The 70,877-nt window shown below is 46.9% G+C and overlaps 3 protein-coding genes across 6 annotated transcripts in view; 2 read left to right on the top strand and 1 right to left on the bottom strand.

Moving 5' to 3' along the window:
- Positions 1-9,805, top strand: part of ZNF331 (zinc finger protein 331) — a 14,334-nt gene extending 4,529 nt beyond the window's left edge. For 3 of the 4 annotated variants that reach the window (XM_049621433.1, XM_049621431.1, XM_049621430.1), the window contains 3 exons: positions 3,658-3,705; positions 4,887-5,013; positions 7,846-9,805. In XM_049621433.1, coding sequence (XP_049477390.1) covers positions 3,697-3,705; positions 4,887-5,013; positions 7,846-9,182 — 1,473 coding nt within the window. In that variant the 5' untranslated portion in view covers positions 3,658-3,696 and the 3' untranslated portion in view covers positions 9,183-9,805. The remainder of the gene's footprint in view (positions 1-3,657; positions 3,706-4,886; positions 5,014-7,845) is intronic. The other variant, XM_049621434.1, reaches the window with a different exon arrangement.
- A 26,214-nt stretch (positions 9,806-36,019) lies between these two features.
- On the top strand, positions 36,020-37,752 carry DPRX (divergent-paired related homeobox). The gene is made up of 2 exons (XM_049621529.1): positions 36,020-36,168; positions 37,270-37,752. Exons 1-2 carry the CDS (start codon positions 36,049-36,051, stop codon positions 37,657-37,659), a joined length of 510 nt encoding a protein of 169 aa, XP_049477486.1. The 5' UTR covers positions 36,020-36,048; the 3' UTR covers positions 37,660-37,752.
- An 18,652-nt stretch (positions 37,753-56,404) lies between these two features.
- Positions 56,405-59,308, bottom strand: LOC125916109 (arginine-fifty homeobox-like). Its single transcript, XM_049622276.1, has 4 exons — positions 59,290-59,308; positions 57,818-57,990; positions 57,596-57,702; positions 56,405-56,826 (listed from the first exon to the last, which is right to left on the bottom strand). The coding sequence occupies exons 1-4, from the start codon at positions 59,306-59,308 to the stop codon at positions 56,430-56,432; spliced, it is 696 nt and encodes a 231-aa protein (XP_049478233.1). The 3' UTR covers positions 56,405-56,429.
- Positions 59,309-70,877: the final 11,569 nt, after the last annotated feature.

Here is a 70,877-nt window from a genome sequence, read left to right as displayed (position 1 = left end):
CCCAAAAGAGGAATTTTGCATCAAGATCCTGTCTTTGTTAAGTGCCTACAAGGGGCCTGACCCTGTGGTGTGAGCACTGGGGACGAGCGATGACTGAGCACATCGTTACCTGCACGTTGCCCATAACCCGGCCCAAAAGGGAGACTGAATGGAAGCCCTGGGCAGCCTGCAGTCAGGGTCTGTGGAGACTCGTAGGTGACGTGCTCCGAAAGGTGATGGGAAGGAGAGAGTCATTCTCATGGTTGTCAGGTCGTGACCAGATAACTGAATGCACGGGCTGTGTGTGGAGTAAAATGGAATTTGCTACCCGAGTTTTAGACCTTACAAGTCGTCTGTAATGACGTCTGATGCAAAGTGAAGACTGACAGGGTCAGGTGGTTTAGCATTTGTGCACAGGACACCGTGGCTGGAAGGCCAAATTCAGAAGTCCAGTTCAGCCTTCCAGCGAGACAGCTGTCAGTATCTGCAGAGCATCCCTTGGAATTCTCGTCCTGTTTCTAGTCGGTGCCCCAACATGTGTGGGCATGGGGATACACCAAAGAGCTGGTTTACGTATTAGGAAGTGAAAGGAAACCAAAGTCAATGCGTAAAATAATGCAGAGATCATGTATTCTGAGCTTTTTTTCCCACCATGTCAAAAGGAGACTTTAAAAAAGAAGTTTCTCTGTTGTTTGAGAGTCCAACGGCCATTTAATGAATTTTTTTTAATTTTTTAAAGTTTGTTTATTTTTGAGAGAGAGTGTGAGCAGGGGAGGGGAGGAGAGAGAGGGAGACACAGAATCTGAAGCAGGCTTCAGGCTCTGAGCTGTCACTACAGAGCCCAGTGTGGGGCTCGAACCCACGAACCGCACAAGTTCATAACCTGAGCTGAAGTTGGACACTTAACCGACTGTGCCACCCAGGTGCCCTGCCATTTAATGAACTTAAAAGAAACGCACACACGTATATACATCCAACCAACACCTGCTGTTACACACCAAGTGAGGTGTACTTAAGAAAATCAAGATCATGGGGCGCCCGGGTGGTTCAGTCGGTTAAGTGTCCGACTTCAGCTCAGGTCATAATCTCACGGTTTGTGGGTTTGAGCCCTGCATCGGGCTTTGTGCTGACAGCTCAGAGCCTGGAGGCCGCTTCGGATTCTGTGTCTCCCTCTCTCTCTCTGCCCCTCCTGCTCACGCTCTTGTGTCTCTCTCAAAAATAACCAAACATTAAAAGAAGAAGGCGAAAATCAAAATCAGACGGGTTTCAGGTCACCAGGACCACCAGCAGGTTCTGTGGTTCTGAGTGGACTCACAGGATTCAACAGGCAGTCCTGCTCGTGGCCAGGGTTTATCCGGTGACAGGGCACACACCACAGTCAGCCGAGGGACAGGCGCATGGGACAATGTCGGGAGGAATCCAGGCACACACTTCCAAGAGCGTCTTCCCAGTGCAGTGACCCAGGACATGCTTAATCCCCCAGCTTGAGTGACAGCAGCACATGTGAAGTGTCGTCCACCAGGAAAGCTCATCAGGGCCCAGTCACAGAGGCACCGTCTGCCTGGTACATCCCAGAATTGCAGACCCCCAGAGGAAAGCAAGGGTTCCGTATAAACCACATGGTTTCTACAGTTTAAGAGCAGTGAGCCGCCTTGTCAGGGAGTGGCGGGGACCCTCCGGAAGTCCAGCCAAGGGCCAAGAAATTTCCAACCTGCTCTGTTAGCTCTTTTCTGCATAAGGGATGCATAACTTTCCAGGCATTTTCTTTCTGTTTCTCTGTGTTTCCTGTTTCTATTGATGTGTTACGGTTATTCTGTGTCTGTGTGTATCTGTATACACATACATATGTTCATATATAAAATACTGCAACTGTATTACTCTGTTTTGGTAGACTGATTTTTCTGCTGCCAATATCTCCGAAGTAGTCATGTCTTTTAAGGATTTCTCCCAACTTAGCATTTCATGAACATTTACTCTTTTACATCGTACTTGATGCCGTCAGCTTTTCTAGACTCAGTGCTGAACATGGTGGCATTTCCTTCACTGTATCCACCTGCCTTGTCTTGACCAACCTCACCCCATCTAGAGGCCAGAACAGATTTGAGGGCACGGGATCCACACAGGGTTACCTTCAGCCCTGACACCAACTAACTCCAAGTTCAGGACTTTCCCGAAATGACTTTCAGGTTCAATAAATCAGGACTAGAAGCATTCTTAGGATTCACTGAGAACTGTTCTCATAGTTACAATTAATTACAGGGGAAGGATGCAGATTAACAAGCTTCTAGTGTCCAGTGTCCTCTCCGCATGGAGTTAGGACTGGATTCCCTGTCACAGGGACGTAGGACAATATGCATAGAGTATTGCCAAACGCCCAGAGTTTTCACAGGCCTGGTTGGTTGACTGAATGATTGATCATCCAGGCATGATTGACTAATTGTCTCCATGCTAATCTCATTATCAGATCATGACCCAAAGCACCCACCCCGAATCACCTGGGTTGGCCTTTCTTGTGTAGCCAGTTCCTGCCCTAAGACTAGCTGGGTATAACCAGAGGCACCAAAACAAAGACATTCTCATCAGGTGTGATGTAGGTCACCTCTTGGAAGTTGAGGGCAGGGGCACCTGGGTGGCTCAGTAGGTTGAACACCCGACTCTTAATTTCACTCAGGTCATGATCCCAGGGTCGTGGGATCAAGCCCTGAGTTGGGCTCTGTGATGAGCATTGAGCTTGCTTAAGATACTTTCTGTCACTCTGCCCCCCTCCCCAGCTCTTGTCCTCTCTCACTGTTTAAAAAAAAAAAGTTGAGAGCAAAAGACAAGAATGAGATCTTGCCATTTGCAGCAAAATGGATGCACCTAAAGAGTATTAAGTGAAGTAAGAGAAAGATAAATACCATATGATTTCACTTACATGTGGAATCTAAATAAAACAAATGAACAAACTAAAACAGAAACAAATCCATAAATGCAGAACACCCAACAAGCATGGTTGTGCTGGAAGGGAGGGGAGGGGGGAGGGGCAGAATGGGTGAAGGGGAGCGGGGGGAGGTACAGGCCTCCAGCCCTGGAGAGAGTCACAGGGATGAGAGGGACAGCAGTCAGCGGCATTGTAACAAGTGTAACAGGGCCGCTACACTTGTGTGCACAGCGTGAGATACAGACTTGCGTGTTCCCGACACTGACACAACACTGTCCGTGCGCTGCAGTTGAAAAAACGATGTTGAGGGCCGCCTGGCTGTCTCAGTCATTGGAGCGTGCGACTCTTGATCTGGGCGTCGTTGAGTTCATACCCACGTTGTGGGTAGAGATTACTTAAAAAAATAAAAATTTATAAAGTAAAAGAGTTACATTGAGAAATGACAGCTGAGAGTAGGTCTGACTTCAAGGCAAAACCATAACTACAAGCCGCTCTAATGTGTGTGTGCAGCTGGGTTTCCGGGGGTTTCCGGGAGCGCGATTTCCCTTTTTGTGCAGACTCCTGTATATCCTCTCCAGATGTGTCATGTTGACACGTGCATATTGTGGGAGAGGAATGCGGGGGCGGGGGTTGGAAACAAAGACAGAGGAGCAGGAAGGTTGTACGTCGGCATTTGGGGACCAAGGCGCACTTACTTTAATGCCTCTTTTTTTCTCGTATATCTCTGGCTTCTCTGGATTTTGTGTCTTTGGTAAAAGAAACCCCAAGAGGACTGATCAGTTCTTGATTCTAAAACTATGGCCCACGTAAGTATGTTTTTCTCTCTCTCTCTTGAAATATGTGGATATTTTTATGAGTTATCCTGAAGCCTCCTGCCCGACTGAGGCCCCTGTAATTGCCCCCCCACCACCACCACCTCGGGTCTTCTGTTCTGGTGAACGACAATGCCACACAGCCCTGTGCCCCCGCATGGCTAATGCTCACTTCACCCCCAAGCCAGTGATTTGTGTCTCCTGTGTGCTCACGTTTTTGTCAGGAGTAACGGGGGAGCAGTGGAGGAGGAAAGTCCCTTGCGAGAAATACTTGGGCTGCGTCTGTGGTTTGAGGAGTTGGAGGTGGCAGTCCCATGTGACCACATGCAAAAACTAAAATTCTCCCCATTCTCCACTGGTCTTTTTTCAGGCCGAGAAAAGGGAACGTTCACGTTGTCTGGTCAGTGTCAGTGTGCGGTGAGAGCTCGAGCTCCAGGAGGCTTTTGGGGGGCAGATAGGGCTGTGCTTAGGGCCTGAGGGGCCCCTGCTGTTACCAGGGGACCCAGGAGATGCATTGTGTTGTCATGGAGACCTGCCAGACCCACACTCCCATCCACGTGATTCTGCACCAGTATCCTAAGTCAGGAACGGGGAAAAGGCGGGGGTGGTGGGTGGCGACGGGTAAGAAGGTCACCCAGTACAGAAGTCCCGGATGATCATCTACTCCCAGAATTGGGGAAAACCCCGGATGTCTGGTTGTACCTAGGTGTACAGCTGCAGTAAATTTAATCTGTTCCCACGAGGGAATAAGAAAATGCTGCTCATTACGTAGGAAGACTGCTTAAAGTCTTGGCAAATGATGAGCATGAGGCTGGAGAACATTCAGACACATGAGCCCTAGTTTCGAAGGTAAAAGAGCTCACATTTCGGAAACAAAACTCTAGGCATTTTCCTTCCCTTGGAGGATGGAAAGGGTGCCCCAGGAATCCACACTTGCTGAGGTGTTATGGGGCAGGCACTCAGGAGGAGCCCCAGGATTGACAGGATTGGAGTAAGGAGGCATCCCACAGGCCGTGGGGTTTTCTCTTCAGCCGCCCGGCCCTGCTGCAGTCACAGCCCCCACCTCGTCCTGTCTGTGTCCAGCCTGACCCAGCACAGAGCCCTTTCTGGCCTGTCTTTCATCTTGAGCCTGTGCTCTCTCATCTCATCAGGAACGTGTGGGTCTGTGTTCTCAGGGTCTGGTGACGTTCTCAGATGTAGCCATCGACTTCTCGCAGGAGGAGTGGGCGTGCCTGGACTCCTCGCAGAGGGACCTGTACTGGGACGTGATGCTGGAGAACTACAGCAACCTGGTGTCCCTGGGTGAGCCTCCTGCCCCCCGGAGCATCGGGACTGCCTTCCAAGGACCTAGCCGACTTCCTTCTTCCCCTTCCCAAGGAGTGTCCTGAGCTCAGCCGCATCTAAAATGGGCTGTCGGCGATCGTCCCACCTTTGGGACATCCTGTCCTTAGTGACCAAAGTGAATTTAGATTCTGGGGTATTTATTTCACAGCCATCTTGACATTACGGTAGTATGTTACCGCCCAAACCACTGTGCATGGACTGTGCTACTCTGGGGACCCACCTCCTGGGAAAACCGCTCCGCACAGCAACTTCGTCTTCCTGGTAAACCAGCGTCTGTGTCTGACATACAGGCAGACCGAGTGAACAGCATTCCTGTAAAACCAAAGCGAGCACTTTCCATTTGCTGCACGTTGTTACCTGCAGTGAGGCCGAAAGTTACCACTCCTGAATCCTGAGTTAAACATTGGATGACCGTGTCCTGTAAACGTCTCAGGACATGTCTTGTTTTTCTGTTGGAAAACAGTAGCCGTAGTGTTAGTGGCTGATCCTGTGCCCACTGTGTACCCGGCGTTGTTGTGAGCGCTGTGTGTACAAACACATCTCGTCCCCACCAGCTTATGGTGTCGGCACGATTGCCGTATCTGATCTGTAGGCGAGAATACTTGGGCATAGGGTGACTAGGTCGGACAGGGAGGCAGAAGCAAGAATCGAACCCTAGAGTTGTGGCCTGGGTCCACACTGTCACCCCCCCTGTTGTACTTGCCTCCAGGGGTGAGGCCCTTGGGAGTTTAAAATAAGATCTTCCTGTCTGGCTGCCTGTTTGTTCTTTGATCATTTCTCTTTTCTGAAGTCTGACCACTTTGACTTGCAGCTTGTCAGAAATTTCGCTAAGTCTCCATCAAAACATTTTTGAGCTTCTAATTTGTTTCCTAAGTCCCGCATCACGTGCATTTCTTTTTTCGGAAGCAGGGCCTTTCATTTCTAAGCCAGATGTGACTTGCTGCTTTTGGGAGCAGGGGAGAGAGCCTGGGTTGAGAGGGGGGTATGCGTGCAGAGGACAGTGACAGCCGGTCCGCCTGGGACGTGCCATCGAGGCAGCGAGCAGGTGTGCCCCTGGGCATTTGGGAAGCTCGCTGCAAAGGCCCAAGGCCTGTGGGGAAGAAGTCACCACCAGGATCCTGATCTCCACCCCATCCCCCTCTACCCATTCTCTCCTCTACTTCACCCCACTTCTCGTGTCGTGGATGCTGCTGGTCTGCGGACCAGCCTCCAGTAGCAGGGGCGTAGACCGCGTGATCCCATGCCCTTTGTCGTTCGTGCAACTTGGCTGGATTCCTAGCTTTGAGGGCTTTTCTCCTTTTCCTTTTGTCTGATTTTCACTAATACCTCTTCCCGGGTGTGGTTATGTTCTAACATCGCAAGACGTTGTCTGGTTATGGCTCTTTTTGTGCCTTTAGCTGTCACTGACACTCGGTGCCTAGACCCACTTTTGCAGAGGGATTCAAAATGGTGATCTTCTAGGGACGCCTGCGTGGCTCAGTCGGTTAAGCGTCCGACTCTTGGTTTTGGCTCAGGTCATGATCTCACGGTTCGTGAGTTCGAGCCCCATGTCAGGCTTTGCATTGGTGGTGAGGGGCCTGCTTGGGATTCTCTCTCTCTTTCTCTCTCTCTCTCTTCTCTCTCTCCTCTCAGTGCCCCTCCCCCACTCACACTGTCTGTCTCTCTCAAAATGAGCTTTAAAAAATACATTTTAGGGGCGCCTGGGTGGCTCGGTCGGTTAAGCGGCCGACTTCGGCTCAGGTCACGATCTCGCGGTCCGTGAGTTCGAGCCCCGCCTCGGGCTCTGTGCTGACCGCTCAGATCCTGGAGCCTGTTTCGGATTCTGTGTCTCCCTCTCTCTCTGCCCCTCCCCTGTTCATGCTCTGTCTCTCCCTGTCTCAAAAATAAATAAACGTTAAAAAAAAAATTTTTTTTTTAAATAAAAAATACATTTTAAAAAATGGTGATCTCTTATCACCACTTCTTTGTTTGTTCACTGCACTGTTTTAAAGAGAAACTGCGCCATCTACTACTTGGTTATGTTATGACACCATTTGTACCTGATAAAGATTGTTCTTTAAAGAAAAAATTACCAGTTCCTACAGTAAAGGGCTGCTTTGTTAGCATGCTTCCAGTTGATCATTTAACACTTTGTAGCATCGTTGTGACCTCAGGAAGTTGAACATGTTCAGGATTTTGCAGCCCCTTGGAGTTAACATCGTACGGGTGGTCAGATCCTCCTGAACATTCCTTTATACACGTTTACCAGGTTTCTTACAGTGAATCCTACACATTGTCTCTTTTATTGCCTTCGATGTTGGGTCTTTATGTCCAGAACTACTTTTCATTATATGACTGACACTACATAATTTCAGAATATTTTATACCCAGCTACCCAAACTGTATATTCTTGTTTTTTACATTAGTTGTGTATTTGACTTTCCTGCATTTTCCAGGTATGTCATTACATTATCTGCAGATTTGTTCTTTATCATCTTTATTTTTGAGATCTGCCCCTCCGATTTCTTTCTGCTTAATTGCCTCAGCTCATAGGAAATAGTGGGGCGTCTAACAGACAGCTCCTTTTTCTTGTCTGACTTTAGCAGGAATGTGTGCGTCTCCAGTGTTTCCTCATTAAGTATTATGGTCCCAGAAGTGGACTCTATATTCTAACAAGAGCCCTTAGGGGATTCATGTTTGTTCTCCTAGAGAAGTTTTATTTCTCTTAGACAAGGTTTTCGGTTTGTGGTTAGTTTTGTGTTTTCATTCTCCTTAGAAGGAAACAAAATATGTTTATTTTTTTTCCCCCAGATTTGGAGTCACCATATGGGACCAAGAGTTTACCTACAGAAAAGGGCATTTACGAAATAAATTTATCCAGATGGAACTCAAATGGAAAAAGTAAATCCCTGGGCCTTAACTGGATGTGTGAAGGTGAGTTTGAAAGGTCACAGGGCCCTCAGCAGGGCTGTTTGAATCAAGTGATAACCAACCATGAGAAAACGCCCACTTGTAGAGAAAATACCTCTGGTAGAGCACACCAGAGACCTCATGCTAGGGAGAATTCCTATGAATGTAAGGAATGTGGGAAGGCCTTCAGTCGTGGCTACCAGCTCACTCAGCATCAGAAGATTCACACGGGGGAGAAACCCTATGAATGTAAAGAATGCAAAAAGGCCTTTCGTTGGGGCAATCAACTCACGCAACACCAGAAAATCCACACGGGGGAGAAACCCTATGAATGTAAGGACTGCGGGAAGGCCTTCCGCTGGGGCTCGAGCCTGGTCATTCATAAGAGGATCCACACGGGCGAGAAGCCCTACGAGTGTAAGGACTGCGGGAAGGCCTTTAGACGTGGTGACGAGCTCACCCAGCATCAGAGGTTTCACACGGGGGAGAAGGACTACGAGTGCAAAGACTGCGGGAAGACCTTCAGCCGTGTGTATAAACTGATCCAGCACAAGCGAATTCACAGCGGTGAGAAGCCCTACGAGTGTAAGGACTGCGGGAAGGCCTTCATCTGCGGCTCGAGCCTCGTCCAGCACAAGAGGATCCACACTGGCGAGAAGCCCTACGAGTGCCAGGAGTGCGGGAAGGCCTTCACGCGAGTCAACTACCTCACTCAGCATCAGAAGATCCACACCGGTGAGAAACCACACGAGTGCAAGGAGTGCGGGAAGGCCTTCCGCTGGGGCTCGAGCCTCGTGAAGCACGAGAGGATTCACACGGGTGAGAAGCCTTACAAGTGCACAGAATGTGGGAAGGCCTTCAACTGTGGCTACCACCTCACGCAGCACGAGCGGATCCACACAGGCGAGACGCCTTACAAATGTAGGGAGTGCGGGAAGGCCTTCATCTACGGGTCGAGCCTTGTGAAACATGAGAGGATTCACACAGGGGAGAAGCCCTACGAATGTAAAGAGTGCGGGAAGGCCTTCAGTCACGGCCATCAGCTTACGCAGCATCAGAAGATTCACACGGGTGAGAAGCCCTTTGAAGGTAAGGAGTGTGGGAAGGGGTGTCACCATGTGAACCATCTTCGAGAACATGAGAGAATTCACACTGCTGGAAAACCTCTTGAACACAAAGAACATGCAGAAACTTCCATCCCACATTCCTTCCTTCCACAACACAAGGAAAGCCCATGATACGATTTAACACGAGAAAGCCTTCACCGGACACCCTTCTGCTCACAGGACCTCAGAGGAGTCACGCTTGAGGCAGATTTGGAGAATGGAGAAATCACTTTTTCTTAGTGATCACCGTATACCCCGTGTAGACTTTTTTTTTTTGTTTTTTACTGAATTGGTTAGTGCAGTGAGTGGATAGAAGCCTCCTAGTACCACTCGATGTCTGTCTCATTTCAGACTTGTTCTGGGGAATAACTCCGCCAGTGTAACCTATGCAGGAGAGCCTCCCGCCATGGTACGCTCCCTCCCCGTTATCGTCACCATCCCACCGCTTTACTCCCTGTGATTCACTGGGGAAGTGACCTGGTACCCCCTGTGCGTTATGTGTGGAATGGGGATAATTACACCTAATACTGCTGTTGTGGTGACTGCGTCTGGTACTTGTAAACTCTTTGAAAGTGTATCTGGAATATCACATAAGCTCAATAAATATTAGCTGTTGTTGTTCTTACCATCATTACCATGGGCGTTGCTCTTAGCGAATTCTTACAGGAAGACCCCCTTCCCTGTGGGTACAGCGGGTTTAGAAAAGACTCAGACTTCTAGAAGAAAATAACAGTAATCTAGAGATTACTGCCACGGCCTTGGGGTGGACAGCGTTTCTTGGTACACAAAAGATGCTCATTATGAAATAAAAAGTTTACATGTTGGATCTTGTTGAAAGTTGTTCGTCAGGCGAAACCATGAAGCCAGCAAAAACAACAGGAAGAAGGCACTTCCTGTCTATGCACCGGGTAAAGGACTCACACAGAGAACCAAATCCCCCAAGTCAGTAACAAATTGGTGGGAAAGGCGGGCAGGGAGACTTAAATAAGTGCTTGACAGAGATCATCAAATGGCCGGTGAGCCAGTGAAATGGGTTCGACGTCTTTTCTCACCAAGGAAATAAGAACACTACCTGCGATTTCACCAGATCACTAGAATAGCTACCATTAGAATCACGTGTGAGCCTGGCACTTTGTTGGATCGTCACACGTGACCTGTTCCGGAAGGAATATGGGACCAGCACGTGAGATCTTGGGGGTCCCAACAGCAGGAGCAAGGAGGTGGTGCTGAAGGGGGGTGGCGAGTGGACTTGCCCTGGGGGGAGGCGCTGGGACCCTCCATCCAGTCCTGGGAGAATGCAGGGAGCAGTTAGAGTCAGGAGTCCTAGGGAGAAGGGAGAGGTCGTCTTGTGGAAAGGACTAGAGCCCACAGGAGTGAGTTTGAGAAGCTGGGGGAGGAATGGCTAGTGCTCAGACAGGTCCTGGGAGACTGAAGCCTTCAAGAGCTAGAAGACTTGAATGCCTGTGGGTCTGGCCTTGGTACGGGGGGGTGGTAGTGTGGTTAGAGCACAGAGGAGCGTCCTACAAGGGCAACAGAGGATCCAGATTCTGGGGTCAACGTAGGGCTTAATGTTTGGTTTACCTCAGGGTTGGGGTGTAGTATTCACAGAATACAGATATCTGCAGACTGCAGGTGTGGGTGGGTGCTGTCCTGCATGAAGGGAAGTGGGGGCAGGGATAGGGCGAGGCCACCCAGGCACCCCCACAGTTTCAACTTCAGAAATCTTCAAACTCTGCTTTGGACTGTTTTCAAGAGTGTGGTCTCCCAGTGTTTGCCACCCTGGCATCAGAGTGGTTCTGACAAGTTCGTTCTTGCCGCCCATGAAAGCATCAATGCATAATCCTTGCTTCAGGCTCAGTTTTTGGGAGAATAGGGTTTAAGGCATCTTGATGCAGCTCTGTCACATCACTACTCATTTGCTTTTGGTGCATATCCAAAACTGAAATTTTTACGGAAGGTTTTTTTTTTTTTTTTTTAATTTTTAATGTTTATTTATTAGAGAGAGAGTGTAAGCAGGGGAGGAGCTGAGAGAGGGAGACACAGAATCCAAAGCAGGCTCCAGGCTTTGAGCTGTCAGCACAGAGACTGACATGGGGCTTGAACATGAACCATAAGATCATGACCTGAGCCGAAGTCATACACTTAACCGACTGAGCCACCCAGGCACCCCTCTACTGAAGGTTTACTGACTTATCGTCTGTGTTCTCCATCAGAGTGTGAGTTCTTGAATCCTGTGACCTTTCGCTTGCTTACCTCTGAATCCTGACCCTTTTTTTAAAAACAATTTTTTTAATGTTTGTGTATTTTTGAGAGAGAAAGAGATAGAGCGCGAGCAGGGGAGAGTTAGAAAAAAGGAAACACAGAAACCGAAGCAGGCTCCAGGCTCCGAGCAGTCAGCACAGAGCCTGACTCAGGGCCCAAAACCCATGGACTGTGAGATCATGACCTCAGCCGAAGTCGGACGCTTAACCAACTGAGCCACCCGGGTGCCCCTGAATCCTGACCCTTTTGAACAGTAGGCACCATGTACGTTGTAGGCAGTCAAGAAATGTCCGTTGAACATCTAAATTTTATTGAGCCTCAATAACACATTAATCAATGATCCCCTTCTCAAATATATAAGACACACTTTATCATTAAGGATATGTCTAAAGAGCTGTTGCAAGCGTTCACAAGATCTCGACAGGGGGTGGAATGATATAAAGTGCTAAAAGAAAAGGCTGCAAACCAAGAATTCTTTATCCATCAAAACTGTCCTTTAAAAACTAGACAGAAGTGAGGACACTCCCAGATAAAAGACCAAGGAGTTGCTTGTTAACAGACCTGCCCTACGCCTGGGGTGACTCGGTCAAGCATCTGACTTCCGTTCAGGTCATGATCTCACGGTTCGTGGGTTCTAGCCCCGCATCGGGCTCTGTGTTGATAGCTCAGAGCCTGGAGCCTGCTTCAGATTCTGTGTCTCCCTCTCTCTCTGCCCCTCCCCCACTCACGTTCTGTATCTCAAAAATAAATAAACATTAAAATTTTTGAAAAATGCTAAAGGGAGTCCTTCAGGTTGACATGAAATGGCACACGGCAGCAGTTTGAAGGCATGTAAAGAAACTGTAACTACACAGGTAAATATTTGTAATCCCTCTGATTTCCTGCATGATTTAAAGGATAAATGCATCAGAAATGATGTCTCTGTTAATGGGCACAAAAGTAAACCTGTAACTGACAGTGATAGGAGCACGGTGTCTGTTACTGAATCTAAGTTGGCATCAGCTCAAACTAGATTGTTACAAATTTAGAATGTCGGCTAAAATCCCCATGGTAACCATTAAGAAAATATCTTTATAAATATATACATAAAAAGAGGGGCGCCTGGATGGTTCAGTCGGTTAAGCAGCCGACTTCGGCTCAGGTCATGATCTCACAGTTCGTGGATTCAAGCCCCACATCGGGCTCTGTGCTGACAGCGTGGAGTCTGTTTGGGAGTCTCCACCCTGTCCCCTACTCTCTCTCTCTCTCAAAATAAACATTTAAAAATATTAAAAACACAAAAAACAAAAAGGAAACTAGGGGCGCCTGAGTGGCTCGGTTGGTTTAGCATCCTACTCTTGACTTTGGCTATTGTCATGATCTCATGGCTCATGAGTTCGAGCCCCGCGTCAGGCTCTGTGCTGACAGCTCAGAGCCTGGAGCCTGCTTTGGATTCTGTGTCTCCCTCTCTCTCTGCCCCTCCCCCACTTACACTCTGTCACTCTCTCTCAAAAAAAACCACATTAAAACATTTTTAAAAAACTCACCGTATTAACTTCGCTGTTCATTTTCTTGACTTCCATCCTCACAATGGTCATATTCTTCACTCTACTGCTTACCCCACAGACAATCCTGTACTTGGCTCTTATCTACATCTTCAGCATCCACAATCTCAATTTCAAGTATTCCCTTCAGCACAGCGGTCTTGACTTTTAGTTCCACCCAAATGTACCCACATATCCACCATTACTTCCCATGCCGCCCCGCCTCTGGCAATGCAATTCTCCTCAGTTCACAACTTTTCCTCACCAACCCTACCACGTAAGAGTATGACCGAAAACGTAAAGAAAAATGATCACTTACACAAGCTGATAAGTCAACTATACCTCAATAAAGCTGGCGGGAAAATAAAAATGATCAGTTCTCTTGGATATTATGAAATGATGTACTTCACCTGATACTACTCTCTTAGAGTCTCCGTTGCCTGATGTTAAAACAGCTATGCCAGCTTCCTGTTACCACCTGCACGATGTGTCTATTCTCTTCCTTTTTTTTTTTAATGTTTTTATTTTTTCTTAATGTCTATTTAGCTCAGAGAGAGAGAGAGACAAAGTGCAGACAGGGGAGGGGCAGAAAGAGGGGGACACAGAATCTGAAACAGGCTCCAGGCTCTGAGCTGTCAGCACAGAGCCCAACGCGGGGCTCGAACTCGAACTGTGAGATCATGACCTGAGCCGAAGTCACTTAACCGACTGAACCACTCAGGCAACCCTGATGTTTATTTTTGAGAGGGAGAGAGAGCGCAAGCAGGGGAGGGGCAGAGAGAGAGAGGGACAGAGGATCTGAAGTGGGCTCTGTGCTGACAGTAGCTAGTCTGATATGGGGCTCAAACCCATGAACCGTGAGATCATGTGCTGAGCCAAAGTCAGATGCTCAACGAACTGAGCCGCCCAGGCGCCCCTCTTCCCTTCCTTTTATTTCTAGTCCGTGCCCTAATATTTATTTATTTATTTATTCATTATTATTATTATTATTATTATTTTGAGAGAGAGAGAGAGAGAGGGTGAGCAGGGGAGGGACAGAGAGAGAGGGAGACACGGAGTCTGAAGCAGGGTCCAGGCTCTGAGCTGTCAGCACAGAGCACAAAGGGGGGGCTCGAACCCATGAACCATGAGGTCATGACCTGAACCAAAATCGGACGCTTAACCGACTAAACCACCTAGGTGCCCCTAAGAGCCTGTCACTCTTGATCACAGGGTTGTAGGTTGAAGCCTCACACTGGGTGGAGATTTAAAAAATAATTTTCTTTTTTAATGTTTAGGGAGAGAGAACAGGGGAGAGGGGCAGAGGGAGAGAGAGAGAAAGAGAATCTTAAGCAGGCTCCACTCTCAGCACGGAGCCTGACTTGGGGCTCAATCCCAAGACCCTTGCTTGGATCATGACCTGAGCCTAAATCAAGAGTCAGACACTCAACCGACTGAGCCAACCAGGGGCCCCCCAGAGAAATATTATTCAGCCTTTAAAAGACTGAATTTTGGTACATGCTGCAACACAGATGAATCTGGAAGACATTATGGTAACTGAGATATGCCGATCACAAAGACAGATGTATGATTCCACTTCTATGAAGTACCCGGAGTCCTCAAATTCGTGGAGACAGAAAGTACAATGGGCTGGCCGTGGGATAGAGGGAGGGGGAGGAGGAGGTGTTTAATGGGGGCAGAGTTTCATCTTGCACGATGAAGAGTTACGCAACATACAAATAAAATATGGTTTGGGCACCTGGGTGGCTCAGTCGGTTAAGCATCCAACTTTAGCTCAGGTCATGATCTCAGCTCGTGGGTTCGAGCCCCACGTTGAGCTCTGTGCTGACAGCTCAGAGCCTGGAGCCTGTTTCAGATTCTGTGTCTCCCTCTCTCTCTGCCCCTCCCCCACTCATGCTCTGTCTCTGTCTCAGAAATAAATAAACATTAAAAAAATTTTTTTTTATACAGATGGGTCACTCAGATAAAATTTATCTCTGCTAATAATCTTTACTCTGGAAACACTCTCCAATTTAGATTCTTCTATGTAATTAAGGGAGGGGTGAAAGGGGCGCCTGGGTGGCTCAGTCGGTTAAGCGTCCGACTTCGGCTCAGGTCACCATCTTGCAGTATGTGAGTTCGAGCCCCGCGTCCGGCTCTGTGCTGACTGCTCAGAGCCTGGAGCCTGCTTCCGTTTCTGTGTCTCCCTCTCTCTCTGCCCCTCCCCCGTTCATGCTCTGTCTCTCTCTGTCTCAAAAATAAATAAACATTAAAAAAAAAAATTAAGGGAGGGGCGAAAGTTCCTCTTGAGCCTCCAGGGTCTTGACTGCTTTCAACTTAAAGTAACCTGCAGCCAACAGTGCCTATTCTGGGGGCACCTTTCCTCAACCCTTCAATATCTTTCTAAGATTTTTTTTTTAACGTTTATTTATTTGCAGAGAGAACATGAGCAGGGGCAGAGGGAGAGAGAGAGAATCCCAAGCAGGCTCCACACTGTCAGCACAGAGGCGGGCACAGGGCTCAATCCCACAAACTGTGAGACCATGACCTGAGCTGAAACCAAGAGTCGGACACTTAACCAACTGAGCCATCCAGGTGCCTTTATTTCTAAGATTTTTTTTTTTAATATTTTTTTAACGTTTATTTATTTTTGAGACAGAGGCAGAGCATGAACGGGGGAGGGTCAGAGAGAGAGGGAGACACAGAATCGGAAGCAGGCTCCAGGCCCTGGGCCATCATCAGCCCAGAGCCCGATGCGGGGCTCGAACTCACGGACCGTGAGATCATGACCTGAGCTGAAGTCGGACGCTTAACCGACTGAGCCACCCAGGCGCCCCAGATTTTTAAATATTCGAATCCATTTGATCGCCAAGGACCCAGAGAAGTAGGAGCTGTATAACATGGGACCCCACTCACAGCCCTTCCTCCCCCCATCTTCTTAGGCTCCTTGACTTGCCAGTCTGCACACGCCTGGGACAGTCGGGTGCAGGGGACCCCCAAGCCGAGCTGGGACCCAACCAGAAGCAGGGGAGCTCTGATATCTGTTAATCCACACAGGCATGGCATTTAACAAGCAAGCATCATGCACTCGCCCCGCCTAGCACATGGGGATGGGAGAAGATACGGATGACTATGAATTCATCCTGTTCTTCAACGAGCTCAGCTGGCTGGGCCAGCGGAGCAAGCAGCCACGAGACGCAACGTGATGCAAGACAGAAGAAGCACAGTTCCTTCACGGGAGAGTCCCAGGCGAGGGAAGGGGCCTGGTGCAGGACTGACGGAACAGGTTACGACATGCATCAAACACCTGACGTGCTGATACGCCGGGTACAATCCACCAACAATAGGACTGAAATGCAGTACTCCTTCACTGACTTTCAAAAAGCCATCCACCCAAGATGGAGCGAAGTGGCTTAAGCTCTTGAGCAGACTTTTGGTTGGTTGTGTGGAAACCAACTCAGACCCCCAGGGTTGACATTAAGATTATCTTAAAGCTTTTTTTTTTTTTTTTTTAATTAAAGGTTTATATAAGTATTTTTGAGTGAGAACCCAAGCGGGGCAAAGGGAAAGACAGAGGGAGACAGAGAATCCCAAGCAGGCTCTGCGCTGCTCAAACTCACGAACCAGAGCCGAAACCAAGAGTCCAACGCTTAACCAACGGAGCCACCCAGGCATCCTGAATATGAAGATTATTTTATTTTATTTTTTAATTTTTTTTAACGTTTATTTATTTTTGAGACAGAGAGAGACAGAGCATGAACGGGGCAGGGGCAGAGAGAGAGGGAGACACAGAATCCGAAGCAGGCTCCAGGCTCTGAGCCATCAACCCAGAGCCCGACATGGGGCTCGAACTCAAGGACCGGGAGATCATGACCTGAGCTGAAGTCGGACCCTCAACCGACTGAGCCACCCACGCTCCCTGAAGATTATTTTAAAGGGAAGTCAGTTGAGACCCAACCGATGCACAAAGGAGCCTTCTTGGCTCTTCCCTTATGTGACTCAAAGCAGAATATTCTACAGTATAAGGATGCAACAAACTCCCTCTTCAGGGAAGAGCTGTTCCCAAGCACAAGGAAAGTAAACTTACTATTCTAATTCCCTGACGATGGAAAGACCGCTCACGCCTGCACAGGCAAACACTATCACAAAGTTTCTTATCTCCTGTTTGTTCTCTTAAAAACCTATTCACCTAGGGGCGTCTGGGTGGCTCAGTGGGTTAAGCCTCTGACTTTGGCTCAGGTCATGATCTCACGGTTCCGTTAGTGAGTTGGAGACTCGCATTGGGCTCTGTGCTGACAGCTCAGAGCCTGAAGCCCGTTTCGGATTCCGTGTCTCACTCTCTTTCTGCCGCTCCTCTGCTCATGCTCTGTCTCTCTCTCTCAAAAATTAAAAAAAAAAAAAAATGCGCGAGTGACCTTCGGATGGGGCATTCTATTCGATGGCACTTTTACCGTCTGGGGTCTTCTGACTTTGTATGGGTGCACCTGCCCCAGTCTTGTTCCCTCCTGCGGCCCAATTCAAAAGCTTTAATGGGATGGATGTCTTAAGGACTCAGCAGGCCGTATCCTGGAAAGCGTTCTCTCCTGTTCCGGAAGGTGGCGCTGTAGCTCCAGCTGAGGTCTCTCCCGGCCGACGCGCGGTCGTATCGCCGAGCGCGCTCTGGGTCCGCGGGACCGGCTGCTGCGCGCTCGTAGGCGCTCAGAGCTGGGAGAGGTTTGGGATTGGCGCAAAGTCTCTCCCTTCCAAGGCCCCAGAAATCTGTATCTGCCGTCTCTCCCAGGATCCCTCCTCCCCTGGTAGGGGAGGTCCCACGGTGCGCCGCGGCGTCCTGCGCTGCGAATGGCTGGGCGCCCCCCGTGCGGCTCTCCTTTCCCCGCGCGCGAGGGCGCTGCCGCCGAGTCCCCCCCGGAAACCTGCGCTCGTGCAGATTCTCGCTGCTGGCGAGACTCTGCCCTGGTCTGCACTCTCCTGGCTTCCCCAACACTTGCTGGCTCCGCAGGTGCCCGTCACCTCATGCGCAGGTGCGCAGGCCTCCTTCCGGATCGCGCAGCACCCACGGGGGCGCCTCCGTTCCTGGACGGGTGTCTAACCCGTTGTTAAGGGGGGTAAAAAGGAGGCTTTTCCTTCGCTGCCGTGATGCCGAGGTCACTCCCTCTTTTGTCTCCGTCTTTTGCTCATTTTTGTACCGATTTATCTCTTTTCGTAGTGATTTACAAGAACTCTTCATATGCCGTTGCCTGTATCTTTCCCCACGCTGTGGACTGCCTTTCCCCTTTGTCAATGGTGTTTCGCTTTTTTAAAGAACAGTGGTCCTTAATATTAATATAATTTAATTTGTGTATCTTCACTATTAAGAATTTTTTGGCCTTTTTAATAAATCTTAGCTTACTCCTAGATCGCAAAAAATATGTCCTTGTATGTTGTCTTCTAAAACCCTACTGTTGTGCCTTCTGATTTTAGGTCTGTAAATCATTTGTATTTCCTTTTTGTGGATGAGGAAAGAGAGAGTCAAGATCCATTTGTTATGCCATAAAGTGTGGCAACGGGTGATTTTTTGTTCTGTTGATCTGGGGGTTTTTTGAATGTTTGTTTATTTTTAGGGGGAAGATCTCCCACTTCTGCCTGTTTCTTGCATCTCTTCCTCATCCTGTTTTTCAGAACGATACTGCCTTAATCTGGATTCCCCAAATTAGAGCCTGGTACAAGGACGTGAGTTCAAGATGTTTATTTGGAAAACGATCCCCCAAAACAAGAGGGACGTAGTAGGGAGAGTAAGATAGGGGAAGGCAAGGGACCCAACATAAGGGTAAGTTATTGAAATCCATGGTGTGAGCAATGAGGGGGGCCTTCATCCCTTCTGAAGAGCATATATGATGCCTCATATAATACCCTGCCAGAAAGACGGGAGGTTGGGGCATTTATGTACTAAATTTAACCCCTCTCCCTCACTGACTTGGGGGTTTTCCTCAGAGGAATTGACTTTATGCAGTTCTGAGCCATTATTTTCTTTCTTCTTTTTTCTTTTTTTAAGTTTATTTTGAGAGAGAGCATGAGCAGGGGAGGGGCAGGGAAAGAAAGACAATCCCAAGCAGGCTCAGCACTGTCAGCACAGAGCCCAGTGCAGGGCTCAAATTCACGAACTATGAGATCATAACCTGAGCTGAAATCAAGAGACAGATGTTTAACTGATGAAGCCAGAAGCTTCATAGGCCATTATTTTCTATGGGGTGAACAGCGTCAGAAAAGGCTCTAGGGACAAATACAGAAGGATGAGTGGCCCATGGCTGAGATAAGACTATGGCAGAATAACGGGAATCTGTGTTTGTACGAGACCATTGAAGCCCAGACTGACTTTAGAGGTGCACCAAAGAGATAGGAGGTTGACTTCTGCCAAGGCACAACCCTTGCACCTTCTCAGATATACTCACTTCCACATGGAGTCCACCCAGTGGTTGAGGCTTCAAGGATCCTGCCACCATCTACAAAATTCTGACTTCAGTATGACAGTGGAACCAGCCATAGTCCCCACTGTACCTCGGACCCAAGACCACTTCTATTATTCATCTCTCCTTCTGCCCGACACCTTCTGGATTCCTGTGGTGGGCCAGCACCATATCTTGTCTAAGTCATTTGTCCAGTAGGGCAACTGGGGACTTCGTTTCTAAGAGGTCTGAATCGTGGGCTGCTAGGAAGGCATTAGCAGCTGGTCTGTAATCCACTCTTCCTATCCTGACTTATGAACATGCTAATCAGACCTCCTCCCCGAGGTATTAGAGGAAACCAAACTAGACTCCTTATCTATGAAATACTTTTAATAGGATATACCTGGTCTTTCTAGCTGGCTTATAGTAAACAAACCTGGGATTTATGGGTTTACAGGGCGGGGGCCATTGGAAAACATGTCTGCTATTTACTCAGAGTGTGTGTGGGGGGAGAGAAACTCATTGATCAAAGGAACAAACACCTTTGTGTACATGAGGCCCCAATATACATCATTTAAATAAGGACTTCGAATCTTAATTCAGGGCCAAGCGTCATTCTGATGTGACAAGGAAGGGCCTGAGCGGCTGTGTTGGCTGTCTCAGACTTTCCCCGTGTTTGCCTGTGTCTTGCAATTATCTGTATCCTTGGAATTATTGATGAAGTTTGATGTGGGTACTGAAAATCTCTGATCACATGAGTCTTTCACCATCCCTGAGGGTTATCTCAGTGACTTTGCTTTTATTGGGTTGCAAGTTCCTTTCACCCATGACTGTAGGGCACACCTCTGGGTCCCAGACACATGTGTTCGTGACCTCATTATGTAGCAGTGACCCTAGTCCCTGGTCTGGTAGTCATCATGGTGGGCTATCCATGCCTGTGAACTAACTCATTTCTCTGCCCACTGGTTAATCAGCACAGAAAGCCCAAAGTAACCAGGCAGGGACTGGTTTCTGATTCCTGATGAAAGTGTTGCCCTTCTGAAAATGAAGATACCTCATCCAACAGGTCCGAAGGTTGGGGGATCAGGAAGCACAAATTCTTCAAGTGAGTCCCTAGAAGTGGGAGTGACAAAAGCCGACTCTTCTTTTCACCCCTTGATGGCTAGACTTGTGCATTCTGATAGGGACACGGCACCTTATACTGATTGTTGTTAGTTTAATGCATATACTGCATGTTGCAGGACAGCACCCCACCCCCACAGGCTGTTATCCCTCAGCTGGCACCTGAGCAGAGCTGTTTCCAGGCCATTCCGTCATCCCATTGTGGCAGCTCGCTCTGTATATAATGCAACATATGACATCAACAGTGGTTTCCATAGTCATGCACATACTGATGAGCCATTTCAGCACAAAATGAATCCCCCAGTCTGAGGTGGTGTTTTGTAAGATCCCGTTATCAGGGCTCATTATCAAACACAGGTCTGAGGAAGGAGACTCCAACATACCCACTAGGTAGAACATCCTCTCTACCTGGTTGTTGAGGGACTTCTCGCTGACAAGTGCTCCCTGGAGGTCATTAACACGAGACACAACGTTCTACATGTGTTGTGTGTCTCTTCATAGGTCATTGACGTACCTCATCCACAGACCACTTAGGCTTCCATCTTTCAGCCTTCTTCCCTTCCCTGACCAGTAAGCTGGTCCATGTTCCACTTCCACAAGTGCATATCTAACCTGATCTCAGGCCACGTCTCTGTCCGTACAAAGTGGGAAGCCGTGGGCACCTCTCACAGCTCTGGCCACTGGGCTAATTCCCTATCACCACCACAGGGCCACCTCTGAGAAGCACTGAGGTGTCAGTGGACATCCATGGGGGCACGTGACCCACCTGTGAGCCAGGCTGGAGTTTCGTCCTCTCTCAGCTGCTCACAGGAAACCCCGTAAGACCATAGTGTGAGGTCAAGAAGAGGCACCAACGTAACTGGGTTTGAAACACCGGGACCTGAGGCCAATTCTTCTTGTGTAACTTACCTGGGTGTTCTGGACCTTCTCAGCTCGATTCCTCAACGTGCCTCTTCCAAGGTACAAGTAATGGCTGCCACACCCATCCAATACGGGACCCGATCCGCTGAGGGTCTAACCGCACCCAGAGCATGATGGGCATTTCTGGCTGTGTGGCCCCTTGATGTCTCATGTTCAGAGCCATTCAGGATTGACTAGGGTTCAGCCGCGATTCATCCCAGGAGTGAGGGATTCTGCTGCAGAAGGGATGGCTGTGCTCCAGAACCCTAGAATCCCTCTGTGAACATTCTGTAACCGATGCTTGCCAAACATTCCTTGGAGTGTCGTCACTACCACAGATACCACTACACGTGGCTGGACCCGCTGGAACAGGAGCAAGGACCCTGTACCACCAGCCTGGACAGATTGCAGGACCTAGTCTTGCTCTGGGTCCACCCAAAACCAGCACCCTTTACATCACCCTAGAAATGAGTTGGGCGAGACTTTCCTAACAGAGTCATCTTAAGTGGTCTTTTGGGTACCAATTATTTGGGGAAGATTAGAACCTAGAACATGCATCAGGATATATCCTTCTCTTAGGGTGCCTGGGTGGCTCAGTTGGTTGAGCATCTGACTCCCGATTTTGGCTCAGATCATGATCCCATGGTTCGTGAGTTTGAGCCCCACACCAGGCTCTGTGCTAACAGCTCAGAGCCTGGAGCCTACTTCAGATTCTGTGTCTCCCTTTCTCTCTCTCTGCCCGCCCCCCCCCTCGCGCTCTCTCTCTCAAAAATAAAATAAACATTAAAAATATGAATTCCTGGGGGTGCCTGGGTGGCTCAGTCGGTTGAGCGTCTGACTTCGGCTCAGGTCATGATCTCGCGGTCCGTGAGTTCGAACCCCGCATTGGGCTCTGTGCTGACAGGTTGGAGCCTGGAGCCTGTTTCAGGTTCTGTGTCTCCCTCTCTCTGACCCTCCCCCATTCATGCTCTGTCTCCCTCTGTCTCAAAAATAAATAAATGTTAAAAAAATTTAAAAAAAAATATATGAATTTCTGTATGTTTGTTTTTAGTAGGCTCCCGTGGAGCCCAACATGGGCCTTGAACTCAAGGCCCTGAAATCAAGACCTGAGCTGAGATCAAGAGTCAGATGCTGAACCAACTGAGCCACCCAGATGATCCAAATTTCTGCATGTTTATTAACTTACCAGTAAGTGCCTCACCGGGGCAGGGGAGCCTCCATGAGGATGATGGCTCTTCGAGATACTTGACCTAAGGAGCTGAATCAATTACTGAAAAGTGCATGGATGAGTTAATTGACTACTTGAATTAGCTTAGAACATTCCAGTACTTTAGATGCATTCCCCCATAAAATGTGATGCAATCTCCTTAAACTATAAACTCATGTGTGTTCTGTGTCTCTGGTGTCTACAGCAGTAACTCGTAGAATCAGCCAATTAATATACGTTGAATAAATGGGTGAATTCAATGAGGAACAAAAAAGACCCTGATTTCAAAGATACTACGGTCCAGTAAATGAGCCAGGCAATGAAGAGATATAAAATTTAACGTCAAGGGGCGCCTGAGTGGCTCAGTCCCTTAAGCGTTGACCTCGGCTCAGGTCATGATCTCATGGTCTGTGAGTTCGAGCCCCGTGTAGGGCTCTGTGCTGATAGCTCAGAGCCTGGAGCCTGCTTTGGATTCTGTGTCTCCCTCTCTCTCTGCCCCTCCCCCGCTCATGCTCTGTCTCCCTCTTTCAAAAATAGATAAACATTTTAAAAACTTAAAAATTTAGTGTCAAGAAATAATAAATATGCTAAAGAAAAATAAGACAGTACACAAGAATGAAGAGTGATGGGTGCTTTTTAAGATAGGATGCTTAGGGAGAGCATTTACTTGTTTTGATTTGGGGATGGAGGAGGTGTTGTGCTTATTTTTCTTTCTTTTTCCTTTTTTTTAAATGTTTATTTTTGAGACACAGAGAGACAGAGCATGAACGGGGGAGGGGCAGAGAGAGAGAGGGAGACACAGAATCCAAAGCAGGCTCCAGGCTCCGAGCTGTCAGCACAGAGCCCGATGCAGGGCTCTAACTCACGAACTGCAAGATCATGACCTGAGCTGAAGTCAGATGCTCAACTGACTGAGCCACCCAGGGGCCCCGCTTATTTTTATTTTGAGGAGGTGATATCTTAGCAGAGATTTGGATGAAGTGAGAGAAGCCATGTGACTATGTGATGGAAGAAAATTACAGGGTTCAGTCTATAGAAAGAAGTAATAAGATGGGGGTAGAGAGCCTCACCAAGTAAGTACGGTGGTTGATACAGTCTAAGGCAGAGTTTCTCAACCTTGTTACTACTGACCTTTACCTTTGGAGACTGGTGATTCTTTGTTGTGGGGGCTTTGTTGTTGTGTGCAATGTGAGATGTTTAGCATCAATCCTTAGCCTCTCACCCACTAGATGGCAGTAGAATCCTCCTCTCCCAGGTGGAGACTGAGCTAAACAATTTCCAACCCTACCAGTGCTCGGGAACCACTTGAGGATTGCATGCAAATCTTTATGCTGAGGCCCCACCTGCAGAGATTTGAGTTGATTGACCTGACCCTGGGGTGGAGCCCCGGGCATTTTTAAAAACTCTAGCCTAGGATGACAATATACAGCAGCCCTGGTTGAAAAACACTACTAACTCAAATTCATTAATGTCTTCCTGTCTCTCCCTGAAGCTGCAGGCTTATCCCTGAGGTATGCTTTTTCAGACTCAGGTGGAATTTCTGAAACCATTTAATTTTAAAAGTTTAGACCCTCTGCTCCTCCCAGGTGACAGGCAGCCAAATCTTGTGTGGTGCCAGTGGCGTCTCTGAGATGTGTGACTTTCACACAACGGTGAAGGTCAGAGTAAATGGATTTGAGCGTATTGGGCGTCTGGTCACCAGGTCTGCTTTTAACTCTGGTAAGGTGGATATTGTCACCATCAATGACCCCTTCACTGACCTCAACTACATGGTCCACGTGTTGCAATGACCCCACCCAAGGCAAGCTCAGTGGCACAGTCAAGCCTTGTCATCAACGGAAAGCCCATGTCCATCTTCCAGGATCAAGAGTATCACATGGGGTGAACCCTGTGCTGAATAAGTTGTGGAGTCAGCCAGTGTCCTCGCTGCCCTGGAGACGGCTGGGGCTCACTTGAAGAGTGGAACTAAGAGGGTCATTATCTCTGCCCCATTTGCAGACACGCCTCATGCTTTGTAATGGGTGTGAACCATGAGAATGAGGACAGCTCCCTGAAGGTCGTCAGCAAGGCCTCCCTTACCACCAACTACTTGGCCCCTCCAGGCCAAGGTCATCCATGACAACTGTGGCATCGTGGAAGGACTCACGACCGCAGTCCCTGCCATCACAGCCAGCCAGAAGACCATGGACAGCCCCTCTGGGAAGCTGGGGCATAATGAGGGAGGGGCTGCCCAGAATAACATCCCTGCTTCTGCAGGGACTGTCAAGGCTGTTGGCAGACTCATCCCTGGGCTGAATGGGAAGCTCGCTCATGACCTTCTGTGTCCCCACAGCCAGAGTGGGTCCTTCTGAAGCTGTTCAGTATGGTGACATCAACAGGGTGGTGAAGTCAGCATCAGAGGGCCCCCTAGGGGGCAACCTGGGCAGCACAGAGCAGGGTGTCCCCTGCGTCTTTAGTAGGGACACCCGGTCTTCCACCTCTGTTGCCAGTTCTGGCACCACATTAGGCTCATTTCCTGGGAGGATAGTAAATCTGACTGCAGTGTGGCCTCCAAGTCACAAAAGCCCTGGACCTCCAGCCCCAGCAAGAGCTCAAAAGGAAGAGAGAGGCCCTCAGCTGCCCCAATTCAGTCACCCGACACAGAGAATCTCCCTTCCTTGATATTGTCCGTCCCAGACGCCCTGGAGCAGGGGAGAGTCATAGGGAGAGCTACCCGGTCGTGTGCTGTTAATACAGTACACTGTACCCAGCCGAAGTAAATAAATAAAATATAAAATATACAATAAGATACAAAATTAAATGAATAAAGTATAAAAGTAAAACAAACAAATTGTAGGGGCACCTGGGTGGCTCAGTTGGTTAAGCACCTCACTTAGGCTTGGGTCGTGGTCTCACAGCTCATGGGTTCAAGCCCTGCATCAGGCTCTGTGCTGACAGCTCAGAGCCTGGAGCCTGCTTCAGATTCTGTGTCTCCCCCCTCTCTCTGTCCCTCCCCCTCTTGTGCTCTGTCTCTCTAAAAAAATAAATAAAAAATGTAAAAGACAAGGGTCGCCTGGGTGGCTCAGTCAGCTAAGCGTCCGACTCTTGATTTCAGCTCAGGTCGTGATCTCACAGTTCGTGAGTTCGAGCCCCTCATCGGGCTCCGTGCTGACAGTGCTGAGCCTGATTGGGATTCTCGCTCTCTCCCCCCTCTCTCTGCCCCTCCCTCATACTCTGTATGTCTCTCAAAATAAGTAAACTTAAAATATATACATATATATATATGAGTATATAAAATATAAAATTAAATTTAAAATAAAAACAAAATAAAATATAAAATACAATAAAAATTTAAAATATGAAGTAAAATAAAGAAAACATAAAGTGTAGTGAAACCTCTAAAAAGGCATGAGCTACCTCAATAAAGATTTGGAATATAAAGATTATCTTTCCTTTTTTTTTTTTTAAACATTTTTTAAAGTAATTTCTACACCCAACTTGGGACTTAAACTGATGACCCCGAGATCAAGAGCTGCACGCTCTTCCCACCGAGCCAGGCAGGCACCCCCTTTCTTAAAAACAAAAAACAAAAAAACAAAAAAACAAAAAAAAACAGGGGCACCTGTGTGGCTCAGTTCCTTGATAATCCGACTTCAGCTCAGGTCATGATCTCATGGTCTGTGAGTTCAAGCCCCGCGTCGGGCTCTGTGCTGACAGCTCAGAGCCTGGAGCCTGTTTCAGATTCTGTGTCTCCCTCTCTGCCCCTCCCCCACTTGCACTCTGTCTCTCTCTCTCTCAAAAGTAAACATTAAAAAAAATTAGTAAATACATTAATAAATAAAAATGTCTTTAAAAAAAGTTTTCTATAGCATTTAGGTCCTCCTGAGGTCAACCTATAGCAGTTGGCCCTTTCCCAAGAAAGGGTAAAAATTGTACCCAAGGACAGAAACAAGCAAGCTATGGCTTTAGCCCTTTGACTAGACTGATGGTAACAGCTTGAGGGAATGCATGCCGTTGTACCTCTGACAAGTGGACTTTATGTGACTTTCTTAGTGGCTTTTTTTTTTGTATTGAGGTGAAATGCACTTAACATAAAATTAACCATTTTATTTTATTTTTAAAGTTTATTTAGAGAGAGAGAGAGAGAGAGAGAGGACATGCGGAAAGGGGCAGAGAGAGAGGGAAAGAGAGAGAATCCCAAGCAAATTCTGTTCTCATGCCAAGTGGGACACATCAATCCCACGATGAAGATTTCACGACCTGAGCCAAAATCAAGAGTCAGACACTTAACTGACTGAGCCACCCGGGTGCCCCAACTATTTTATTTTTAAGATTTTTTAAAAAAGCAATCTGTAGGGGCGCCTGCGTGGCTCAGTCGGTTGAGCATCCGACTTCGGCTCAGGTCATGATCTCACGGTTCGGTTCGTGAGTTCAAGCCCCGCGTCAGGCCCTGTGCTGACAGCTTGGGGCCTGGAGCCTGCTTCAGATTCTGTGTCTCCCTCCCTCTCTGCTCCTCCCCTGCTCACAGTCTGTCTCTCTCTCAAAAATAAAGATTAAAAAAAAAAAATCTTAAAAAAAATTAAAAAATAATAATAATAAAAAAATAAAAGCAATCTGTACCCCCAACGTAGGGCTCAAACTCACGACCCCAAGATCAAGAGTTGCACGCTCCACTGACTGGACCAGCCAAGCGCCCCCAAAATTAACCATTTTAAAGTCAACAACTCAGCAGTATTTAGTACACGCACAATGTCGTACAACCACCACCTGTATCTAGCTTCGAAACGCTTTCATTAACCCCCAGATAATCCCTGTGCTCGTTACACACTTACTCTCCATTCTCTCTGCCGCCAGCCCATCCATCCATCAACAGATGAATAAGCCAATTATGGTATATCCATGCACCGGAGTCTAATTCAGCCACAGATACAAGGGTTCTGAAAACAACATGCTCAGTGAACACTAAGAGGCAAGAGGTCATGTAGTGGATGATCCCATTGTGTGAAATGTCCCTAATAGGCAAATCCATAAAAAGAAAGCAGAACGGAGGCCCTTTTCAAAGTGGTTTCTGACACTACGAGATGAAATTAGGGCTTTTAAATTGTTGGTGTGTTGGATTCACCACTGAAGATGTATTCGTTGCCTCTCGGGTACATTATTTGTTACTCCAGTTCATCAGAGATGATGCTGATTATCGGATGATGATGATGTGATTATTTCTCATTATCCGATCATCATGTCTCATTAGGCGGTTTTTTTTTTTTTTTTTTTTTTTTTCTGAAATGATAGGAAAGTTGGCTGGATGCTTTCCGGTCCAGAATACAAAACCCAAGACAAAAGGCAGGCAGGGGCGCCTGGGTGGCTCAGTCGGTTAAGCGCCCGACTTGGGCTCAGGTCACGATCTCACTATCCGTGAGTTAGAGCCCCGCGACGGGCTCTGGGCTGACTGCTCAGAGCCTGGAGCCTGTTTCAGATTCTGTGTCTCCCTCTCTCTCTGACCCTCCCCCGTTCATGCTTTGTCTCTCTCTGTCTCAAAAATAAATAAAAACGTTAAAAAAAAAAAATTAAAAAAAAAAAAAAGGCAGGCAGAAATCTAGTTACAAGATGTAGGCTTACTAGAAGTACTGTTTCTAAAGTATCTTCATTTAGCCCCTTTATTTCAGTATGTTTGTTTCTTTCTACGCAATGATCCCATGAAGTCGGGGGCTTTCTTTGCTCACTTGCGGGCCCTCTGGCTCCCCCAACTGGACTTAGGGGCAATAGCACCTCGCTGGTCACAGCAGGGTCATTGGAGCATGAACGCCTGGTAAAAACACTGCCTCTGACACTTACCGGTCACCGGACATTGGCCAAGTCGATTAACCTTGCCTTTTGTCTGTTTCCTCATCTGTAAAATGAGAGCAAGTGGATTAAATAAACTAGGATATGCAGGTGCTTAGAAGGATGTCAGGCACAGACTAACCGCTAAAGAACACATAAGTGCTCCCCAAGCAACCAGAGACACCCTCCCAGACCCCATCACAGAGGTACCCTCACCTGGGAACTCATGAGGTACGATAATCCTCAAGCCCCAGTCCAGCCTTGTTGAACCAGAAACACTGGGTGCTGGTCCCAGCAACCCCTGTTGTAGCAAATGGTCCAGGCGACCCTCAGAGACACTGATCTACGGCACGGCCCGGTTCCTCTGCGAAATGCAGACTCAGGCTCCAGTTTGGCAGAATCTGCATTTTCTTCTAGTTCCCCAGAGATGTGACGGACACATAGCATGAGGACGTTTCAAGTGTACAACTAGTTTCAACGCAACCGCGGCCAGAGTGGCATTTAAGACCTCCGTCCCATCACATCACCTACATTTCTTTTGTGGTGCGAACCCGTAAGATCTACCCCCTCAGCATCAAGTCTATAATACGGTATTAGGAGCTCTCGTCACCATGCTGTGCATTACCAGAACCTGTTAGTCTTATAGCTGGAAGTTCATACCCTTGCATCACTATGTATTGATTCTGCTTAGTAAGCTCTCAGGTGATGCTGCTGCTGGGGTGTGGACACCACATCAGACAGATGGCACAGGACTGGGGGGGCTCAAGGACCCAGGGATCGGATTAATGGATGGAGAGGGAAAGATATTATAAGGTGGAGGGGTGGGACCAGGGTGTGGCTGTCGAGGGAGGTATTTAAGTCGAGATGCCTCATTTGCCAGCTCATGTCACAGGAGCAGAGCATGGAAACCCATCTAGATCTCAGGATGTCAGACCCAGGGGTCCCTCCTAAAGGTAAGCCAGAGGGATGTGAACTGAAAGATAATGTGTGACGGAGTCAGCTGAGAAGGATGGTGGAGGTGAGGCTATCTGGAGGTGAGGCTATCAGAGGACAAACCAATCAGAGGGAAACCCAGTTCACTGTTGTTTTTTTAATGTTTATTTATTTGTGTGTTGGGGGGGGGGGGACAGAGAGCACAGAGGATAGAGGTCCTAAGCTGGCTCTGCCCTGATAGCAAAGAGCCTAACACAGGGTTTGAACTCACGAATCGTGAGATCATGACCTGAGCCAAAGTCAGATGCTCAGCCAATTGAGCCACCCAGGCTTCCCACCGCCCCCCAATTCTGCCTTTGAATTCCAAATCTTCACCTGGTTACCTATGACATAATGCCTCTCATCCTGCAGAAATAGAGCCTCTGATCCCCACTGGGATGATTAAGTGACACAATGGGAGCTTAGCCAAGAAATCTGGAAATCAGGGCTTGTGCTAAACCACTTTCAGGCACAATCAACCATTAAAATCTTAAAAAAAAATTTTTTTTAAATGTTTTTGAGACAGAGAGAGACAGCATGAACAGGGGAGGGTCAGAGAAGGGGAGACACAGAATCTGAACCAGCCTACAGGCTGTGAGCTGTCAGCACAGAGCCCGACGCGAGGCTCAAACTCACAAACCAGAGATCACCACCTGAGCCGAAGTCGGATGCTTAGCCAACTGAGCCACTAGGCGCCCCAAACATTAAAATCTTTTAAAGTGACTACAACCTGGCATGCCAGGCTGGCTCAGCCAGTAGAGTGTGCATCTCTTGATCTCAGGGTTTTGAGTTCTGGCCCCACGTTTGGTGTAGAGATGTCTTCTTTAAAAAATAATAAAGTAGTAATAGCTGGAAGTCTCCATTTTAAAGATAACATTGATGGGGCACCTGGGTGGCTCAGGTCATGATCTCATGGTTTGTGGGTCTGACCCTGCGTCGGGCTCTGTGCTGACAGCTCAGAGCCTGGAGCCTGCTTCGGATTCTGCCTCCCTCTCTCTCTGCCCCTCCCCTGCTCACACTTGGTCTCTCTCTCAAAAATAAACATTTAAAAATAAATAAAAATAAAATAAAAAGTTAATGTTGCAGGGGATGATATGCTTGCTCCAAGCTTACAGAACAAAAACAGGAGCCCTAGAACCCTCTGTCATGAACGCTGGAGCCCAGTTCAATAAACTACACGTGTTGGCCACTGGTTCTCCAAAAATGGAGCACAGCACAGCCTCAAACCCATCATTTAGTCTCCCCGTGCCTCAGTTTCCCCATCTGTACCAACCACGTGGGGAAAAGTCAGAATCGAGTCAGCTGGTATTCACAAAGCACCCAGAAAAGCGTCTGGCACGCTGCGAGGGTTAAGGATGTTTGTTTTCGAGGAATAATGGACATACATAACATCGTGTGAGTTTAAGGTGTGCAATGTGTTGATACGTTTATGTATTTCAATACGATTAGCACCACAGTGTTAGCTGACACCTCTATCACAACCCATAGTTATCATTTTCTTTTCTGTGGCGACAACATTTAAGATCTGGTCACTCAGTGGGGCGCCTGCCTGACTCAGTCCGGTAAGCGTCCGACTCTTGGTTTCAGCTCAAGTCTTCATCTCAGGGTCATAAGATTGAGCTCTGCGTTGGGCTCCGCACTGGGCGGGCAGGTGCTTAAGATTCTCTCTGTCCCTCTACCGCTCAGGTTCGCGCTCGCGCTCTCTCTCCCAAAACAAAAGATCTAGTCACTTAGCCATTTTTAAGTGTATAATATAGTACTGTTGACTCTAATCACTGTGCTGGGTATTCAATCTACAGAGGCCTTACTCATCTACTTGTCGCAAGTTTGCAACCTGTAACATCTCCCCAACCCACCCACCACTACCACCACCTGCACTGCCCACCCCCGTGCCTGGCAACCACCATGGTACGCTGATTCTACAAGTTCATCTTTTATGGATTCCACATATATGTGGTACCATACAGTACCTGTCTTCTCTGATGTATTTCACTTAACATAACGCCCTCAAGGTCCATCCATGTTGTTGCAAATGGCGGGAATGAATAACATTCCATTCTGTCATATCCCTTTCATGTTTCTGACCCTCTCCCACCCCCCATCTTCTTTATCCATTTACCTTCTTCCACTTTGTTTCATTCTGTTAAGGAAACTTTGAATAGCATTTCTTGATTGTAAGGTAGTCAAATGTAGCTTTGCTTGTTTCATGGTTTACTCATGTGTCGCATGTCGAAATCCTTCCCTGCTCAGAGGTCATAAAGATAAGTCTTCAGAAAGTGTCCTCAAATGGTTTTAAGCTGTGACTTTCTCACTGAAGCCCCTCAAGTCTTCCGTCCTCTCTCAGTAATTTGTAGGTATCTTGGGAGTTTTGGGCTGCTTTTGTGAATGTCGTCTTTCGCTTTTCCAATTTTGTTTCCAGCTGAACATGGCTGGTACAGAGAAATGTTATAGGTCTTCTAACTAGAAAAACTGCTTAACTCTCAATAGCTCTAAAAGCCCTTACCTGTGGAATTCTGTTGGCTTTTCTAGTAAATAAGATTACCTACAGAGAATCCGTTTTATCTCTTCCCTTCTGATCTTACATATTTTTTTTTCTTTCCTTATAATGGAACTAGATTACACTGTCACGGTGCTTATAGATGTCCCTTTCATGTTCCTGACTCCACAGAAATGCACATGTTTTTCCATTAAGTACAGTGTTTGCTAGAGGGATTTAATATATAACTTTCAGAGAGCGTGGCAAGACGGCTTTGCGCCCTGATTTGCCAAGATCTTCTTTTTGGGGGTTACAAAGATCAACTTTATGGATGTGCAATTTATGATTAAAGTCTATCCATTTTTACGTGCACACTTAAAAGTAAGTTTTGACAAGTGTACATGCCTATGAACCGCCACCCCAGTGGAAACACAGAACATCTCCATCACCCTAAAACAGTTCACATCCTATTGTGGTCATCATCCCCAACCCCGTCCCCACACACAACACGGGGACCACGAGCCTCAGGCACCATGTGACTTGCTTTCTTGCCCTACAGATTATCTTCGCTTGCCTAGTATTGCCTATAAATCAACACACAGAGTATGTGCTCTTCTGTGCGTGCCCCTGCCTTTGCCCAGCATGTTTTTGGGATACGTTCGTGTTGTAGGAGTGGCTCATTCTGTTTTAGTGGAGAAGTACTATTCCATTGTATGAATACAACACAATTTGGCTATCCATTACTTGCTGTATGATGAATACTGTTGGGTTATCCCAAATTTTTGGCTACTATGAATAAAACCGGTAGGAACATTCACATACATGCCTTCATGTGGTGTTTTTACTAGGAACAGAATTGTTAGGTCATTGAATTCTTTGTATATTCTGGATATGAATTTGACACATGTATTATGAATATTTTCTTCCATTATGTACTCACCTCTTCTTTTTAACATTTACTGTTGAGAGACAGAGCATGAGCAAGGGAGGGGCAGACAGAAAAGGAGACACAGAATCCAAAGCAGGCTCCAGGCTCTGAGCTGTCAGCACAGAGCCCGACTTGAGGCTCACAAACCATGAGATCGTGACTGGAGCCGAAGTCGGAGGCTTAACCGAGCCACCCAGGTGCCCCATTGTCTATTTTCTCAACGCAGTCTTTTGAAGAGCAAACTTTTTCATCTTTGTAAACCCCAGTTCGATTTTTACTTTTATACTCTGTGCTGTTGACACCTTTGTCTGACCCAAGGTCTCAGATTTTCTCTGATGTTTTCTTCCAGAAGTTTTAGAGTTAGGCTTTATATTTATGTCTGAAATCTACCCGTAGCTCATTTTTTGCATATGGTTCAAGATAAAGGTTGAAGTTCATTTTTTTTTCCTGTAAGGATATCCAGTTGACCGAACACCATTTGATTTCTTCTTTGTCCCATGTTTGATTCAGAAATGTGTTTAATCTCAGACACTGGAGGAGAGATGTTAACAGTTATTTTTGTTACACATTTCTATCTTAACTCCTATGTTCAGAGAACATATTTTGTATGATTTAAATCATTTAAAATTTTTTCAGACTTGGTTTGGGGCCCAGCATATGCTCTATCCGGATGAATGTTCCATATGTACTGGAAAGAATACTTAATTTCTGCCATTGTTGGGTGTAGAGTCCTATAAATATAAATAATCAAGTTGGTTCCTAAGATTTTACTTTTAACAGCTTTATTGAGATATAGTTGGCATATAATAAACTTCACATATTTAACCTGTACAGTCTGGTAAGCTCTGATAAATATCCTATCCTTTGAGATAAAACATACTTGCTCTTGATGTATTTATTTAAAATAGCAATGTTGGGTTCAGTTAACGTATTTTAAGGACTTTTGAAACTTTTTCATAAGTGAACTTGGCCTATATTCATCTTTTCCTTTTTTCTGTTCTTTATTTCTTTATCTTGTCTTATTGTGCTTAACAAGTATGGAGTCAAGGCCACAATGACCTGAGGACATCAGGTGGATGACTTTGAAAGGGATCCGAGGAAACGGAGGATAAATAGATATATGCATTGTGTTGATTGCGGAGATAATTTCATGAGCGTGTCAGTATACGTATATCAAAATTTACTGAGATTGCACACTTTAAATATGTAGTTTAGTATACGTCAACTCTATCTCAATAAAATTGTTAAAAATGCATAGTGGAGTTCAGTCCGGGGTCTTGTGAGGTTGTAATCAAGCTGTCAACAAGGAATGCAGTCATCTAAGACTTCACTGAGCCTGGAGGATTGATCCACTTCCAAGAGGGCTCGTTCACAAAGCTGTTGGCTAAAGGCCTCAGCTCCTCACTGACTTTCCTCTGGAGACCTCAGATCCTTGCCAAGAGGGCCTTGCCGTAGGGATGTTCCATATGGCTTCCCCTGGAACAAGTGATCCAAAAGAGAGAAAGTGTCCAAGACAGAAGGCACAGAGACTTTCGTAAGCTCAGAAGTGACATCTCATGGTATTTTCTGTAAGCTGACCAAGTCGGGTACCATGTTGGATGGGAAGTACACAAAGGTGTTAACACCAGGAGGTGAGGACCATGTTGAAAGCACCCTGTGCATGGGAGAATGACATCGATACACTGTGTGTGAGAGATTCAGTGCGTTCCTTGAAGCCTCGTGATATGTTAAGTCCTGCATTTCAGACATGACCTAATTGAATCCTCAGTAGCCTTGTGAGAGAGGGACTTTAGTCATCTCCAACTACACTTGAAACTTCTGAGCCCTGAAGGAGCAAACACACGTGTTCAAGGTCAGTGCCATGCTGGGACTCAAAGCTGGGACTCCTGAAGACTCTGTCTCATTGTCTGTCACTGGATGCCCTCATCCCAAATCTATTGTCTCACGGAAATATCAGTCCAGATGCTAGAGAACCAGTGACCCCTACGATTGTCTGTTCTTCTGATAACCTGTTGAGCTCAAGGAACCCAGAAGCGCTAGATGCTAAAGAACCAGCTGACCCCCACACTCTGTCCACCTCCCTGACAGGACCCTGTATGACCTGTTCCCTGAAACACTGATTTCTCAACACCTCTCCACTCATCTTCTCTATGCAATACTCATCTCTTCATCGCTCCTCGGGGATTCTGTTCCCTCTGTCTGCATTTCCCTTCCTGCAAGGAAGTACATGGCTCACTCCCTCACCTCATCCAGACAGACCTTCGCTCACTGGTCATTAAAACTAACCCCCCCACACACACACTCAAATTCCTCATCCCCTGTTCTGAATTTTGCTTCTCTATAGAGTACTTAGCACTACATAAAGTACTGTGTATTTTAACACTTTTAGTTTGTGTATATCTGTGTCTTCACTAATGTAATCCATGAAAGTAACCATGTTTTATTATTATTAATCGACTATTTTTGGAGCAGTATAGTTTCACAGCAAAATTGAGCAGAAGGTACAGAGACTGCCCTTATACCTGTCTGCCCCTCCCCCCACACACACACAATCTAGGAGTCGACACACAAGCGATCCTTTTTTTAATTGCTATTTTAGAGAGAGAGAAAACGTGAACAGGGGAGTGGGCAGAGGGAGAGAGAGAGAATCCCAAGCAGTCTCCACACTGAGTTCAATCCTAGGACCCTGAGATCATGACCTGAGCCAAAATCAAGAGTCGGATGCTCAACTGACTGAGCCACCCAGGAGCCACAATATCTTTATTTAAATAACCCTCTCCAGGGGCACCTCACTGGCTCAGTCAGTAGAGCATGCAACTCTTGACCTCAGGGTTGTAACTTCAAGCTGCACATTTGGTGTAGAGATTACTTAAAAACAAAATCCTTGGTGCACCTGGGTGGCTTAGTCAGTGAAGCGTCCAACTTGGGCTCAGGTCATGATCTCGCAGTTTGTGAGTTCGAGCCCCGCGTCGGGCTCTGTGCTGACAGCTCAGAGCCTGGAGCCTGCTTTGGATTCTGTGTCTCCCTCTCTCTGCCCCTCCCCTGCTCACACCTCTCCTCTCTCTCTCTCTCTCTCTGTCTCTCAAAAATAAACGTTAACAACAACAACAACAAAATCTTTTTAAATATATATAGTGCTTTCCTATGCTGAGTATATGGAAGACCAGCTGTGACAAAATGAAGCTTAGGAAACAGAACCAGAAAGTCATTCACGCCATGCATACATATCTGGGACCCTCAGTCACCTGACTGAGAGCCAAGCCTGACCTCTGTGCACAGGGAGTTCCGGTGTTTGAGGAAGGGAAGTGTCTTACACCTGTGTCTTAGAGTTGTCGAAACACTTCATCTGTACCTTTGTCTCCTCCCCTCCCAGGAAAGCACCAGAAGCATTCACATAGGAAACGAACAATGTTCACTGAGGACCAACTGGAAGCCTTGGAATTCTTGTTCAGTCAGAACCCTTACCCCCCACCCAGCCTGCAGAAGGAGATGGCCTTGAAATTGGAGATCCACCCGACAGTACTTCAGGTTGGAGAATAAAGCCTCACCTTGCCAAGCCACTTCCCCAGAATACCCTAAATTCAGAGACCCTAGGATAATTCCTGAAGCTTAATACCACTCTGGTCTCCAAGATTCCAAAGACCCAGACTCTTACCCCCAAACCCTCCCTCCCAACCCCTAGAGCAAGGATCTGCAAATCTTTTCTCTGTAGAGGGCCAGGCAGGAAATAGTTTAGACTCTGTGGGCTGTGTCACGTCTGCCAAAATTATTCAGCTCTGCAGGGACAGCGTGAAAGCAGCCATCAACAATAAGTAAATGAATGGGTGTGCCTGCATTCCCATAAAATTTTATAGACACACATTGGAAGTTCGTATAATTTTCACAGGTCACAAATATTCTTATTGTGCTTTTTTTTTCCCCTCTCTTTCTCTCAACCATTTAAAGATGTGACACCTGTTCTTAGGGGCACCTGGCTGGCTCAGTCAGAAGAGCATGCAACTCTTCATCTAGGGATGGTGACTTCAAGCCCTAAGATGGGTGTAGGGATTACTTAAATGAATAAATAAAAACTTAAAAAAAAAACAACAACACAAACAACGCTGTTCTTAGTTTATGCACCATACAAAAACACGGTTGCAGGTAAAAACTGGCCCATGAGCCTCAGTGTGCTGACATCAGTCTCTCCTGCTCTGGGTGTTTTGATCCCTGCCTCACTTTTTTTTTTTTTATATTCATTATTGAGAGACAGAGCATGAGCATGAGCATGGGAGGGGCAGAGAGAGGGGGAGACACAGAATCCGAAGCAGGCTCCAGGTTCCGAGCTGTCAGCACAGAGCCTGACATGGGGTTCAAACCCACAAGCAGTGAGATCATGTCCTGAGACAAAGCCGGACACCCAACCAACTGAGCCACCCAGGTGCCCCCCTTGCCTCACTTTCTTTCCCCACCACCTCTCATTCCTGCTCCCTTTCACATATGTCGGGAGAGTTTGCAGCTATAGGATCTGAGAAGCAGAGTTGCACAACTAGCTGGGCTCACCTGGCACTGTCCATGGTATCGGGTAAAATGAAAACACGTGGACTCTCCTTTGGATTCACCAACCAGTTGCTCCTCTCTTTTCCTCCTTAGGTTTGGTTCAAGAACCACAGAGCAAAACTCAAGAAAGCCCAATACAAGCACATGCAGCAAAAACCAAAACCTGAACAAGAGCATGCAGCTGGGGTGGACCTCAAGACCAGCTCTTCCAAGAGAAACATGGCTACATCTCCAGGATTCTCTCATGGTGCCTACCCTGCGTCCCTGGTTTACACAGATCATCCAATACCTTCCTTCCAACTCCGCATATGCCCCAATTTGAAGGCTCTCCCAGACCATTCCACTGGCCACAAAATAGTCCACTTTGGCTGCTGTCAAGATCCTAATATCTACTCCCTTTGTCCCATTTTGGAATCACAGATTCTTTCTGCAAGTTTCACTGTTAATCCCTTTGGTTCTACATCACCACAAAGAGCCTTATGAGAGAAGCAAGACACAAAACGTTACATACTGTCATTTGCAACGATGCCCAAACAAGGGACAGATATGAGATCTACACAACCTGGACGCATTTCAAAACCATGATACTCCATGAAAAGAAAAAAAAGACACAAAAATGCCCGTGTGGTGGAATTAAGCAGAAAGAGGCAGTAAAACTTACTGGGGATGGTGATGTTTCATGTCTTGATTAGGATGGAGCCTACCTGGATGTATAAAGTCATCAGAAGACACAGAAGTGTGATACTATGTACATCACAAAAAAAAACCCCAATCATGACAGCATGGAGACATCAGCTAATGCCATGATGGTCATCATTTTGCAATACATAAATGTAACAAATCAACATCTTCGTGTACACCTTAAACTTGCACAACGTTATGTATCAATTGTATCTCAGTAAAGCTGGAGGAAAAAATGTTTTAATTGTATCTCAATAAAGATATACATATATACATAATGGGACTACTAAGGACAGTTATCTTTTTTCCTGGTTCTTCTGTCTTGATTTTGTGATTTTGTCTTTTCTTCATCATTGTTCCGCTAATAGGATTTAGCCAATGTCAGTAAGTGGGAAGTTGGTTATTTTTCTTTCTAGTTTTCCTTTTTATTTATTTTTTTTGGTCACCTCCCCAGCCATTATTTTATGTCCTGAACAACCAAATATCTCCAGTCCCCCAATCCTCTCCAATTTTTGTCTTCTCTTCTTTTCTTTTTTTTTTTTTTTTCTTTTTTGCTTCTCCCTCTACTAAGACAATGGAAACACCACAAGCCCTTCCAAGGAAATTCTCAGGCCTTCTTCCTTCCTAACCACTCTCTCCCTGTGCTTGTAGCATCTGTGAATGAGCCAAAGATGATCCCATTAACCGTGTGCTTTGTCAGGAACACGTAAGATTCTGAGCCTGTGGGATTATGCACTTGTTACCCGTCAGACCTGGCCTTGGTGCTCCCATGCAGGAAGATGCCCATAAAGCTGTGCACCTGTCCCTCAAAGGTGTCCTCAGGTTGTGCAGGGACAGCGTTGGGGTTCTGGCATCTCTGGTCCATCCTGAGCTTCAGAACCTGGGTGGCCTCAGAGCGGGCCAGTGGCCAAGCCAACCGCTCCGCACTTTCCAGTGTGCACTCCTCACCAACTAGCACCTTACAGACAGATGTCATGCTGGGGGCGGGGCTTTAAGAGGATTGCAGTCTCTCTCCCTCTCGTTCTCTTCCGGCCAGAGGCAACCACTCCAGCGTGTGCTGTGGTCCGAGGGGATACACAGCCTTCCCTGCTAAGCCATCGACGACACCCCCGACCCCAGAAGGCTGCTTTGACTTTTGCCTGGTCGTACACTTCACGTGATTGAATCATCCTGCGGGAACCCTTCTGTGTGGCTTCCTTCACTCAAGTGCCGTCGATGAAATTCATGTACATTGTGGACAGCACGCTATTGAGCCCAAGAAATCCCGGTGTAACACAGGGGTTCTCAACCAGGGGCAGGTGCCGCGCACCTGGTGACATCTGGCAGCACCTGGAGACACTTTTGGCTGACGCTGGAGTGGGGAGGAGGGTGCCGCTGGCATGTACCCAAGTGGATCCTGAGCAGCTCAGTTTGTGGGTCAGACCCCTCCAGGAAGAGTTATCTGGCCCCAAGTGACAATAGTGCCAGGTTGAGAAGCTCTGGGACAGCCTGGCAGACTGAATCTGGACAGGAGCCAGAACATATCTGAGAGCTCCGAAACGAAACCCCAAGTTGTGTAGCCATCAGCCCAGAAGGGCTGGATCAGCTTAATGACCAAGCGCTCCCCTAATCTTTGCCCGGACCCTCACCTTCACCTTTGGACCAACCAGACAAAGCCAAACATGCCCCCCCCTACCCAACCACAAAGGGTGTCCCTGCTTCCTGTGTCAACCAGTCTCCAATCAGGGCACTTTTTTCTTCTATAAAGCTGTCAGCTCCCTGGCTTGACAAACTCAGTCGATTATCGACAGGGGTGGTCTCACTACAGCAAGAATATTTGCCACTCTAGAAAACAGTGTGGAAGTTCCTCAAAAAATTGAAAATAGAACTACACTATGACCCAGCAAGTGCACTAATAGGTATTTATGCAGAGGATACAGGAGTGCTGATTTGAAAGGACACATACACCCCAATGGTTATAGCAGAGCTATCGACAATAGCCAAAGTATGGAAAGAGCCCAAATGTCCATTAATGGATGAACGGATAAAGAAGATGTGGTCTATATATACAATGGAGCATTACTCGACAACCAAAAAGAATGAAATCTTGCCATGTGCAACAACCTGGATGGAACTGGAGGGTATTATGCTAAGCAAAAAAAGTCAGTCAGAGAAAGACATATCACATGACCTCACTCATACGTGGAATTTGAGAAATTTAACCGATGAACATATGGGGAAGGGAGGAAAAATGAGATAAAAACAGAGAGGGAGGCAAGGGCACCGGGGTGGCTCAGTCAGTTAAACCTCCGACTTCGGCTCAGGTCATAATCTTACGGTTTGTGGGTTCAAGCCCCGCATCGGGCTCTGCACTGACAGCTCAGAGTCTGGAGCCTGCTTCAGATCCTGTGTCTCCCTCTCTCTGCCCCTCCCCTGCTCGTGCTCTCTCTCAAAAATAAACAAACATTAAAAAAAAAGGGGGGGGGGCGTCTGGGTGGCTCAGTTGGTTGAGTGACCAATTTTGGCTCAGATCATGATCTCACAGTCCCTGAGTTGGAGCCACACATCGGGCTCTGTGCTGACAGCTCAGAGCCTGGAACCTGCTTCAGATTCTGTGTCTCCCCCTCTCTCTCTCTGCCCCTCCCCTGCTCATGCTCTGTGTCTCTCTCTCTCAAATAATAAATAAACATTTAAAAAAATTTTAATGTTTATTCATTATTTGAGAGAGAGAGAGACAGACAGAGTGTAAGTGAGGGAGGGGCAGAGAGAGAGGGAGACACAGAATCCAAAGCAGGCTCCAGACTGAGCTGTCAGCATAGAGCCCGACGTGGGGCTCGAACCCATGAACTGAGAGATCATGACCTGAGCAGAAGTCGGACACCCAACCGACTGAGCCACTCAGGCGTCCCAAACGTTAAAAATTAAAAAAAAAAAAAAAAAAAAAAAAAACAGAGAAGGAGGCAAACCATAAGAGACTCTTAAATACAGAGAACAAACTGAGGGTTGATGGGGGGAGGAGAAAAGGGGTGATGGGCATTAAGGAGGGTACTGGTTGGGATGAGCACTGGGTACTGTATGTAAATGATGAATCTCTGGGTTCTACTACTGAAGCCAAGACTACACTGTATGTTAACTAACCTGAGAATTAAAAGAATAAATATTTGAATATTTACTCATTCTCATTTGGGAGTGATCTTCATTGATTTCTACAAACCTGATACCCTGATACCTTAGCATAAACCTGATACTGAGATATTTAAATTTCTCAAAACAGGGGCACCTGGCTGGCTCAGTCAGTAGAGCATGTGATGCTTGTTCTCAGGGTCGTGAGTTCAAGCCCCCACACTGGGTGCAGAGATCACTTAAAAAAAAGTCTTTAATTTCTCAAAATACCTGGTCAACGCTGGTTGTTGGAATCAGCATCCCAGCAACAGCCACACAGTGGAGGCTACAGATGGACGTTACCTAATTCCTCCACCCCTCCCACAGTTATCAGGGAGATAATGGTCTGCTTGTAAGAATATTTCCTCATCGATTATCACAAACAAAATAGTGATAGCTGAGGAAGAAGTAGAGTCAATATTTTCTTGGTCGGAATAAAGAACTCAAGGGTGCTTGGGTGGCTCAGTCAGAGGACCACGAGACTCTTCATCTCTAGGTCGTGAGTTCGGGCCCCAAGTTGGGTGTAGCTATTAAATAAACTTAAAAAAAAAAAGAACTCTATGTCCTTGTTTATTCCAACAACAACAAAAAATGAGTCTACTTATTCTTTTGGGGGTAATTTTTTTTCAGTTTCCCATGGATTTTTTAATTTTTATGATTTTTTGTAATGTTTATTTTTGAGAGAGAGAGAGAGAGACAGAGCATGAGCGGGGGAGGGGCAGAGAGAGAGGGACACACGGAATCTGAAGCAGGTTCCAGACTGTCAGCACAAAGCTCAACGTGGGGCTCGATCATGACCTGAGCCGAAGTCCGACGCTTAACTGATTGAGCTACCCAGGTGCCCCATCTATTTATTTTTTGAGAGACAGAGACAGCAAGCCGGGGGGGGGGGGGGGGCAGAGAGAGAAGGAGAGAGAAATCCCAAGCAGGCTCTGAGCTTTCAGCACAGAGGGCCCAATGTGGGGCTCCAACTCACGAACCATGAGATCATGACCTGAGCCAAAACCAAGAGTCGGTCGCTTAACCGACTGTGCCCCACCGACCATGGATTTTTTATTAAGTTTAATTCCCCTCTTCTTTTTAATGTTCATTTTTGAGAGAGAGACACACACAGAGCCGGAGTGGGGGAGGGGCGGAGAGAAACGGAGACAGAATCTGAAGCAGGCTCCAGCCTCCGAACTGTCAGCACAGAGCCTGACACGGGCCTCGAACCCACAAACTGCGAGATCATGACCTGAGCCGAAGTGGGACGCTTTACCCACTGAGCAACCCAGGCACCCCTGGATTTTTTAATATGCCCTTAAGAGTGCAGAGCATCCATTGATTGCCTGGGACGTCACTCCAGAGTGCAAGTTTTACATGATCAGGAACTTCCTTGTGCTTGTGCCCCATCCCACTTTGCAGAACAGACCCCTTCACCAAGTTTTCCAAAACGTTCATGAAAGAAACAAGAGGAGAGGGAGACTGGTTGATTCGTCCAACGGCTCTCTAGAGCCTTGGGATAAGAAGCCTCACTTAGATCTAAGCCCCTCCCACCACGTACCAGCCCAGCGTGGCCCAAACCTGCCGACAGGACTAGAAGCACCTGGGGAACTTGCAAAGCCCAGGTTGCAGGAATGGAGGGCGTATGGTCCCCAGAAGCCGAAGAAAGTCTACCCAGGACTGTATTTAAACAAGGCTCAAAGCGCAAGAGAGGCACTAAAGCCTGAATGGTCCGGAGGGGTGCACCTCTTGAGAAGAGTCGGAGAATCCCCAGAGCAAGTTCCCAGGGTGAGCCGCAGGGGAGGGCTGGGGCAGCGGGTGCTGGAGGCCGAGGGCTGGAGCCCACCCGGTGCGTGCCAGACTGGGAACTCCGGGCTGGGGTGGGGGAGGGGGGAGGGAGGGGGGAAGGGGTTCCATTCCCAGCCCCAGGGGTGGGGATACTTGGAGACCCCGAAGCTGGGTTTGCATCCTGCCTTCTCCCCTGGCCACCGATGAATGGGGGAGACTGTCTCCACTGTGGGGACCTGCTTGCCCTATTACCGTGTGTGCTCGGAGGGCATCTGCACCACCCCAGCTGGAACCCCCGTTCATCTCCACTCATTGTTTGCCTGTGGCTGAACTTCCCCAAAAACAGAACCACGACATGGGGGTGTGTGTGTGTGCACGCGCGTGTGAGACTTCTTCCGTGCACGACTTCACTGCTGAGATCCATTCATGTTCATGTGAGCACAGTATTTAACATCTTTTAAAAAGAGACTTCGGTAGGGGCACCTGGCTGGCTCAGTCAGTCCATGTGACTCGTGGATCTCACGGTCCTGAGGTGGAGCCCCAAGTTGGACGTAGAGTTTACTTTAAGAAAAAATTAAGGGGCGCCTGGGTGGCTCAGTTGGTTGAGCGTCCAACTTCAGGTCAGGTCATGATCTCACGGCTCTTGGGTTCAAGCCCCAAGATGGGCTCTGTGCTGACAGCTCAGAGCCTGGAGCCTGCTTCGGATTCTGTGTCTCCCCCTCTCTCTTCCCCTCCCATGCTCGTGCTCTCTGTCTCAAAATTAAATATTAAGAAAAAAGGGGTTTTTTTAATTAAAATCCTTAAAAAGTAAAGTAAAATAGAGCCCTTGATAAACCTAATGCCAAGTAATATTCAAATTTCCCTGATGGTCCCCCAAAGCACCTTCTTTTTTTTTTTTTTTTAACGTTTATTTATTTTTGAGACAGAGAGACAGAGCATGAACGGGGGAGGGTCAGAGAGAGAGGGAGACACAGAATCTGAAACGGGCTCCAGGCTCTGAGCTGTCAGCACAGAGCCCAACGAGGGGTTCGAACCCACGGACTGTGAGATCATGACCTGAGCCGAAGTCGGCCGCTTAACCGACTAAGCCACCCAGGTGCCCCCCAAAGCACCTTCTTAAAAAGCTGTGGTTGAAGTCAACATCCAAGTACTATTGTGTCAGGGCTTACAAACACATGGAAACATATTCAATCGTTCCTTCCACAATTACTGAATAGATAGCTTCTGCTTGTAAGAAGCTAATAGAATGGTGAATCACTAATAGAATAGTGTAACTGGCAAGGCAATAGGATTCATACAGGAATTAAATCTGTCACAAAGTAAGCTTTCAAGGAATATTCTAGAAAAGCAAAGGAAGGAAGGCAAGAATGGCTTCCTGGTGTCCTCAGAATGGAGCCCTTTTTTTTACATCCAATCCTGCTCCATCCCTTTCTACCACCTTCTTTTTTTTTTTTTTAATTTTTTAAAATTTATTTATTGATTTATTGAGAGAGAGCGGGGGGAGGGGCAGAGAGAGACAGAATCCCAACCAGGCTCCACACTGTCAAAGCAGAGCCCGACACCCGGTGACTTGGGGCTCCACCATCTCATGAACTGTGAGATCATGACCTGAGCTGAAATCCAGATGCTTAGCCGACTGAGCTGCCCCGGTGTCCCCCTTTCTACCACCTTCTATCCAGTGTTTCCCAAACACATACACCAAACAGGCACACATGTTTTCACTGAGTTTCACAATTCCACCAAAGCTCCATCCAGCCTGAACAGCCCCATCCAGTCTTTTCCTATTGCCCCAAATTCTCTCCTTCACCCACCGTCCCCTCCTTCCCATCCTCTGATAGAAACAGCGGCTCCTGAGGGACCTTCCTTCATTCTGTGTAGACGGCCTCCCCGTTTCCAGACCTAACCCTCACTTCCCGGACAGCACCTGCCACCAGCAATTATTTCCACAGCTGTTCCCTGGGCCATTTGTCTCTCCCGGCAAGACTGTGAGTCCGCAGGCTCAGAGGGCGAGCCTGTGGGTTCTGGGGGGCGTCTCCAAGCTAAACCACAGAGCTGTGCTTCACGAAAGAATCGGGGGTCCTGGAGGAGCACTGAGTAGCTAGGAGGGGGCATGCCTGAGCTGAGGACTGCACTCAGGGGTGAGGCCGCCAAGAGGGGCTCTTGTTGGAGCAGGTGGAGAGCAGAAATTCCCAGAGCCAAGCTGCCAGGGTGAGCGGGACTGAGGGGGACTCAGGATGGACAGAAGTCTGAGGGTTAAGCCAAACCAAGTAGGCAAGGACTGTGAACCTGGGGCTGGCAGACTCAGTCCTGGGTACCTGAACTTCCCAAGACACAAGTACATTCTTACAGCGAACAGTCCCTGTGTCTGTATCCGGCACCCCACAAATAGGGTTTAAGCCCTCTTTCCCTGACTTCTCACCCAATAAACGGCAATAAGGATCCCCATGGGGAGGACTGACTTTGAACAGCTTTCTTTGGGCCAACACTGGAAGGATAATGCGGAGTCTCAGTGAGAAGCTGTTATTAACATCCCCACGCTAAGAAGGGAGCTGGAGGTCAGGAAAGCAACGTTTATTCATGGACACGGAACTGGGGGGTGCTGATCTTTGGGCTCTGTCTACGCTGCCCCTTAAAAGGAGCCACAAAGTTAACAGCCCCTCTGTCCCACAGGCCATTCTTATGTCATCCAGTCCTTGAGAACATTTCCCCCACCGTGATGTCCATCGTGGGGGCTCCACTGACACCACGGATTCTGTGGATCCCACGGCAACACCAGCAAAGCCCTTGCATCCTTCCAGTGAGTAGAGCTGTCCTGGTCACTGTTCTCCCCTCTCCTGTCAGGTGGGGCTCAAACCTCTAACCTTGAAAGTGTTGAGCATGAGTTGTTAACATAGAGCCGGCGAGTAAATAAGCTTTCTCTTCCGCATACCATGTCTGTTCCATATTCTTGTCCCCTTCCTCCTCCTGCTATCTCTCCTCCCTCACCTGCTCCCCCTACCCTCCTCTGCCTCCCCTTAACCTTCCCCCAGACTCTACCCTGATCTCCATGCCGACCCCACCCTCCTCTCTATTTTTACCCTCCCCCCACCCCCACCCCTGTCCCTCCCCCCACTGCCCTTAACCCTCCCCCAGACTCTACCCCAATCTCCATGCCTACCCCACCCTCTTCTCCATTCTAACCCTCCCCTCCAGCACCCTCTACCCACCGCCACCCCTGTCCCTCCCCCCCACTGCCCTTAACCCTCCCCCAGGCTCTACCCTAATCTCCATGCCTACCCTACCCTCCCCCCCATTCTAACCCTCCCCTCCAGCACCTTCTACTCAGCCCCAACCCTGTCCCTCCCCCTGCTGCCCTTAACCACCCCCAGACTCTACCCTAATCTCTTTGCCTACTCCACCCTCAACTTTCTGTCCCCTCCAGCCTCCTCTCTACCCCCCACCCCTGCCCTCCCTCATCCTCCCTACTCACCCTCCTCCTCTTCTAAACCTTTACAAGCTTTAAAAACCAGTCTTCACTCACTGGCCACACAACAGGCCAAGAGAATATGCCAACCTATGGTCTAGAAACTGGGTGACCCACAGTTGGTTTGCACCTAAGTGGTTTTCCAGATGGCTAAAACCAAGAAGCACCCCCCCCATCCCCAGCAAATCTGGAGGAGTTGATTATCCCATCTAGAAGAGTTGAAGACACTTATCTTCCAGAAGGCCGGGCTAACAAAGTGTAAATGAGATCAGGAAGGAATAATCTTGTTATGTAACTTCTCTACCTCAACTTCCTAATCTGAAAAACAAGAATGGTGGCAAGCCTATGACTTTGCTGCAGGATGTGGGAAGGGGGCAGGATGGCACCTAGATAGGGTGAGGAGTCCAAGCCCACTAGGCAGTAAGTAAGCCTCTTCCCCTGTTGGAATAATTGGTGGCAAACAGGGTGTATGGTTTGGGCAAGGGTCTACCCCACTCCAGGGCACCTAGAGGAAAGAAAAGGGCTAGAGCTGAGGCAAACACCCCATTTGTGTCCATTCTAGGGTCTCCTAGTCTCTGACCCCAGGAGGAAGGGAAGACCAACCAAGGATCTGGCACGGCTGCTGTTTCTTGGTTGGCTGTTTTCTCTCCTTCCTAAGACTCAATACTTAACAAATTTCCAACTTAAGGAACTGTCTGTATTTCTCCCCAGCTTTAAAGATGTTAATTGACAAATTACAATTGTGCATATTTAAGGTGTACGACATGATGCTTTGATACATGTATACATTGTGAAATGATTGCCACAACCAAACTCATTAATCCATCCATCTGGGGCGCCTGGGTGGCTCAGTGGGTGAAGCATCCAACTCTTGATTTTGGCTCAGGTCACAATCTTGTGGTTCGTGGGATCAAGCCCCACATCAGGCTCTGTGCTGACAGCACGGAGCCTGCTTAGAACTCTCTCCCTCTCTCTGCCCTTCCCCTGCACGCATGTGTGTGCAGCTCTCTCTCAAAAGTAAACAAACAAAAAGCCACCCATCATCTCACATAGTTTCCATTTCGATCTGTTCTTTGCAAATCTCAATTATACAATAACTATCATCAGCAGGCTGTACATTAGATCCCCAGAACTTATGCATCCTACAAATAAGTCTGTACCCTTTGACCAGCATCTGCCCCTTTTTCCCACCCCACCCCCACCCCTGGCAACCACCATTGTCTCTGGTTCCACAAACTTGACACTTTTAGATTCCACATATATAAGCAAGATCATACAGTATGTCTTTCTCTGATGTATCTTAGCATAATGCCCTCCAGGCTTATCCATGTTTTCACAAATGGCAAGATTTCCATCTTTCTGGTGGGTGAATAATATATTTTTTCAATTTTTTTAATGTTTATTTTTTTTTAATTTTTTTTTTAACATTTATTTATTGTTGAGACAGAGACAGAACATGAACAGGGGAGGGTCAGAGAAAGAGGGAGACACAGAATCCGAAACAGGCTCCAGGCTCTGAGCTGTCAGCACAGAGCCTGACGCGGGGCTTGAACCCACTGACTGTGAGATCATGACCTGAGCTGAAGTTGGACCCTTAACTGACTGAGCCACCCAGGCGCCCCTAATGTTTATTTTTGAGAGAGAAAGACCGAGGGCGATCAGGGTAGGGGCAGACAGAGAGGGAGACACAGAATCCGAAGCAGGCTCCAGGCTCTGAGCTGACAGCCCACAGCCCAACGCGGGGCTGGAACTCACCAACCGTGAGATCATGACCTCAGCGGAAGTCGGATGCTCAAACAACTGAGCCACCCAGGCGCCCCTTGTGGCTGAACACTATTTAAAGAACTCATGATCACACATCTATGGGCTGGAGAGGCTTCTTCAGCCAGCCCGGATTTTTATTCCTATTAATGTGCCCAGAAACACCACTACATGAACCCACAGGGCTCCTGCATCAATCACATCCCATTAGTCCCCAAGTCAGATCTTTCTGCCCAGGCCCAAACAATGTCCCTAACCATACAGCCTCTCAGGGAAAGGGCTGTGGCTGGCACTCCAGACTTCCAACAAGTCCCCAACCACACCTCGACCTCCCTGAGCCCAGCCGGGACTGTGTACCTCCCCGTGGCCCATCCCCTTCCCATGTCTCCCTTCTGGGACCTGAGTAACAACAGGAGTTAGGAACGAGGCCCCTAACTGGACCCAGAGAAACAGATGGAAACTCTGATTTATGTGAAACCAGCTTCTGCCCTGGGAAAAACAGGCGCTGTCCTGAGGACGCTTTTCATGTTCACTCACCCTGATTCCCCAAATTTGGTGTAAGGACCAAAGAGCCGGGGCAGGAAAGCCTGCCACATCATGGCCAGGAGGACATGCTAGCACGGTGTCCGATGTCTGTCCCTACATCTCTGAGGTCCCCGTGCCTTACCTGCAAAGCAAGGCTCTCCGCAGGCTCTGCGTCCCCACCCCGACGTCCGCAGTGCCAGGGGCCCCCTGCCCTCAACACCCCTGTCCGTCCAGCATCCCTTCGCCTCTCCACAACCTCCGACGCCAGCCTCCTCGACGGTCCGCTCGCCTGCCCAGCGCCAGCCTCTTCAACCGGCTCCACGCCACCCACGCCCGCATCCTGAGAATGGACGCCTCACGTATGTCCCGGCGCACCAATCCCCGACGCTGGTCCCGCCCATCTCCACCCCTACACACGCACCCCCACCCCCGACGTGTGGCCTGTCTCCACGCCCCCCGACGCCACCGTGCGTCTCCCCGCCCCGGATGCCGGGATGCCAGCCACGCTGAACGCACGTTTCCAGTGCAGGGCTGCTAAGCGCCCCCAGCGGCATCTTGTCTGTGACCCCAGTGGCAGGTGGCAGTGGCGAAGCAAACATTCTCAGCAGTAGTATGGTGTTCCCCCTACCCCCCCCCCCCCCCGTGACGCCCCGCGATGCTCCCCTTGCCAAGTCCCTGCTTCTCCTCGGCTCCAGGCCTGCGCCCCCAGGCCCCCGGGTCTCCGGGCCCCCACTCCCCGGATGCACCAACTCCAGGGCAGCCCGTCTCAGGCCCCCGGAACCTGGAGCTTGGCGAGAGGTCAGAACCTGTGCGATTGGATTTGGCACAATTCGATTTCTTCCGCTAACGTGTTAGGTCTGTACATCTGGATGGGGTATCTTTGCTCTGCAGCACTGCCCAGGGGAGGTTTGCGCTCTGCCCTCGCGGGCCTCTCCAAACCCCGCTAAGTGAGGGTTGTCACCATGCACCTCTGCCTCGGTGCCCCCTCCCTGCCCGGAGTCCTGCAGCTCTCCATCCAACCACGAATTCCAGAACCCCTAGGGTGCCCTAGACCTCGGGAACCAGTGGGGTCAGAGCTCCAACCACCACTAGCCCGGGCAGAAGGTACCCCCTCCTGTTTACTCCCCCTCTTTTTGCCTGCCACCACGTGTCTTCATCTTCCGTTTGTTCTAACTCAACATGGCCTTGCCTCCAGGGCCTCGCTCCCCAGAAGGGTCGGTTGAGTGAGGTCAGTGAGTTGTGGTGGGCTATTCCCTGGGTTGTCTGTAACTGAGTTGTCTGTAAATGTAACTGAGGAAGACCCGCGTTTAACAGTTCACCTAAATCACCCCGTCCACCAGACCCTCTCTGGGACCCCAGAGTGTGGTTCTGCACAGTGTGCTAGGGCATCGCTTAGGTACCTGGACACCCAGGAACTCAGGCGGGGGTCTCCCCATACTGTTTGCTCCCCAAAATGCCCATCTAGTCCTGATTCTATCTCTGTTGTTTTATTATTTTCTTGTGCATTTAAAAAAAAAAATTTTAATGCTCATTTATTTTTGAAAGAGACAGAGCGTGAGCGAGGGAGGGGCAGAGAAAGAGGGAGACACGGAATCTGAAGCAGGTTCCAGGCTCTGAGCTATCACCACAGGTCCCGACTCGGGGCTCGAACTCATGAACCGGGAGATCATGACCTGAGCTGAAGTCAGATGCTCAACCAACTGAGCCACCCAGGCACCCCATTTTCTTCTGCATTTTAATCCCCACCCTCTCTCTTATTTTCCTCCCTACTGCAGGCAGCTCTTGCAGTTTCCAAGAACTACTCCTATGAGCACTTTTACTCATTTTTAGTACTTGTTTTCTAAGATGCTATCACGGGAGCATAAGTTTACTAATTTTGAGAGAGAGAGAGTGAGTGAATGGGCAGGGGTGAAGGGCAGGGGGGAGAGAGAGAGAATCCGAAGGAAGCTCCATGCTGTCAGCACAGAGCCAGACTTGGGGCTTGATCTCCTGAATGGTGAGATCATGACCTGAGCAGAAACCAAGAGTCAAACGCTTAACTGACTAAGCCACCCAGGTGCCCTGGGAGCATAGGTTTGTAATGTGCATAACTGAAATGGTGTTTTAGGCCCCATTGTGTGTATTGTTCCTACACCATGTTTATAAAACTGTAACGGAGTGTCCCTTTGCTTCCTGGGAGGGTTTATACGGAGCTCCCCCGGCTCTCATCTCATTGAGCAGGATGGAAATTTCTTCCCCTATCCATTTCCAGGACACTGGTTGCTTCCTTGTGTTTTAAACAAACATGTAATTAATTTGAGAAAGTCCTTCTAGGGGCGCCTGACCAGCTCAGTCGATAGAGTGTGCAACTTTGATCTTGGAGTCATGAGTTCAAGCCCCATGAGGGGTGTAGAGGTTACTTAAAAATAAAATTAAAAAAAAAAAAGTCCTTCTAATTGCTCTCCAGCAGACTACCCCAGTCTATAACCTCTATCCCTGACCAATCCACACCATTTACCAGCTTTTGATCATTGTTTCCTTTCTGAAGGGCATACAGACAGGTCCCTTCCTTCATGGTGTTCATTTTTTTCTTTAATTTTTTAAAAATGTTTATTTTTCAGAGAGAGAGGCAGAGTGCCAGTGGGGAAGGGGCAGAGGGAGAGGAAGACACAGAATCCCAAGCAGGCTCCAGGCTCCAAGCCATCAGCACAGAGCCCAATGCGTGACTTGACCTCATGAACTGTGAGATCATGACCTAAGCCGAAGTCAGATGCTCAACTGAGTCACCCAGGCACCCCATCCTTCGTGGTTTTCAAAATATCCTTATTCCATATACATTTTAGAATAGTTGAGAATTTCTTTCGTATTATTCTCTCTCTCTCTCTCTCTCTCTCTCTCTCTCTTTTTTTTAAAGTTTATTTATTTTGAGAGAGAGAGAATGTGAATCCCAAGTCGGCTCCTTGCTGTCAGCAGAGAACCTGACCTGGGGCTCAAACTCACAGAACTCAAAATTACGACCTGGGCTGGAATCAAGAGTCGGATGCTTAACCGTCTGAACCAACCAGTGCCCCTTTATTATTCTTTTGTATGATTGTTGGGCAAAACTTTAGCTAGTCCCCCCTGAACCACCTCAAGAAAGCCCAGTTAGCATTCTGATCAGAATTGTTTAGAGTTTACAAATGAATTTGGAAAAAGCTGCTTCTCATTAGACTTTTCCATTCATGGCTTTGTTATATCTCCCTGTATATTCAAATATTTAATGCCCCCCCATAACAGTTTACCATTTTATGCAGAATAACCTTGAAGATTATTTGCAGATTTGTTCTTAGAGTCTTAAACCTTTTTTTTCCCCTAGTTACTGGTGAATAGGTCTGTCTGTCTCTCTCTCTCTCTCTCTCTCTCTCTCTCTTTTCTAAGTAATCTCTACACCCAACTTGGGGCTCAAACTCACTACCCTGAGATTAAGAGTCCCATGCTGTACTGACTGAGCCAGACAGGCACCCCTACTGAGGTGTGACTACATTATTTTCTTTGATTAATCGAGGATTAATTTTGCCCCATTCACGCATAAGCATGTTTTAAAATTTATTGTTACATCATATATATTTTATAAAGTCAAAAAGAAATTTTTTTAAGTTGATTTATTTAGGGGCGCCTGGATGGCTTCGTCAGTTGGACCTCCTACTTCAGCTCAGGTCATGATCTCGCGATTTGTGAGTTCGAGCCCCGCGTCGGGCTCTGTGCTGACAGCTCAGAACCTGGAGCCTGCTTTGGACTCTGTGTCTCCCTCTCTCGCTGCTCTTCCCTGCACGTGCTCTCTGTCTCAAAAAAATAAATAAATAAATAAACACTTAAAAAAATTAAAAGAAAAAAAAGAGTTGGACGCTTAAGTAATATAAAGTCAAATTTTTATCATCCTTATGTAAGTATGCATTTTATAAAGACTTCGTTTTCTTCTGGTTTTGTGGATGTGGGTAGTTTCTGAGCTGCTGGCTCCCCGGCACCGCCCCCCCTCACCCCTGTTCTGTCAGCCCAGCAAAGGACAGTCTCTGCAATAGATTCTGATTTGGGGGAAGGGTTTCTGTGTTCTCTGAGGATTTTGCTGAGGATTTTGTTTAATTCTGTTTGTTCTTCAGGACCCTAATGCTTTCCCTCTGCTTTTTTCTCCCTTCCAGACTTAGTCTGCAAGGAGTCAGGTTGCCCTTTGTTCCCTCCTTCTCCCCCGGATGCAGAGTCCTGAAGGAACCACCCGGATGTGCGTTCACAGGTGAGAACCCAGAACACAGGGAAGGGACTTGTCTGCTGGGGAACCTCCTGCATTTTCACAATCAGGGTGGACTTTTCCTTTTATCTCTTCCGTGCAATTTTTTCCTGGACCAGACTTGCTCACTGCACAGGCTCAGAGGGAACATTTAGAGATTTGGATGTATTCTCTTTTTTCTTCTTAGCTTATGTTTTGAAGTTTGGCCATTGTCTGCCTTCTAAATAACCCAACTTCCAAATGTGCCACATAGCATCGTACATCACAGTCACCATGCCGTCTCTTACGTCCCAGGACTTTTTTGTTTGTTTGTTTTTTGTTTTTTGTTTTTTTTTTTAATTTTTTTTTAATGTTTATTTATTTGAGAGAGAGAGAGAGAGAGAGAGAGAACATGGGAGGGGGAGGGGCAGAGAGAGAGGGAGACACAGAATCCGAAGCAGGCTCCAGGCTCCGAGCTGTCAGCACAGAGCCTGACGCGGGGCCTGAACCCACGGACCGCGAGATCATGACCTGAGCCGAAGTCGGACGCCCAACCGACTGAGCCACCCAGGCGCCCCATCAGGACTTATTTTTGAAGTTTCAGCATTTTGACCGTCTCCATCCAGTTCTTTCCCCACCCACCATTTCTGTTAACTGCAAATCTATTCTCTGTATCTACGTGTTCAGGGTTTTTCTTAAGATGCCACCTGTACATAAAATCATATGCTATTCATCTTTGACTTCTTTCATTTGGCCTAAGTGCCTCCAGGTTCGCCTAGGTTGTTGCAAATGGACACATGGACAGTTTATAGCTGAAAAACATACCGTTATGGGTAGAGACCACATTTTCTTTATCCGTTTGTCCATCGATGGTCACGCAGGCCGTGTCTGTGTCTTGCCTAACGTAAGTAATGCTGTAGCGAAAACGGGGCTGCAGATCATGTTACGAGACAGTTCCGGATAGATTCCCCGAAGCGGGGTTGCTGGACTGTGTGGTAGTTTTATCTTTCACTTTCCGAGGTGAAACACCATACTGTTTTCTGGAGCGGCTACACCAGTGTGCATTCCCAAAAGCAGCGCGGGTGGGTTCCCCTTTCTCCGCATCCTTGCCAACATCTGCTGTTGCCTGACTTGTTACTGTTAGGCATTCGGACAGGTGTGAGGTGGTATCTCATCATGGTTTTGGTTTGCGCTTCCCTGATGATGAGTGATGTTGAGCATCTTCTCATGTGTCTGTTGGCCACCTGGATGTTTTCCGGGAAAAATACCTGTTTCAGTCCTTGTAATCAGACTGTGTCCTGTTTCTTCCTTTTTTTTTTTTTTCTTTCTTTTTTCTGCTATTGAGTTGTAGGAGTTCTTTGTTTTGTTTTTTTCAATGTGTATTTATTTTTGAAAGACAGAGAAGAGCGTGAGTAGGGAAGAGGTAGGGAGAGAGGGAGACACAGAATTTGAAGCAGACTCCAGGCTCTGAGCTGTCAGCACAGAGCCCCACGCGGAGCTCGAATTCATGAACCGTGAGATTGTGACCTGAGCCGAAGTTGGATGCTTAACCAACTGAGCCACCCGGTTGCCCCAAGTTATAAGAGTTCTATATATACTTTGGGAATATTTGCCCCCATTTGGTCCATTGCCTTCTCATTTTGTTGATGGTTTCCTTTGCTGCTGCTTTTTAAGTTGATATAGTTTTACTTGTTCATTATTGCCTTTCCTCTTGGTGTCAGATCCAAAAAATTCATTGACAAGACAATGTCAAGGAGCTGACCCCCTGGTTTCCTCTAGGAGTTTTATGGTTTCAGGGCATTATTCCATTTTGAGTTGATTTTTGCATATGGTAGACAATAGGAGCCCAGTTTCATTCTCGTGCACGTGGCTGTCCAGTTTCCCCAACACCCAAATGTGGGCTTGGAAACAAATGATGCTAGGATGTCTGATTAGCCTTGAAAGAATAAAATTGGGCCAATACTTTACACACCACACATGAGATATAATTCCAAATAGATCAGGGATCTAAATGTAAAAAAAGAAAACCACAAACGTGCAAAAGAAAATGGGTGAATTCCTGTATTTACTGGAGGTAGGCTGAAGTTCTCTCTCTCTCTCTCTCTCTCTCTCTCTCTCTCTTCTTTTTTTGTTTTTAATGTTTTTTAATGTTTATTTTTGAGAGAGTGAGAGCAGGGGAGAGGCAGAGAGAGAGGGAGACACAGAATCCAAAGCAGGCTCCATCCAGACTCTGAGCTGTCAGCACAGCTCAAAACCACAAACTGGGAGATTAACCTGAGCCAAAGTCAGTTGCTTAACCGACTGTGCCACCCAGGTGCCCCAAGGAAGTTTTCTAAGTATGACTCAAAATCAACAAGCCATAAAAGCTTCATTAAAAAGGAAGGGAATTGAGGGACGCCTGGCTGGTGCAGTCGGTTAAGTGTCCAACTTGGGCTCAGGTCATGATCTCATGGTTTGTGGGTTCGAGCCCCACATTGGGCTCTGTGCTGATAGGAACCTGGAGCCTGCCTCAGATTCTATGTCTCCCTCTCTCTGTCCCCTCCCCTGCTTGTGCTCTGTCTCTCTCTGTCTCTCAAAAAATTAATAAGTGCTGGAAAAAATTTAGAAAAAAAAAAAGGAAATTGTGACACATATTGTAACAGGAGTGAAGCTGGAGGAAAGGCTCAGTAAAATAAGCCTTTAGATCAAGGACGTGATGATTCTACGTGAGGTACGTGAGGTACTCGGGTTGTCACATTCCTGGTGACCGATGGTGGAATGGTGGGCGCCAGGGGTTGGGGGGAGGGGAAATGGGGGGCTGCTGTTTAATGGGGACAGAGATTTAATATTGCATGATGAAAAGAGGTCTGGAAGTTGGTTGCACAATAATGTGAGGGACCGGGCTAACATATTGAACTCTACACTTAAAAATGGCTGCGATGGTTTTATGTAGCTTTTGCCACAATTAAAAATAAGTAAATTTTTAAAAACCTTACATGGCCGGGGCGCCTGGGTGGCTGAGTCGGTTAAGCGTCCAGCTTCGGCTCAGGTCATGATCTCATGGATCGTGGGTTTGCGCCCTGGGTTGGGCTCTGTGTTGACAGCTCCGAGCCTGGAGCCTGCTTCGGATTCTGTGTCTCCCCCTCTCTCTCAAAAATAAACATTAAAAAAAATTTTTTTTTTTAAAAAGAAGGAAAAACAGACTGAAATCTGCTAGGAAAAGGGTCACTCCCCACAACCTTCTATGACCGGGTTTATTATATTCCCACATTACAGATAAGAACACTGGAGATTCAGAAAATCTGGAGCAAAACGCAACTTTATTTGCAAATTGACCACCCCAGTATGCAGACAGTTTCTTCTTATGGGAAAATTAACATGTCAGATTGGGTCCAGAGGGCTCTGGTTTCCGCAGGGTTTTTTTCCTACCAGGGAAAAGAACACAGAGGACTGAATGTTTCTAACCCGTACATTTGGGTGTGGAAGCACACCCGAAGGGAAACGGGGGTGAGAAGAGAAGGTGGAGGGATCGCCTGTGAATTCAGTGTGACCTACAGCGGTAACTGTTGAAATCTATGGGCTTAACCATCCTGACGGCTTTTGGGAACCTCCAGCCTGCTCCTGTGGTATAGGGATAGCCTTCATCGGGACCAGCTAGCAAGATGCAGGGAGGCAGAGTGGTTCCGTACAGGACCAGCTAGCAGGGGGCTTCGGCTAGCCATCAGACAGGGAGAGATACTGATAAAGGCAACTGAACGTGTTGGAACTCTCCTCCAGACACCCATAGGCTTCCATGACCTGGCTTATGTCATAAGGGGCAGAGTACAAGGCGGGGACTGTAGCCACCAGCCTGTCCAGCTCAGGATCACCCTGTGGAGAAGCCCCATCTGGGTTCCCAGTGCCTGGCCCGGAGCCATCAGAAACTCTGGGGAGAACAGGCCGCCTGTGGGAAAGGCGTCTGGGTGCCCTGGGTCTGTTCCTCTGGGCTGCAGGGGTGGGGGCTGGGATCCCGGCTTCTTGCTCTTTCTGGATGCTCTTCCTCCATTTAACCCGGCGGTTCTTAAACCAAACCTGTGGAGAAGACAGAGGACACAGATTCCGGAAATTGATCCTTTATCTTCCTTGGAGAGCAGGTTCTTGGGGGGAGGGGGCTTCTGCCCACTGTATCTGAGGCACGGTAGGAGCCGTGTCTCACCCGTGGCCAGGGTGGCAGGGATGGAGAAAGAAGAAGAAAGAAGGGAACAAGGCAGGGCTTGGACCCCAGAGCAGGAGTGGGGAGGCAGCGGCCGTATGCTGTGAGCTCTCTGTGGGATAAAGGGTCAGGACTTCAGAGGACAGAATAGAGTATGGAGTCTGGCCTCAGAGTCCTTGAGAAGGGTCTTTGGTAGTCTTTTGGAAGGATCCACACAAGAAAAGGAGCATTCCAGGGGCCTTTGGATGGCTCAGGCAGTTAAGCATCCAGTTTCGGCTCGGGTCATGATCTTAACGGTTTGTGCATTCAAGCCCCAAGTCAGGCTCTGTGCTGACAGCTCAGAGCCTGGAGCCTGCTTTGGATTCTGTGTCTCCCTCCCTCTCTCAGCCCCTCCCATGCTTGTGTGTTCTGTCTCTCTCTCTCTCTCTCAAAATAAATAAATAAACTTAAAAAAAAAAAAAGGCATTCCAGAAGGGATCTGATATGCCCTCGGTGTGATTCTAGCTGGAGACCTCTGGCTGGTTTCTTATTTGCACCCTCACCGAGCAAGCCCCAGGGACAAGCCTCAGCAAACAGTGGCCCTTCTTCTCTTTGGGGCTTTGTGGAAGGCACAGTTTAGGACAAGTGCTCCACACTTAGAGAGAGTTCCATCTTTACAACTTAGCGGGCTTGAACCTAGGGAAGCTACCTTGCCATTCTGAGCCTCCGTTTATCTCCTGTGTCAATGGGTCTGTTTCTGAGGGTGAAAACACAGAACGTGTCTAGCACGGGAGTCAGGTTATTAACACTTGCTCCCTAAAGGGAAGATTAGTGGTGATTATTTGGTCATGGGGCAGAGAGAAGGGAGAGGGAGGGAGCAGGCATGCAGGAGAAGGATCTGGGGAGCACGCCCCCCTCCAGAGGGTCAGACCTGCACCACGGTGTATTGTAAGTGAATCTTTGAGGCCAGCAACTCCTGGGTGACATAATCTGGGAACTGAGTGAGGCTAAACAGAGCCTCCAGTTCCGCCTTCTGATGAGAGGTGAACGAGGTACGCTCTCGGCTTCTCCTCTTCGGTTTGGCTGTGGAGAGGGGGACGTTTGGTTAGCCCGCAACTGCTATCTCTCCATGCACCATGATCACAGACTCTAGAATGCAGTCTGTCCCCTTACTGTCCCAGCTGTTTGCCCTGGCACTTTTTTTCCACTCAGCTCTGACTCCCTTGAAAATCTGTTCTAAACAAGAGAAGACCAGGCCCCACCCCCACCCCGGGCGGTTCAGTCAGTTAGGCACCTGACTCTTGATTTTGGCTCAGGTCATGATCTCATGGTTTCGTGAGTTCAAGCCCCATGTTGGGGCTGCTGACAGTGTGGAGCCTTCTTGGGATATTTCTCTCCTCTCTCCTCTCTCTTTCTCTCTGTCTCTCAAAATAAATAAATAAACTTAAGAAAGCGAGAGAGAAGACCAGTTTTTGAGTGCTCTGTCTACTTTCTGTCTCCCACTGCTGGAAATTGGCATCCTTTTTGCTTCTTTAGAGGCCACAGTTTGTTCTTTTTGATTCAAGGAAGCAGTGTCTTCTAGATGTCTCACTGTCCCCTGTTTGTTTATTTTTAAAAAAATTTTTTAACATTTATTTATTTTTGAGAGACAGACTGAGTACAAGCAGTGGCGGGGTGGGGGGGTGGAGGGCAGAGAGAGAGGGAGACACAGAATTGGAAGCATGCTGCAGGCTCCAAGTTGTCAGTGCAGAGCCTGATGCGGAGCTCGATCCCACGAACCATGAGATCGTGACCCGAGCCAAAATCAAGAGTTGGGCATTCAACCGACTGGCCCGCCCAGGCGCCCCAAGAGCTCTTTTTTACCAAATTTGGCCCAACAAAAAGTTTAGACTCTGAGACTTTATTAAGCTCAAAAGAAAATTAAATAATCACAGTTCCACCCAAAATATGACATGGGGGATAAAATGGGTACAGTCTACTAATTTTTAAGGAAAGATAATTCCACGATCTAATAAATTATTCCAGGTGAAACAAGGGGATAACTTCCCAACTGGTGTTGGGAACCCATCACCTTCAGTGGTGTGCTCGAGTCGGCTCATACTGGCTGGCAAACCTCAATGCGTTGGCAGCTTGAAATCCACCACTTTTGAAGTATTTTTGGGAGAGAGCATGAACGGAGAAGGGGCAGAGAGAGAGGAAGACACAGAATCCAAATCAGGCTCTAGGCTCTGAGCTGTCAGCACAGAGCCCAACATGGGGCTCGAACTCACGGACTGTGAAATCATGACCTGAGTCAAAGTCAGACGCTCAACAGACTGAGCCACCCAGGCACCCCTCGAAGTATTTAAATCACTGTAGTTGGCAAATACAAATTAGGGCCCCTCATGGCCACCTCCAGCTTACCTGCCCTCTGGTCCGCCATTTCTGCTTGCCTATTGGGGAGTCGTTGTTCAAGTGTGCTGTTCTCAAACGTTCTCTGAGTGGGAACAGAAGGGGTGTAAATCTAACCATGCCTTTCCTACATTTCTCCAGACCCACCCTGCCTCTTCTGAAAGGCCACTCCCTCACTCAATCCACTCAATAAAAGCTTCCAGAGCCCAGTGTAAAGAACACTGGGGTGCAATGGGGCCCCAGCCAATGGCCGCATTAGTAAGACCCCAGGACAGTAGGGGAACAGTAAGTGCATATATAAAGACAAGACCAGTTTGGCTGGATTTTGTCATGACACTGGCATGATATGAAATGTTTTTATGGGACTAATTCTGGAAATATTCTTGGGTGTCACAACTGAGTGGGGAGGAGGAGAGAAATACTACTGACTTCTAGAAGGTAGAAGCCAGAGATGCTATTAAGCATCCTACAATGCACAGAACAGCCCCCTACAACAGAAAATTATCCAGTCCCCGATGTCAGTAGTGCCTGGGATGTGAAACCGTCATCGAATCAGATCTTTTTGCCAATATTTAAATTTGAAGTATTTCCTACAATACCTCTGCATCTATTGAAAGTTGTGTCATATTGTTAGCAATGAACCTGCTACGTCGATGATCATCACATACACTTTATAATACAAAACCAGTCCTGGGTTGCTAAGGTCCGCATCCCCCCCTGCCCACCGTCGGTCATTTGTTAATATTAAATTGCTATTTTTGTTAATCATCGTTGATCTGGACCAAAATTTTGCTTAATTGATTTCACATCTGCGTTAAGAAATGTGTCTGCCCATAATTTTCTTTTTCATAATATTATTTTTTATTTTTTTTCTTCATAATATTTTTAAAATTTGACGTCCAGGTGACTCCAGGCTCATGAATTTTTGTGTGATTTTTCTTTCTTTTTCAATCAGTGACGCTATCTAGCTATTGTGAGGATTAGGAAAGGGGTAGGTGAGCTGAGGGGAGCCTTTGCTGTATTGTGGCCTCAATTATTTTTAGAAGTGCAAGGTCTGAGTTCAATTCAGTTAGTTAAGTACTTCAAGAATTGACAACCCACAGCCCATTGGCCAAAATTGATGTTGGCCCTTTGTTTACATTCTGTAGTCTGGTCTGCAAAACAGAAAATATTAACTATCTGCCCCCTTACAGAAAAAGTTTGGTGATCCCCTGGTCTACTTCATTATAGGTCAGTCAATGGGGTCATTGTTTTTCTTCCTTTTCTTTCCTTTTTTTTTAAATATTTTTCCAGAAAACTGTCCAATTTTTCTGTTTTTGCATTTATTAGCCAAAAAAATTTTATATTCCTTTTCATACTTTATTTTAAGTTTATTTATTTTGAGGGGAGAGAGCATGAGCATGAGCAGGGGCAGGGGGAGAGAGAGAAGGAGAGAGAGAATCCCAAGCAGGCTCCACCGTTGTCAGCACAGAGCCGGAAACAGGGCTCAAACCCACAAACTGTGAGATCATGACCTGAGCCAAAATCAAGAGTTGGACACTTAACTGACTGAGCCACCCAGGTGCCTCAAATTTTCATATTTTATTTTTAATAGTCTCTAACACATCTCTTTACATATCTCTATTTTTTTAATTTTTAAAAATTTGATTTATATGTATTTTTTCTAATATGTTTTTTGGTGCCTTTTTCTATGTTCTTGTTCAGTATTTTATTAGCCGTGAAAGAGCTCATTTTATTCATCCTTTTTTTTTTTTTTTTTTTTTTTTTTTTAGTGTGAGCATTCTCATATTTAATAGCATCTTTAAAATAAGTGTCACCACCTGGTTCCAAAATGAAATCTGTAAATGGTATTATAAGTTTGAATGAGGCAAGTATATGTTTGCAAGGCTCATTGGACTGAAGGAATCTCTTTGGCAGGTGACCTTGTAGGACTGAGGGATTTTTGTTTATCAGAGGCTGTGAGATCTCTGTAAGGAAACCACAGTTTCTCTCCAGGTCCCTTTGATACCCCTTTTGATCTGTCCCAGTGAAGCTATTGGTTTACTTTTTTTTTTTTTTTTAATTTTTTTTTCAACGTTTTTAATTTGTTTTTGGGACAGAGAGAGACAGAGCATGAACGGGGGAGGGGCAGAGAGAGAGGGAGACACAGAATCGGAAACAGGCTCCAGGCTCCGAGCCATCAGCCCAGAGCCTGACGCGGGGCTCGAACTCACGGACCGCGAGATCGTGACCTGGCTGAAGTCGGACGCTTAACCGACTGCGCCACCCAGGCGCCCCAGCTATTGGTTTACTTTTTTTTTTTTTTTTTAATGTAAGTTCTGTACCCAATGTGGAGCTTGAACTTACAACCCCAAGATCAAGACTTGCATGCTCTACCGACTGAGCCAGCCAGGCGCCCGTTTGTTTTCCTTAAGACATCCTCATACCCTTTAGTAAAATCTTCAAAGCAGATTCATAGTTTATTATGAAGTCTGATGAGTCGGGGGTCACTAGCTATTTCAGATAGGATCACCTGGGCAACTTCCACCAGCCCCTGATTACCTACAGATCCCTAGGGTGCCCTCTGAAATATTTTGGGGTCTGCTGGATCCTGCAGCGTTGCAAATACCTACTGTTGTGTTTTCTGCATATCTTCAGTACCACCTTTGGTTGGATTAAGATGATCTCCTCTTTGTGAGTGACACCGATCCTTGTCTTAACATAAGGAAAGGGAGGAGAATGGTCAGAATGGGGCTTCTGTTTGAATTGTTCCGGAAGTTCCCCACGGCCATGACCGTCTGAAGGGAAGGGTATACGGTAAAGATCATAACTCTCGTCAAAATCTGTGATTCTGTCCTTCATCCCATGTGTCAGAGCATGGCTCCATTTCGGTAATCCAAATACATGCTTCATTAGGATCTAACCTGAGTAATCCTTGGTGACTTCCACCACGGGCTCTCCAGATCTCCACAAAGTCGCTGCACTCTGTGAGAGATCTCTGCACATGCGTTTATTGCAGGCTCCGTGCCGTCCAAAAATCCCAAACTTGGTGCCATAAAGACCAACACGAAAACAGGAACTCTCTATTGTGCTCTTTTACTTTAATTTCAGTTCTTACTTTTATCACTGCCTACTTTCCCATTTTAGTCATCACTCCTATGTCTTTGGGTTTATAAAAGCTTTAGGGGTGCCTGGGTGGCTCAGTCGGTTAAGCATCCGACTTCGGCTCAGGTCATGATCTCACGGTCCGTGAGTTCGAGCCCCGCATCGGGCTCTGTGCTGACAGCTCAGAGCCTGGAGCCTGCTTCGGATTCTGTCTTCCTCTCTCTCTGCCCCTCCCCTGTTCATGCTCTGTCTCTCTCTGTCTCAAAAATAAATAACCATTAAAAAAAATTTTTGAGGCTTTGGCTATAAAAACTCTAAAGTACAATTACTTTGCTGTCCCATGGTCCTACATTTCTCATTTTCTTTTGGTTTCCAGGTGGATGGGGGATGCCATCTTTGAGTTTACTCCTGTTTGTTTGGGTTTTTTTTTTTTAATTTCATTGCGTTACTTTTTTTTTTTATTGTCGTAAAATATACATAGCACTTACCGTTGTTTACCATTTTTAAGTGTACAGGTCAGTGCCAACACATACGTTCACACCTTTGTACAATGATCACCACCGTCCGTCACCAGAACCTTTTCATCTCCCCAAACAAACTCTGTCCCCATTAATAAAACAATAACTTGACATTTCCCCCACGCACACCCCCACGCCCTGACAGTTAGCATTCTACTTTCTGTCTGTATGAACTTGACCAATCTAGGTACTTTGTCTAAGTGAAATTGCACAATATTTATACTTTGGGGAGCAGCTTGCTTCACCTCAGTGTTTCACAGGACATCTTCGGGGCTCATCCACATGGTCGCATGTGTCAGGATTTCCTAGCTTTTTGAGGCTGGATAATAGTCTATTCTATCGTATCTATATATCACATTTTGTTTATAAGTTCATGCCATTGATTGCTATGTGGATTGTTTCTATCTTTTGGCTATTGCATTTTAAGTTTATTTATTTATTTTGGGAGAGAGCATAGAAGGGGCGGAGAGGGGGAGAGAGAGAGAGAGAGAGAGAGAGAGAGAGAGAGAGAGAAGGAATCCCAAGCAAGGTCCACAGTGTCAGCACAGAGCCCGATGCAGGGCTCAAACTCACCAACTGTGAGATCATGACTTGAGCTGAAACCAAGAGTCGGAAGCTTAACCGCCTGAGCCACCCAGGCTCCTACCCTCCCCCCGCTTTTTTTTAGAGACAGCGTGAGAGGGGTGCCTGGGTGGCTCAGTTGGTTAAGTGTTGGACTTTGGCTCAGGTCATGATCTCACCGTTCATGAGTTCAAGCCCCACATTGGGCCATCAGGCTCTGTGCTGACAGCTCAGAGCCTGAAGCCTGCTTGGGATTCCGTGTCTCCCTCTCTCTCTGTCCCTCCCCCACTTGTGCTCTGTCTCTCTCTCTCTGTCAAAGATAAATAAACATTAAAAGAAAGAATAGAGCATGAGAAAGCAAACAGGGATAAAGGGCAGAAGGAGAGAGAGGGAGGGAGAGAATGTTAAGCAGAACCTGACTCGGGGCTCAATCCCAGGACCCTGGGATCATGTCCTGAGCCAAAATCAAGAGTCAGACACTCAACTGACTTAGCCACACAGGCATTCTGCATTGCATTTTTGTTATATCCATTGCTTTGGAAAATAGGGTCCATGTGATATCAATTGCGTGATGTGTTGAGGCTTCTTTAGTATGCTGTTATTTTTAGTAAGATTGACTGTATGAGGGAAGAGATTATGAATTCTGTGTTCGTAATCCATAATGAATGGTTACCTCTGGAGTAACCAAATTGTACTCAGTCACCTACAGAATGAGAGAGGCTGGGAAGGGGTAAAGGTAGGGGGGGCTTAGACAGGAGTCTCAAGGGAAATGTTTGATTTTCTTCATGTTTGAAGTCCCCTTCCCATTAAGACTATTGGGGCACCTGGGTGGCTCTGTCAGTTAAGTATCCAACTTTGGCTCAGGTCATGATCTCACGGTTCGTGGGTTCAAGCCTTGCATCTGGCTCTGTGCTGACAGCTCAGAGTCTGGAGCCTGCACAGATTCTGTGTCTCCCTCTCTCTCTGCCCCTCTCCTGCTCACTCTGTCTCTCCCTCTCAAAAATAAATATTTTAAAAATTTTTTTAAAAGAAGAAAAGACTACTGATTATAGTTTCAATGTTAAAATATAGTTTTTGTTTGCATTGGGAAATTGGTTTCCTAGAGAGAAGCAATACCTTGATTTCCCCTGGAAATATGTTGAAAGATTGTCTGTGTTCCAGGAGGTGCCCTCTTGACCCATCTGGAGCCCTCACTTTCTTCTCTGAAAAATGAGCTACAGCCAAATGCAGAGGTACATGGTGCTGCTCCTTGGCAAAGACAGCCTCCCATCTTGGAGGCTGGCCTTCTGGGGCTCCGCTTCTCTGGTGAAAACCATTCCCTTCGTAGCAGGTAGGTAGGACATTCACTGGAGGCCAGGGGGTTGTTGGGATGGTTGTATCTTGGATTTCCAGAAGCGGGAAAGTTCCTAGGAATATGGTGAAGGAGATGCCAAATAACATGTGCTCATCCAGCATAAAGAACCAAGTTCCCCCTGGAGCCAGGTCAAGGACATAAAATTGACAGAAAGCCTGATGTGTTTCAATGCACTAAGGCCAGGGGGCGCCTGACTGTTTCAGTTGGAAAAGCATGTGACTCTTGATCTCAGAGTTTGAGCCTGACATTGAGTGTAGAGATAAAGAAGGAAGGAAGGAAGGAAGGAAGGAAGGAAGGAAGGCAGGCAGGCAGGCAAGATCTAGATCACTGGGGGAAAGATGCCATGAATTAGTGATAGAAACATAGAAATCTAAGCAAATGACCAAAAGGATGATTAACTTCAGAGAAAATGATGACATAATGCTCCCAAAGCGAAAACAATCATAGTGTGCCAAGTTCGTCAGCAGTCATTTGAGTTTGCATACGTAGGGGTGCCTGGGTGGCTCAGTGGGTTAAGCATCCAACTTCGGCTCAGGTCATGATCTCATGGTTCGTGGGTTCGAGGCTCTGTGTTGACGGCTCGGAGCCTGTAGCCTGCTTCAGATTCTGTGTCCCCCTCTCTCTGCTCCACCCCTGCTTGTGCTCTGTCTCTCTCTGCCTTTCAAAAATGAATACACATTAAAAAAATTAAAATGTGCAGGTGCCTGCGTGGCTCAGTCAGTGGAGCGTGCAACTCTTAATCTCCAGGTTATGGGTTCAAGCTCCATGTTGAGGTTAAGGCTTACTTTAAAAAAAAAAACAAGTAGGAACGACTTTAAGTGCTTACCTCTAACATAAGTGTTTCTAAAATAAGGTACATCCATTCTAAGGTCTTCTAGACTGCTGAAGAATGAAGAAAGCTTGACTGGATTATCTGGCAAAAAAAAAAAAAATTCAAATCAACAGCAAATATTTTTTCTTTTATTTGTATTAAAAAAATTCTTTTATATTTATTTATTTATTTATTTATTTTGAGAGAGAGAGAGAGAGGTGTAGAGAGAGAAACCCAAGCAGACTCCACACTATCAGCACAGAGCCCGATGTAGGGCTCAAACTCACAAACCATGAGATCCTGACCTGAGCCGAAACCAAAAATCAGATGCCTAACAGACTGAGCCACCCAGGCACCCCAGCAAATATTCTTTATACATAGAAAAACAAAAGACATTTGTAAATGTTCAGAGAAAGATCTGGCATTCCTCTGTCCCACGCTTTACCTTAAAAGAAGTGTCTAGATGAGTTTCAAGAAGTAATTTTGGGGCACCTGGGTGGCTCAGTCAGTTAAGCGTCCGACTTCAGCTCAGGTCATGATCTCATGGTCTGTGAGTTCGAGTCCCACGTCGGGCTCTGTGCTGACAGCTCAGAGCCTGTAGCCTGCTTTGAATTCTGTGTCTCCCTCTCTCTCTCTGCCCCTCCCCTGCTCATGCTCTGTCTCTGTCTCAAAAATAAATTTAAAAACATAAAAAAAATTTTTTTAAGTTATTTTGAGTTTAAGTAACTTTCCATTCTTAAACACTACTAAATATATTTGTTTAATGTTTATTCATTTATTTGAGGTGGGGGAGGGGCAAAGAGAGAGACACAGAAAACAGGCTCCAGCCTCTGAGCTGTCAGTATAGAGCCCAATGCAGGACTCAAACCCACGAGCCGTGAGATCATGACCTGAGCTGAAGTCAGACACTTAACTGACTCAGTCACCCAGGGGCCCCTCAAAGATGTGTTTAAATGGAGCAAACTTTAAGTATAAATTTTATCATGTTCTATATCTTGTTTAGCAACTAATCTCCTGCTTAAAAATAAGTCTGGAACATTGGTCTATGCCCAGACTTTTAAGAGCCACAGAAACTCCAAAGTAGAAACGTACTGTGATGTAGGTTACCAGAACTCTGCACATGGACATTTATATTGTTTCCATGCTTTTTGCTCACATGAATCCTGGCATGAACTGAATTGTGTGTACCTCTTTGTAAATATGAGGATGCATTCTTCAAAGGTAGATTGCTAAGAATCATTTGGGGATTAAAAATAAAGACCTGCACCTCCCCTCCCAAAAAAGACTTCTTGCACACTGTTGGATGGTGCACGCATTATGGACAACAGTATGGAGTTTCCTCAGAAATTAAAAAAAATCTTGTCCTATGGGAAAACATGGATGAAACTTGAGGACATTAGGCTAAGCGAAATAAGCCAACCACAGAAGGAAAATATGGTATGAATCCACCCATGAAGCATCTAAAGCAGTCAAAATCCTAGAAACAAAATCCTAGAAACAAAGTCCAAAAGTGGTTGCCAAGGGCCAGGGGGAGGGGAGGTGTTCCTGTGGCGTGGGTATAGAGTCAGTTTTAGGAGATTAAGAAAAAGTTCCGGAGATTTGCTACACAACCATGTGAATGAACCTAACACTAACAAAGTCTACACTTAAAAAATGGTTATGGTGGCAAATTTAAAGTTACGTGTTTTGGGGTGCCTGGGTGGCTCCTTCAGTTAAGTGTCTGACTTTGGCTCAGGTCATAACCTCACAGTTCATGAGTTCGAGCCCCGTGTCGGGCTCTGTGCTAACAGCTCAGAGCCTGGAGCCTGCTTCAGATTCTGTGTCTCCATCTCTGTCTGACCCTCCCTGCTCACACTGTCTCTCTCAAAAAATAAGTAAACATTAAAAAAGTTAAAATAATTAAAATAAAAAAATTAAAGTTATGTGTTTTTTCACTACATTAAAAAAAAAAAAAAAAAAAACAGACCCTAGACCTTGACCATGAGAGTTGAAGTTGCATTTCTGGAATGGAACAGGACATGAAGGTCAAACTGATTTTAGCTTCTCCTTGACTCATCAGCAAAATGGAAATAATTGTTCCTGCCTCACAGGGTTCTTGTGTGGATTAAATGCATTGATAGAGTAAGAATAGTGCCCAGTGCATTTGGAGGACTATGTAAGCAGTGGGTGTTATGGGTAAGCAATGGGTGTTATGGTTGCTGGGTGAAAAGATAAGAACCAGCTACATTTTAAAGGGATGAAGATGAAGAGATAAGCAAAGACAAAAATATTCAATGCCTTGTATACAAGAGTAAGGGTTTATTGCCCTGAGCCATGAGAAAGGCTCTATAGAGTAGGCAGGTAGCTAAATCTACTTAAAAATGAAAATCTTATTTATTCTGCTTCCAAAGTACCAGCCTACACAATCTCCAGGTAGCCTCGGTATTACATATTTTATATATATGTATGTATGTATATGTATATGTATATGTGTATATACATACATATATATATATATATGGACATATGACATATAACATCCTCAATATTAAAGGATTTTGAGATGGGTTTTTTTTTTTTTTAAGATTTTATTTTCAAGTAATGTCCACACCCAGCGTGGGGCTCCTCCTGACAGAGCCAGCCAGGTCCTCTAAGATAGACAATTTTTTTTTTTTATTTGGACTTCATTAAAATTAAAAATGAGGGGCGCCTGGGTAGCTCAGTCGGTTGAGTGTCAGGCTTCGGCTCAGGTCATGATCTTGTGGTCTGTGAGTTCAAGCCCCGCATCAGGCTCTGTGCTGACAGCTCAGAGCCTGGAGCCTGTTTCAGATTCTGTGTCTCCCTCTCTCTCTGACCCTCCCTCGTTCATGCTCTGTCTCTCTGTGTCTCAAAAATAAATAAACATTAAAAAAAATTTTTTTAATTAAATTAAAAATGACTTAGCTTCAGAATATGTACTTTGTAAATTTATTTTTATTTGAGAGAGAGCATGAGCACGAGTGGGGGAGGGGCAGAGAGGAGGGAGGGAAAATCTTAAGCTCCAGGCTGAGCGTGGACTCCATCTTGTGACCGTGAGATCATGACCTGTGTCGAAAGCAAGAGTTGGACACTTAACCAACTGAGCCACCCAGGTGCCCCCAAGATACTCTTAAGAGAACAAAAAAGACAACCCACACAGCCAGATAGTAATGTTTGCAAATCACATTTCTGATGACTTAAATCCAGAATACAAAAAGAATTCCCATAACTCAGTAATAGAAAAGCAAATAACCCATGAGCAGACACTACGGAGATATAAGCCTATGACAAGATGCTCAAAAAGACGCCATGCCATGCTCTTAGAGAAAAGTAAATTAAAACCATAATAAGATATCACTTATGCTTTTAGAATGGCTTAAAAGGCAGACAATACCCAGTGTTGAGGAACGGGAGTTCTCCTACTTTGCTGTTAGATATGTAAAATCTACCAGCTACCTTGGTAAAAAGTTCCTCCATTCCTCATTTTAAGTATTTTTTAAGTTTTTATTTATTTTTGAGAGAGAGATAGAGTGCTACCAGGGGAGGAGCAGAGAGAGAGGAGAGAGACACAGAATCTGAAGCAGGCTCCAGACTCTGAACTGTCAGCATAGAGCTCAATGCAGGGCTCAAATTCATGAGCCCTGAGATCATGACCAGAGCGGAAGTCAGATGCTTAACCAGGCGTCACCCAGGCGTCCCAAAAGTTCCTCTGTTCCTTTGAAAGCTAGTCATACACATCTCTGACCCATCCATTCCATCCCCACATATCTGACCACGTGAACACATAATGTTCCCACAAAACCTTATATAGAATGCTTACAGAAGCTTCATTTAAAATGGACAAAAACTAAAAACAACCAAAATTCCCCTCAACAGCTAAAAGGACTTTAAAAACCTTTGTACATCCACATGATAACTATGACTCTGCAAGAAAAAGGAACCAACATGGATGAATGCCCTTTGCTGAGTGAGAGAAGCCAGACTCCAAAGTCTACAGACTATATGATTCTATTATGGGACATCAGTAGGAAAAAGCCTGAACTCTAGGGACAAAGCATATGGGCAGTTCCCAAGGGAATTGGAATAACACCATTCTGTATCTTTGGTGGGGGGACACATGACTGTCTGAACTTATAAACCTATAAAGCATAAAAATGTAAAATCACTAAAAAGTTATTTTTACTATATGTAATTTAGGCCTTAGTAATCAAAAAACTTAAAAATACAAGCATTTCCATGCACATCAGCAGACGACTAACTCTAAGTTCATAAGATGTAATGATGCAGGAAAAGCCTGGACTGGCTTAGAAAAAAAAAAAAATCACAGATTTTGCTGTATATCTTTTTATTTTGTATTCATATGTTAACAAAAGGGAATTGGGTTTCCTTTGTCCCCCAGTGTGGACATATTCTTCCAATTCCTGTTTATCATTCATGGCAAAGCGAACCCTTTTCTTCCTCTAAAATTTGGTCCATCCCTTGGAAAGCAAGCCCTTTTCCTTTTTTTTTTTTTTAAGGTTTTTTATTTTATTTTTGAGAGAGAGAGTCCAAGTACGAGTGGGGGAAGGGCAGAGAAAGAGGGAGACACAGACCCAAAGCAGGCTCCAGACTCTGAGCTATCAGCACAGAGCCCAATGCCAGGCTCTGACTCATGAACTGTGAGATCATGACCTGAGCCGAAGTCAGCACTCAACCAACTAAGCCACCAAGGTGCCCCTACAAGCAAACCCTTTTCCTAAACCTTCTTGCCCTCCCCCCACCCTCCCCACCCCCCACCTTATCTCAGCCCAGATGCTTGTGCATTTTATCCAGGGTTTCTAAGTGTACCTGTGGTGTTGGGGCTGAATAAATCCTCGTTACAGGGGAGCTGTCCTATTCACTGTCCCCCAAGGCAGGGATGAACCCTGGTTGAGAACTTCTGGATTCACTCCATCTTCCTAGACTTAGAGTCAAAAAGTCCCCGAAGAAACACATCCAGGCTTCAAGTCCTGTTACATACCCAGCTCAACTAATTAACCCACATACATTGCTTAGGGATTCTTCTGGCCAAGGCAAGCAATGCCCCAAGTGCTAGTCATTAAGATACTCCTGGCCAGGTGACCAATAGGAGGTCTGGCAAAGCCCCAAGAACCAACAGTCTCCCAGTCTCACACCCAGGTGAGACCACAGGGCCCCCAACATGTGAAGACACCTTACCCAGGAGACTCCTCAGCTTCAGCTCTCCAGTGTGCCTGCCCCCACTGCTATTTCAGCATCTCTTTAAGGACAAGACACA

The sequence above is a fragment of the Panthera uncia genome (assembly GCF_023721935.1).
Source record: "Panthera uncia isolate 11264 chromosome E2 unlocalized genomic scaffold, Puncia_PCG_1.0 HiC_scaffold_19, whole genome shotgun sequence".
Taxonomy (NCBI): domain Eukaryota; kingdom Metazoa; phylum Chordata; class Mammalia; order Carnivora; family Felidae; genus Panthera; species Panthera uncia.
Note: the sequence above shows the minus strand (reverse complement) of the source record. Positions and strands in the feature narration are given on the sequence as shown.

Bases quoted from the DNA above. Each gene is read 5' to 3' on its own strand.
- LOC125916109 (XM_049622276.1), bottom strand. The intron at 57,703-57,817 runs GTCTGACCCTCT...TCTTCCCTTTAG, and splicing joins TACAATACACCGTGGTGCAG to GGAGCAAGTGTTAATAACCT. The intron at 56,827-57,595 runs GTAGCTTCCCTA...AGGAAGATAAAG, and splicing joins CGGAGGCTCAGAATGGCAAG to GATCAATTTCCGGAATCTGT.
- DPRX (XM_049621529.1), top strand. From the start codon at position 36,049: ATGTTCACTGAGGACCAACTGGAAGCCTTGGAATTCTTGTTCAGTCAG. The intron at 36,169-37,269 runs GTTGGAGAATAA...TTTCCTCCTTAG, and splicing joins TCCACCCGACAGTACTTCAG to GTTTGGTTCAAGAACCACAG.